The 67,580-nt window shown below is 39.2% G+C and overlaps 3 protein-coding genes and 1 long non-coding RNA gene across 5 annotated transcripts; 3 read left to right on the top strand and 1 right to left on the bottom strand.

The window, feature by feature from the left end:
* Positions 1-11,772: 11,772 nt before the first annotated feature.
* Positions 11,773-21,600, top strand: LOC307156952 (uncharacterized protein). Of its 2 annotated transcripts, none has more exons than XM_079868683.1 (3): positions 11,773-11,840; positions 12,242-12,388; positions 19,675-21,600. In XM_079868683.1, the coding sequence occupies exons 2-3, from the start codon at positions 12,304-12,306 to the stop codon at positions 21,054-21,056; spliced, it is 1,467 nt and encodes a 488-aa protein (XP_079724809.1). In that variant the 5' UTR covers positions 11,773-11,840; positions 12,242-12,303; the 3' UTR covers positions 21,057-21,600. The 2 variants fall into 2 exon arrangements, with proteins under 2 accessions (XP_079724809.1, XP_079724808.1); XM_079868682.1 differs by having other exon boundaries at positions 11,791-11,844; positions 19,675-21,347.
* Positions 21,601-33,717: 12,117 nt separating this feature from the next.
* Positions 33,718-47,766, top strand: LOC307156932 (uncharacterized protein). The gene is made up of 3 exons (XM_079868649.1): positions 33,718-33,749; positions 34,934-35,058; positions 44,853-47,766. Exon 3 carries the CDS (start codon positions 44,858-44,860, stop codon positions 45,890-45,892), a length of 1,035 nt encoding a protein of 344 aa, XP_079724775.1. The 5' UTR covers positions 33,718-33,749; positions 34,934-35,058; positions 44,853-44,857; the 3' UTR covers positions 45,893-47,766.
* Positions 47,767-48,825: 1,059 nt separating this feature from the next.
* On the bottom strand, positions 48,826-53,623 carry LOC307157214. The gene is made up of 3 exons (XR_013820898.1): positions 53,424-53,623; positions 51,471-51,630; positions 48,826-48,999 (listed from the first exon to the last, which is right to left on the bottom strand). It is a non-coding gene; the product is annotated as an uncharacterized lncRNA (long non-coding RNA).
* Positions 53,624-60,730: 7,107 nt separating this feature from the next.
* Positions 60,731-62,602, top strand: LOC307157894 (uncharacterized protein). Its single transcript, XM_079869890.1, has 2 exons — positions 60,731-60,993; positions 61,494-62,602. Exon 2 carries the CDS (start codon positions 61,565-61,567, stop codon positions 62,501-62,503), a length of 939 nt encoding a protein of 312 aa, XP_079726016.1. The 5' UTR covers positions 60,731-60,993; positions 61,494-61,564; the 3' UTR covers positions 62,504-62,602.
* The last annotated feature ends 4,978 nt before the right edge of the window (positions 62,603-67,580 follow it).

The following is a 67,580-nucleotide window of genomic DNA, read 5'->3' as shown; positions in this document are numbered from 1 at the left end:
AGTGAAAGCTAATGCCATGTTTCCTAATGATATCTCCTAAGGGTAGCATGTACAGAGTGAACAGCAGCGGTCCTAGTACTGAGCCTTGTGGTACGCCATACTGAACTTGTGATCGATGAGACATCTCATCATTTACTGCTACAAATTGATAACGGTCAGATAAGTATGATTTAAACCATGCTAGTGCATTTCCCGTAATGCCAACATAATGTTCTAATCTATTTAAAAGAACGTTGTGGTCGATGGTGTCAAATGCAGCACTAAGATCGAGTAACACTAATAGCGAGATACAACCACGATCGGATGATAAGAGCAAATCATTTGTGACTCTAACAAGAGCTGTTTCGGTACTATGGTACGGTCTAAATCCTGACTGGAAATCCTCGCAGATATCATTTCTTTCAAGAAAGGAACACAGTTGTGAGGATACTGCCTTTTCTAATATCTTTGACAGAAAAGGTAGATTCGAGATCGGCCTGTAATTGACTAATTCTGAAGGATCAAGTTGCGTTTTTTTAACAAGCGGTTTAATCATAGCCAGCTTAAAGTTTTTTGGTACGTATCCTAGAGACAAAGACGAATTAATGATATTAAGAAGAGGATCTATGACCTCTGGAAGTATTTCTTTCAGTAGCTTAGTCGGTATAGGGTCTAACATACATGTTGTAGATTTAGATGATTTAATGAGTTTAGTAAATTCTTCCTCTCCTATAGCAACGAATGAATCAAATTTTTCCTCAGGGAGACTACAATGCACTGCCTGATGTGATACTGTAGTAGACGGTTGCATAGTTATAATTTTGTCCCTGATATTATCAATCTTATAAGTGAAGAAGTTCATAAAGTCATTACTGCTGTGTTGCTTGGAAACTTCGGTGCTTGAAGCTTTATTTTTCGTTAGTTTAGCCACCGTTTCAAATAAATACCTAGGATTATGTTTATTTTCTTCTAATAGGGTTGAAAAATAAGCAGATCTAGCAGCTTTTAAAGCCTCTCTGTAAGTAATTGAGCTCTCTTTCCATGAAATGCGAAATACCTCTAGTTTTGTTTTCTTCCAGTTGCGCTCCATTTTTCTGGCTGCTCTCTTAAGGGCCCGAGTGTGCTCGTTGTACCACGGCGTTGGACTATTTTCTTTAATCTTCTTTAAGCGCAACGGAGCAACTGTGTCTAAAGTGCTGGAAAAGAGAGAGTTAAACGTTTCTGTTGTAATATCTAGTTCTTCTAAGCTATCTGAGATGCTGAGATGATGAAACTGATTAGGAAGATTATTAATAAAGCAATCTTTAGTAGCAGAAGTGATAGGTCTCACATATTTGTAACACGGAGTCGGCTTTGCAGCCTTGGCTAAATGGAAATTACACGAGACTAGGTAATGATCTGAGATGTCATCGCTCTGCTGCAGAATTTCAACGGCATCCACATCTATTCCGTGTGATAATATTAGATCTAGAGTATGATTACGACGATGAGTAGGTCCTGACACGTGTTGTCTAACTCCAATTGAATTTACAATGTCTTTAAATGCCAATCCCAATGCATCTTTTTCATTATCGATGTGTATATTAAAATCACCAACAATTAGTACTTTATCTGCAGTCAATATTAATTCTGATAGAAAGTCCGCAAATTCTTTGATAAAGTCTGTATGGTGCCCTGGTGGCCTGTATACAGTAGCCAGCACAAATCTCAAACGTGATTTATCGTTTACACTATATATTTTTACATTAAGCACCAATGCTTCAAAAGACTTATATTTAAAACTTGATTTCTTAGTGGTTTTGAAACTATTACTATAAATTACAGCAACACCACCCCCTTTGCGTTTCAGACGAGGCTCATGTTTATAACAGTAATCTTGCGGGGTTGATTCATTTAAAGTAATGTAATCGTTTGGTTTTAGCCAGGTTTCTGTCAAACACAGCACATCTAGGTTATTATCTGAAATCATATCGTTAACAACGAGTGCTTTTGAAGTAAGCGATCGAATATTCAGCAACCCAAGCTTTAGCATTTGCTCATCTGTATTATAGCTGTTTTTTATTTGTTGAACATCAATTAAATTTTTAACCTTAGTTGGGTTTAAACGTTTTTTGGATTTCCTAATTCGGGGAACAGACACAGTCTCTATATGATGATAGCTAGGTGAAAGAGGCTCTATGTGATAGGATTTATCTGACCTTGGTGACGCGAGGCCGCTAGCAGACAGTCGGTTAAGCCAGTCTGTCTGCTTCCTGACCTGAGCCCCAGATTGTCATGTTTGAGCTCTAAGACTATGAGCCATATTACTATAGAGAAGAGCAGCACCATCCCAGGAGGGATGAATACCATCTCTTTTCAACAGGTCAGGTTTGCCCCAAAAACTTTTCCAATTGTCTATGAATTCTATATTATTAAGCGGACACCACCGAGACAGCCAACCGTTAAGCGAACATAATCTACTAACTATCTCATCACTCCTGCGAACAGGAAGGGGGCCAGAGCAAATTACAGTCCTTGACATCGTACTTGCAAGTTCACACACCTCTTTAATATTAATTTTGGTGATCTCCGACTGGCGGAGTCGAACATCATTAGTGCCGACATGAATAATGATCTTAGAGAATTTACGATTAGCATTAGCCAGCACTTTTAAATTTGCTTTGATGTCAGGCGCTCTGGCTCCCGGCAAACATGTGACTATGGTGGTTGGTGTCTCTATTTTCACGTTCCGTGTAATAGAATCGCCAATAACTAGGGCACAATCATTCTCAGTGGGTGTTTCACTGAGCGGGGCAAATCGATTTGTTATGGTAATCGGAACGGAAGAGTGGTTTTTAGATCCGCGACTAGAGCGATCCCTCACTGTCACCCATTTGCCCGGCTGCACGGGCTCTACTTCAGCCGGAACCACGCCATGTAAAGTGTTCACTATTCTATGTGCATCCAAAACATCTAAAGCACTAGCACTCTTACTATCCTCAATTAAAGTTTGGATGCGTGTTTCTAATTCTGAAATCTTCTCTGTCAACCTAACTGTCTCCTTACATTTATCACATATAAATCCTATATTGTCGACAGAGAAGGCTATACTAAACATGTGACATGAAGTGCAAGTGACAATAACAGGACAAGACATTACTCACCGTGTTTGTTGACTGATTCTTACTCACCTGAGCTTTTTATGAACTCAAAGGCGCGGACGCGCGAGAGAAAAATAAATAAATAAAATAGCTGAGCGCACGGGTGGCGCGTTAACAGGCTAGCGAATTACTAGCGTTTTGTGCTAGTAGTACTAATAACAAAAGCTAGCGATGTCAGGTTAATCTGAGATGTTGGGTAAAATGTAGTAGTATAAACAACTAGAAATAGTAGTAAAATGATGGTTCAAAACAAAGAAATATAAGGCTAAGACGGAGCTTACCGCACCGAAGCACACAAACACACTCACAGCAGGCAGCGAGGCAGACAGGAGCAATCGATCAGCGATTCAGCGATGTCAGCGATGTACAATGCTCATTGTAAGGTTAAGAACATCAGACCAAAACTTTCAAACAAAAGATTTTCATTTAATTCTATTGGGGGGGTGTAGGGACGTCACCACTTTTGAATAAGAAACAATCAAGACCATAAAACTCGTCAAAACTCTGCAAATCACAACAAGCATATCAGTGAGAAGAACACTCCTTCAAATAGCGCACACACTCAAACCTGACTGCACATCACATTTTTGACTTTATTGATTAGCTTTATTCGTAATGCAATGGACCGGTCAACGGGACATAAATTAATCCTTAAAGGATGGGAATTTATGGGACATTTGCACAAAAAGAATACATAACTTACCGTAGCCTATTTTATGTCGCTCCGGAGTCGCATATCAGTCAAAAAATGCGCAACAAAACATATATAGCCTAAGTCGCACTGGACTAAGTCGCATTTTTTTAGAAATTTATTTCACAAAAAAAAAAAAATTTTTTACAGACAGTTCTCCTTTACGGACGTGAGCGCTCTAAAGCGGCACTAAACGTATGTTTTAAAACTTTCACACAGACCTCAAACTGAAAGCACAAAGCCTGTCTTTAAATTTAATTTCGTTTTGTATTAATTGTAGCCTATCTTAATTTTAATCGATGTTTCATCAACCAATTGTCTGGATTTAATAAATAAGTAAATAGGCCTATAGGCTATTAGAAAATAGATAATCAGGACACAGAGGTGCTGGCGAACCTGGAGCTCGTCTCACAAATGAACCGAAACTCAGCGTAGGGCTATAAGGTAGCCTATTGCCTCACAGACCTGAGACATATAGATAGCTTTAAATGTCTACTTTTAAGCAGAACAATTCAAAACGAAAGAAAACAGACTGCGCTGCTTATGTAATTCGTATGAAATGTGCATTTCTCTCTGGCGCTGCGAAGATCGCGAGTCGTCAACTTCATCTGTCTAGCCGACACTGACATAAAAAATAACTGTTTTATTAGTAAATAATTAAAATGTCTCCTGCTATATTTAACATATTTGCCTGTTCCTTACAAAACACTGACAGTGGGGTTTTTGACTGTTTTTTTTTTTTTTTGAGCAGCTGCGGACAAATTCTTTCGACACACACACAATATTACGTAACACTCTGCACTTATGTTTTAAAAACATAATTTAACATATAAATAAAAAATTTTAAATAGCCCACTTAAAGTGGTTATTACAAATAAATGACTAAATGCTGAAAATGAATACCCCTCCTTGAACTGCCACCTTAACGTGGTGGAGGGGTTTGAGTACCCGAATGACCCTAGGACCTATGTTGTCCGGGGCTATATGCCCCTGGTAGGGTCTCCCAAGGCAAACAGGTTCTAGGCGACGGGTCAGACTAAAAGCGGTTCAAAAAACCCTTATGAGAAAAAAAAATCAAGGACCGTGACGTCGCCCGGTATGGCGCAGCCGGGGCCCCACCCTGGAGCCAGGCCCGGGGTTGGGGCTCGTATGCGAGCGCCTGGTGGCCGGGCCTCCCCCACGGGGTCCGGCCGGGCTCAGCCCGAAGGAGCGACCTGGGGCCGCCTTCCCGTGGGCTCACCACCTGCAGGAGGGACCGTAAGGGGCCGGTGCTGAGAGGATCGGGCAGCAGTCGAAGGCGGGGGCCTCGACAACCCGATCCCTGGACACGGAAGCTAGCTCTAGGGACGTGGAATGTCACCTCGCTGGCGGGGAAGGAGCCTGAGATTGTGCGTGAGGTTGAGAGGTTCCGACTAGAGATAGTCGGGATCACCTCTACGCACGGCTTGGGCTCTGGAACCACACTCCTCGAGAGAGGATGGACTCTTCACCACTCTGGAGTTGCCCATGGTGAAAGGCGGCGGGCTGGTGTGGGTTTGCTTATAGCCCCCCAGCTCAGCCGCCATGTGTTGGAGTTTACCCCGGTGAACGAGAGGGTCGTTTCCCTGCGCCTACGGGTCGGGGATAGGTCTCTCACTGTCGTGTGTACCTACGGGCCAAACGGCAGTGCAGAGTACCTGGCCTTCTTGGGGTCTCTGGGAGGGGTGCTGGAAAGTGCTCCGACTGGGGACTCCGTTGTTCTACTGGGAGACTTCAATGCCCACGTGGGCAGCGACAGTGACACCTGGAGGGGCGTGATTGGGAGGAACGGCCCCCCTGATCTGAACCCGAGTGGTGTTCAGTTATTGGACTTCTGTGCTAGTTACAGTTTGTCCATAACGAACACCATGTTCAAGCATAAGGGTGTCCATCAGTGCACGTGGCACCAGGACACCCTAGGCCGTAGGTCGATGATCGACTTTGTGGTCGTTTCATCTGACCTGCGCCCGTATGTCTTGGACACTCGGGTAAAGAGAGGGGCGGAGCTGTCAACTGATCACCACCTGGTGGTGAGTTGGATCCGATGGCGGGGGAGGAAGCTGGACAGACTCGGCAGACCCAAGCGTACTGTGAGGGTTTGCTGGGAACGTTTGGCCGAGTCTCCTGTCAGAGAGATCTTCAACTCCCACCTCCGGCGGAGCTTCGACCGGATCCCGAGGGAGGCTGGAGATATTGAGTCCGAGTAGACCATGTTCTCCACCTCCATTGTCGAAGCAGCCGCTCGGAGCTGTGGCCGTAAGGTCTCCGTGCCTGTCGAGGCGGCAATCCCCGAACCCGGTGGTGGACACCGGAAGTAAGGGATGCCGTCAAGCTGAAGAAGGAGTCTTATCGGGCCTGGTTGGCTTGTGGGACTCCTGAGGCAGCTGACGGGTACCGGCAGGCCAAGCGAACTGCAGCCCGGGTGGTTGTGGAGGCAAAAAGGAGGCCTCCGGGCCTGGGAGGAGTTCGGTGAGGCCATGGAGAAGGACTATCGGCTGGCCTCGAAGAGATTCTGGCAAACCATCCGGCGCCTCAGGAGAGGGAAGCAGTGCCCTACCAATGCTGTTTACAGTAGAGGTGGGAGCTGTTGACCTCAACTGGGGATGTCGTTGGACGGTGGAAGGAAAACTTCGAGGATCTCCTCAATCCTGCCGTCACGTCTTCCATTGAGGAAGCAGAGGCTGAGGGCTCAGAGGTGGACTCGTCCATCACCCAAGCTGAAGTCACCGAGGTAGTCAAGAAAACTCCTCGGTGGCAAGGCACCGGGGGTGGATGAGATCCGCCCTGAGTACCTCAAGTCTCTGGATGTTGTGGGGCTGTCTTTGCTGACACGCCTCTGCAGCATCGCGTGGCGATCGGGGACAGTGCCTCTGGGATGGCAGACGGGGGTGGTGGTCCCTCTTTTTAAGAAGGGGGACCGGAGGGTGTGTTCCAACTATAGGGGGATCACACTTCTCAGCCTCCCTGGGAAAGTCTATGCCAGGGTACTGGAGAGGAGAATACGGCCGATAGTAGAACCTCGGATTCAGGAGGAACAGTGTGGTTTTCGTCTAGGCCGTGGAACACTGGACCAGCTCTATAACCCTCTACAGGGTGCTGGAGGGTTCATGGGAGTTTGCTCAACCAGTCCACATGTGTTTTGTGGATTTGGAGAAGGCATTCGACTGTGTCCCTCGTGGCGGCCTGTGGAGGGTGCTCCGGGAGTATGGGGTCCGGGGTCCTTTACTAAGGGCTGTCAGGTCCCTGTACGACCGAAGCAGGAGCTTGGTTCGCATTGCCGGCAGTAAGTCAGACTTGTTCCCGGTGCATGTTGGACTCCGGCAGGGCTGCCCTTTGTCGCCGGTTCTGTTCATAATTTTTATGGACAGAATTTCTAGGCGCAGCCAGGGGCCGGAGGGTGTCCGGTTTGGTGACAACACGATTTCGTCTCTGCTCTTTGCAGATGATGTTGTCGTGTTGGCTTCATCAAACCAGGACCTTCAGCATGCACTGGGACGGTTTGCAGCCGAGTGTGAAGCGGCTGGGATGAGAATCAGCACCTCCAAATCCGAGGCCATGGTCCTCAGTTGGAAAAGGGTGGCTTGCCCACTTCAGGTTGGTGGAGAGTTCCTGCCTCAAGTGGAGGAGTTTAAGTATCTTGGGGTTTTGTTCACGAGTGATGGAAGGATGGAACGGGAGATTGACAGACGGATCGGTGCAGCTTCTGCAGTAATGCGGTCGATGTACCGGTCTGTCGTGGTGAAGAAAGAGCTGAGCCGCAAGGCGAAGCTCTCGATTTACCGGTCAATCTACGTTCCTACTCTCACCTATGGTCATGAGCTTTGGGTCATGACCGAAAGGACAAGATCCCGGATACAGGCGGCCGAAATGAGCTTTCTCCGCAGGGTGGCTGGGCGATCCCTTAGAGATAGGGTGAGAAGCTCGGTCACTCGGGAGGAGCTCAGAGTAGAGCCGCTGCTCCTCCACATCGAGAGGGGTCAGCTTAGGTGGCTCGGGCATCTGTTCCGGATGCCTCCTGGACGCCTTCCCGGGAAGGTGTTCCGGGCGCGTCCCACTGGGAGGAGACCCCGGGGAAGACCTAGGACACGCTGGAGAGACTATGTCTCCCGGCTGGCCTGGGAACGCCTCGGTGTCCCCCCGGAAGAGCTGGAAGAAGTGTCTAGGGAGAGGGAAGTCTGGGCATCTCTGCTTAGACTGCTGCCCCCGCGACCCGGCCCCGGATAAGCGGGAGAAGATGGATGGATGGATGAAAATGAATAAATTTTAAGTCTAGGCCTACTTGTTTATATCAGAGGATGTTTTAAGAGCGAATGAATTCGCGCTGTTTTGAAATAGTTTGTGTGTGGGCACTGTATTTTTTTTTTTATGAGGCTACAGGCTATCTACTGAAGATTTAGGCCTAAATAACTGATCTCCCGGTAATATAGTGTCCTACTCTCCCCCTCCTCATGATGATGTATTTGCAGCTGTTTCTATAGAAAAATGCTGTGTCACTCGCACGAGTGCGCACAAATATTTTTTCACGTTCGCACACCGAAATATTTACTCGCATGTGCGAGTGAAATGGGCGCACTGTAGAGTCCTGTATACCCTTAAATAGGCCACTATTTGAGGGAGCAGATATTTGTAGTGATGTCCATAACCATAGTAGAGGTTGTCGAGTGCACTCAATCAATCCCACAATGCATCGCAATTACGTGTGTACAACCGATGTATGCTCAATGGCTAGAGAATACCCATAATGCACTGTGAGAGTCAAGCATCGAAAGAATTCCCGCGTCTGACCAGAAGATGGTGCCCGCAGCTCAATTCTATTTTCCACACCACTGGTCTAATGTGGCTACAGTGTAATATCATACAGGTATAAATTCCTTTTTACTTGATAATTAAAAGGTTTAATTAAGGTTAATGCTACCGTATTTTCCGGACTATAAGTCGCACTTTTTTTCATAGTTTGGCTGGTCCTGCGACTTATATTCAGGTGCGACTTATATATCAAAATTAATTCAGACTGAGATGAACCAAAAGAAAACATTACCGTCTACAGCCGCGAGAGGGCGCTCTAGTTGGCGGAGTTGTTCAGAAGCGACACCAAGGATGAAGAAAATGATGTGGAATGAGATTGCGGGAGCTTGTGAACTTGTTTACTGGTAACTTGCTTGTTGGACTCGCTGGCTTATGTTAATTTAGCCTATTCAGCCTCCCAGGTATATGTTCTTTATGCTATTGTGTAGCTGAATAACTGTTAATGTGTTGCGTTAACATACCGGACACCTAACGTTACTCTGTGTAGTTGAATAACTTGCCTTTCCAGATTAAATGTCTGTTCTTGGTCTTGGATTTTCTGAAAAAAAATTCTAAATAAATGCGATTTATAGTCCAGTGCGACTTATATATGTTTTTTTCCTCTTCATGACGCATTTTTTGACTGATGCGACTTATACTCCGGAGCGACTTATAGTCCGGAAAATACGGTAGTTTCCATGACAGAGTTCAAGATCTTACTGGAGCTGCCAGTTTACTAAGTTTCAAATGATTATTAAACAGCAAGCACAAACTATGCAGTGTCCGAATTCACTCACTCATTTTCATTCGTTTCATTTCATTCAAGCTTTTTGTCCTTGCAGACTCTCACAATGCATATACTTGGGATTTTTTCATTTATGAAGGAAAATAAAAATGAGCTGTCCAGTAATGCACCTCGGGGTGCACCAGATGGATTTGGGACTTCTCCTTGTGGAATGGAAAGACGAGAGAAGACTAAATGAGAGAAGTGTTGCTGTGCAATGGAGATGAGACTGTCAAGAAGAGGGTGAAAATGGCAGAGGGTCAATGGACCAAAATGACCGTCGGACTAACAAGTGAGGAAAATTTATTTAGTGGTGTTGGGGAAGAATTGTGCAAAGGTGTTCATAGTTTATGTATTGACTTTTATGTTTGCTCTCCATATAGGAACATGGGAGGAGTGTCTGATGCCCTCACTGGATACTATTCTGTACTCCGCAAACCAGGTTCCAGAAAGTGGTACCGCTCACTTTTTTATGACTTTGTGGATAATGCGGTGGTAAATTCCAAAACAAAAAGGGGGTGAAAAATCAAAGGAATTCTGGGAAGCTCTAGTCCGGGAGCAGTCAGCAGGACATGTAGGACACACACCAAAGTACATCACATCTTCCAGTACTTTTGGAAGAAGAAGCAGAATGTGCCATCAGAAAACACCCATGATCTGCTGTGTGTGTGACGCGCCTTTCTGCTAAAGCGAGACTGTTTCAATTGCTGGCACGATGGTGAACATTTATAGTGCTTGGCACTAAAAAGTGGTAAATAGATGTAAATAGCTGAATACTTTTGTCTGAAGAGTTTGTCATTCCTATTCTTATAACAGTTGGAATCATGTCTTATGTTATACCTAGTATATAATGTTTTAAATTATATTCTGAGTACAATGTTTTGAATAAAAAAAATATAAAAAATCTCAAAGAGTGTTGTGATGTGAGGTCAAGTGGGGAATAAATGTGTGCTTAACCACTTAAGATTTAATATAATAGTTTGATATAATGCAACTTTTATTCTCGGCCCACGGACCTCAATCAAGTTGTAAAAGGTTTGTGCACTTCTGCTCTAAGGGCTTAATTTCGAGAAAAACTAAATGGCAAACACAAAATGCTATTGAGGTACATATTATCACTGTATATATCCAATGTTAGATATTTATAATCCGCATATTAGTTTTAATTTTCTCGAAAGTGTTTTTCTTCATATCACATTATTCATGAAATTTGTTTATTCACATTTATTTTCACTACAGAGATAAGTTTTAATTTGATTTGATGTATGATTTATATTGAGTATGATATATATATATATTGCTCTTAGGGAACAGAAGATGCACATTATGGAAGGTACACACACTGGAACGTGAACAAAAATTAGCATAGACAAATTAACCATCACTAAATCTATCTGTATTAAATAATACAAAGTTTGTGAAGTAGTGTTTGTGGAGTACTGTCAGCAGTGTTTTTCTTGGTCATTTGGCTCTGTTTTCTACAGAAAGTGTTTGTGAAAAGTTCTGTCCTGAGTGTTTACTCTTTATTATACATCAATAAATAAATAATATATACAATTTCAGATATGCTTATTTCTGATATGGTCATTTATTTTTGGATAGTTTTCAGCACCTTGCCTAGAAGATCTACAGAAGACTCTCCCTTAATATTCCTGTGATTCCTGTAAGGAGGTCAATTAAAATGTGATTTTTTTTTTTTTTTTTTTTTTTATTTCTTTGAGAAAACTGAAGTTTTCTGTGGTTCAGCAGGTGAAAATTTTGTCTGTGTGTCATTAGTAAACGATTTGAATCACCCTACATAGGCAGCAACGTACACAACTGACCCTTGATCAAAAATATATGAAATACTCAATATTAATTTGAATAAACCTTTTTATCAATACGTTTTGGTATCGACAGAATTACATTTATACATGGTATTTTGATAGCCTCTTTAATTAATCCTCTGATTTTTTTGAAGATCTTAATTTTTTTACATTTTATACCTATTTTCAGATGTTTTTAGACTCGAATGTCCACATTTTTAATATTAGAAAAAAAAAACGGGTGAAATCTCTGCTTTATAAACTCATACACTCTTTTTTTTAAATCACTATTTGCATTTTAATACTGTTATATCTGGTATAAATGTTTTCTGTAACCAAACATACAGTTTTGCCTTTTAGACAGAATCTCACTTTCATTAGTTCATATTTTCAGCACATCATTGGACACCTTTTGTTTATATATTTTTACTTCACAAAATGTTTTACTAAACTTGCAATTCCATTGAAATCAATTTTTATTATATATATATATATATATCATTTATATGTACATTGCTGTGCTCTTTTGTTATTTTATTCACAGTAGCATGTGAACAGGACTTTTATTTTGGTCTGATGGTGTGACGTCATAAGGCGGCGCTGCGCGCCTGCATCTGTTGTTATTTGGCTGAAGAATGGTTTGTGGTTTTAAGCATTTAAGTAGTTTAAATCAATGCAAACGGGTTAATCAAGTTTATAATTTTTACATGTGATTGTTTGACATGTGAACTTTTACAAACCAACTGCAAACATTTGAATTAAAGTGTAATCTTTAAATCATTAAATACCAAATGTAAAGCATAAATGCATAAATACGAACCTACTATAAAAAAAATTGTGTTCTTTCATTAATTTTCAGAGCTAATTTTGAGGGGTTTTTTTTGTTTTGTTTTTATAATCAGGTCATTTAAGACCATTAGCTATCAATCTGACTCCCTTACTAGTGCGCTTGACTAACTAGAGCTGATTGAGACGCACACAGAGATTTAGTTTATAATTAATATTTCTTTCTGTTTTATTCTCATCTTTATCATGACAGCGCAAACACACAGATAGAAACTCCTGGTGAAGCGACTGAGATCTATGTGACACATTATAAAGATGTCGCTTATTAAAGAGGAGAGTGAAGAAATTAAGATTGAAGAAACATTCAGAGTGAAACAAGAAGAAACTGAGGAACAAAAAGGTTGGTTTCATTCTCAAAGCTGAATCCAGCTCTACAGAAATGATTATTTTTATTATAATTATGCTAACACAAATTGTGACACTATATACATGTGATAAATACAATATAAATAGGAACTAAAAAAAGGAACAAAAAAACAGCCAACATAAATCAATTCTGATAGCCTAACTCCTGTATGTGTATTTGTGAGTGAGTGTGTGAATGTATCTAGGTGTGGGAGTGGAAGAATATAAATCAGAGAGTAGCTATAAGTGCCAATAGTAAAAGCATAACAACATGAAAATGACAATAATACAAAAAATAAGATATCGCTAGACAAGTATCAGTAACAGATATAACAATAGTAAGAATCCATAAATAACAACAATAAACAAATTTCATCAAGATGAAGGGGGAGGGGATGGGTATCGTTAAAAAAAAATCGATTTTTTCGACTCGAAAAATAAATCAACTTTTTGATGATATTCTAATTTTATGACCAGCACCTGTACATGCCTCGTGCTCAAGCGCACGCATAAAGTCTGCCGCAAAGAAGCACTGGTAAAAGTAGCCTTATGATTATGAATGTGTCTGGGAAAAAATAGCAAGGATACATTTTAATTGTTTCTTAACCCTCTGGGGACTAAGCCCTTTTTGGTCCGTTTTCTCTTATTTTTACATTTGGGCTTATAAACCATATGCAATGAAGATGGAACACCATGTGTTTGGTATCTATGGATCCAGAAGACCCTAAGCTAACAAAAGAATGCATGTAATGTGTTTATAAAGAAAGTATGAGTAAAAAATGTACAATAAACTAGAGAATTTCAAAAACTAAAATTTTATTTTAGTAATTTATTACTGAAAATCACACCTCACACAACAATAGTGAACAGTTTTTGAACAAAAATATATTTTTCAAACCCTTTGCTTGACAGACATTTGTAATTGTTCAATCAAAAGTGTAAAGAACAATGAAATAATGAACTTTATATACAAACAGTCTCAGGTGTTTTTTCAAAAAGCTGTCAGCTTCGGATTTCTCCTCGTCACTTTCTAGTAATTGTTCCAGAGCTTGTTCTGAGGTAAATCTTTTACTCCTTGCCATCATAAAAGTCCTAAAACAATCAAATAATAATGCTATAATTGCTAATATACTATATATATATATATATATATATATATATATAAATTATAATCGTTCTGTCTCTCTCTCGTATAAATCTCTGAGTGTAGCTCCGCTCCGTTTGCTCTCTGTCTCCTTCTCCACTCGACGCTGTTTGCGTCATATCACTTACTATAGTACCACCCCTTGCAAGGCTACAGAGTCCTCTGATTAGCTAGAATACGTCATGGTAACCTTCCTCTGATTGGGTAAGAAAAATATTCCTCCCAGCGGCAATTTTTCCATTGGTCTTTGTGCGTGGAATATTCCTAACAACATCGATTTCATTGGCCTTATACGCAGTGGTATTACGCAACAAGGAAGTGTGTATACCATATACCACTGTTTTCAGCGGAGTCTGAGGAAGACGGCAAAAAAGACCGCATCTCATTATCATTAATAGTTTTTAAGATAATTACACATTTGTAAAAGTATGCCATTTTGGGCGGTAACGCCCAATCCGTCCCCAGAGGGTTAATAAACTAGTCAGTGTTGACTAAGATGAAGTTGACGTTGCTGACTTGTCCATCTCCGCAGTATAGCAAATGCACCTTTAATTTGGATTACATAATCAGAGCGTATTTGTTTTAGATTCAAATTGTTTCGTTTAAAAGTAGACATTTCAAGCTTTCTATATGCCTATTTCTCATGTCTGTGAGGCAAGTAGCCTCAGTAGCCTCGCTGAGTTTCGGTTCATTTATGTGATGTGCAGTTCTTCTTGCAGTCGAAGACTTTCTGCTCTTAAGTTTATTCCGTGCGCTGTCAAGTGCTTCATCAGATTTGTTGTGTAGCCGGTCTTGGCAGCAATTATCTTGTCGCAAATATTACATTGCGTGCTGTTGGCATCGAACCTGGTGAAATCACAGTTCACCAGGTTCCAAACCAATTTGACCTCTGACCTATAATGCTGCCTGAATCATAATCATACACTGTTTGTTCGTTGGCCAGAGCAGAACTGGCCCCCGACTGAGCCTGGGTTCTCCCAAGGTTTTTTTTTCCATTCTGCCACCTGATGGAGTTTTGGTTCCTTGCCACTGTCGCCTTTTTTCCTCCTTTGTTGCCATTGGCTTGGCTTGCTTATTATTTAATTTAATATTCAACAATAATATTGATCTGCCTGCATTGACACTATTATGCAAGAACTGAACTGAGCTGGACTATGACATCACGGTTTACTCCAGAGCGGTTATATATAAATGAACTAAATTAATAACTTTTTTAAAACAAAAATGAAACATCACTGAACTTACTTAAGCTGGACTGTGATGCTATTTTCTTCTGAAAACAAACTTTTTTGCATTATTTTCCTGTTATCTCTGTAAAGCTGCTTTGAAACAATCTGTATTGTAAAAAGCGCTATATAAATAAATGTGACTTGACTTGACTAATGAAAGTGCGTATCTCTAGCACAAATTTTATTTCTCGTACCATTTATACACAAAGAATAGTTTACACTTTATGGTGTGTAATACGCACGCACTCCACATCCCTAATCCTACCCAAGGGATTTAGTGCGTATCATTTGCACGCAAAAACTATTTTTGGCGTATAAAGGGCACGAGAAATAAAATTAGTGCTATAGATACGCACTTTCATGAGATCGTGTTGCCCGATAATATTTAGTAGGCTTGAGACCTATAACCTCCCGCAGCCACTCATGTCCATCGGCGTCATCATAACCTTCACTTTTTTTTCTGATTTGAGTGATTCAACTGTATCATGCTAGCTAAATGTGTTTAACGTGTGAATCCTTACTAAAAATGCACTTCTATAATGGGCCGTCGCCATGAATTGTACTCGTGATGGAGTGGTAGTGGAGCGCTCTCGGAGCGAGGGAAAACCACGACGCTCCGACTTTTAAAAAATCCGCTAACGTTACGCACTCCATTCAAAATCACACCACTCCACTCCTCGCTCTGCTCCCACTCCACTCCGCTCACATACTCTGGTGTACACATTTCAGCTTATAAATGGTGTTTTGTGTCGTACGTGTTTGTTGCACATTTTGATGCCTTGATGACAGGGGTAGGGGGCTCCCACTCACAGTCATGATGGATGATAGCATTCCATCCAGAGCCAAACTTTTCCTAGTTTTGGTTTTGTTCAAACCAACCATGGAGAACACTCTGCATCTGCATTCGATTGGGGAAGAACTAAAACCAGTTTGGCAATCTTAGCCTTCCAAATCTGCTCAAACTGGTTACCAAAAATAAAAATAAAAAAAATTACCAAGGAGGGCCAATTACTCTCTTAATTTTTTTATTCGCATTCATCAAGTTAAACTTCTCCACCGTCTCTGTCACCTCCTCTGATCTGGCAACCTTTTTATGGGGCTGACCCTTTGGTGCCCAGAATGAAATAACACTCTTTTGCTGTTTCCCTGACATCTTTGAAACAGACAAATGCAATGATTAATGTATGGATATAAGGATATAAAACAGGATATAAAACATTACTGAAATGATAGCCAGAACGCTCTGCTTTAAGAGATGTAGTCTTAAAATAGCTGAAATGAGTCGTAATACAGTAGAATTTGAAATAAAATAATGAAATACATCTCTAATTCTTTCCTTAGTTTCAGGTAGCTAAAGCTAACCTAAAGCTTCTGGTTGCAAAGCAGTTGGAGAGTTTTTGACTGCATCAAACATAATTTAGCACAAATTTGGCAATATTCCTCAACATCAGCTCTCACTGTCTTTCATCACAGGCGACATTTCGTCCAGGAATCGTAAAATCAAAATGCTAAAAAAATGAAGGGGTTACCTACCGCAAACCGCATTCATCAGATCTTGCTCTTCCAACTGTGTGTTGCTGCCAAGTAACGAACACGTAATTTACGCGGAAACAAATTCTAATTTCTGATTGGCTGGTAGGTGGAATTTAATTTGTTCAGCATAAGAAATACAAGGTATGTGAACTGGTTGAAATGCGTGTGTCTCATGGTGAATGAGTGAGACTAGAGAGCCCTGGTAATTATTAAATTATAATGTTGCCTCTAATCCACCTGTGACCACAGCATAAGTTAGTACCCAGCTTATTTCATGCCATTACAAGGCGCCAGGGACAGATGCCGCAGGGGACACAGGGCCCCAAGGGCCACCACCTTCATAATGAATGATATTTTTGAAGAATGTCCTAACGAGAGACTGTTTTCACATAAAGCACCTCAAGTGCAATTTTCCCTTAAGATTTTGGGACACTTCAATCTTAAAGGTGTTGCAAAAAACCCTAACCTTAACCTTAACCTTAAAAACCAGTTAAAACTGATGGTTTTTCAACAGAAATTTTTATTTTAAAACTTAAGTATTGGTAACTCAGTTTTCAGCCAATTCCAGGCCTGTTTGCCTTACATTTCTCAAGGAATTTGTCCTCAAAATTTTAAGTTGTTAATACTAAGACAGACAACAGATTGTTAGCACAACACTAGGACATTTATTTGTTCCATATTCAAGTCATTACTTACAGCATGCCATCAAATCAGACATCCCAACCTGCAAATGGTCATTTCAGGGAGGTACCCCCTGCCCCCCCCCCCCCCCCCCCCCAACCCCATCCCAAAAGGGTATGACATTTCACCACAGAGTTGTTGTCGTAAAATATCTAAAAGCATAATACACCATTTCTATAGGCTATAGGCCTATGCAATTATTTGTTAATAATGGTACAATATGTAGATTACTTTTACTATTTATATAAACTGCTTATACACTATTTATGTAAACTGCTTTTATATATATTCCATTGCAGCTTTAAACAGGTCTAAGGAGTTTGTTGTTTTCATGTAGCCTGGCAAATAGCCGGCCTGAATAATATGCACATGGATGAAATGAAACTTGTTGAATTCATCTCAACATGTCTTTTACAATCATTTAACCCGCCATGGGCAATGCTGAAGTCACTGTTACAAACTGTACGTGCAAGACTATCATTATGTTTTACTCCTATAAGACAGGGGTCCACTTTCGTGTAGTCTGGCGTAAAATGTGTCTTATACTTTCATTTTTTGGGGGACTCTCCCTCTGCCATGGCGCTCCTGTGTCTAGATCATAGATACACTGAACCAGTTCGGGAGAAGAGATAAAAGCCCGCCCACACTGACAATTCATTGGTTGATTTACCGAAACAGGCCAATAAGATGCTCTCTATCTTACATGCACACTAGCACACACACGCAAGGTCTCTCGCTCCCTCTCCCTCTCCGCTGTACACGCGCTACATGGTTTTTGGAGCACAGTCTCTGTCTCCCATGCGCGCTCTTGCTCGCTCGCTCTAGATTCCGGGAGATTTTAACTTATTTGCGGGCATCAGGGAGCCGCTATCAATATGCGGGAGACTCCCGGAACTTCCGGGAGACTTGGGATGTCTGTCAAATCAACAACCAAGTAAAACTGCACATACTGCACTCAAGAAATAAAAAATACCCTTTTTCACAAAGTGGTGAAATGCAGAATTGAAGATCACAAATCAACCACTTAAAGGAGAACTCCGGTCTGGCTTAATGTTAAAGGAGAACTCCGGTCAATTTTAACATTGAGCTCATTTTTTTGTAAATTTGGAGTGCTGTCAATACAGAGAACAACGACAAAAATCGGTGTTGCCTACACCGTGTTATCCTCTTTTTAAAATTTGCACCCTGTTGACTTCAATGGGGCAATATTTAAACCTGCTTTTAGCCTCTTAACATCCTTGATGTGTCATTACAAGTGCACAGGTCATGTGAGTGATTCCTTCAGAGTGAACACGAGTGAATCTGACTGCAGTAGATGTGAAAGAAATGGATAAAAATTATGTTATTTAAACCAGCGCAAATACCTGTATTTTCATCCTGTTTTCGGTTGAAGTCCAAAGTAGTCGATTGTCGAGTTCACGCGTGTTCACTCTGAAGGAATCACTCACATGACCTGTGCACTTGTAATGACACATCAAGGATGTTAAGAGGCTAAAAGCAGGTTTAAATATTGCCCCATTGAAGTCAACAGGGTGCAAAATTTAAAAAGAGGATAACACGGTGTAGGCAACACCGATTTTTGTCGTTGTTCTCTGTATTGACAGCACTCCAAATTTACAAAAAAATGAGCTCAATGTTAAAATTGACCGGAGTTCTCCTTTAACATTAAGCCAGATTTCCAACAGGAAACAAAACACATCCTTCAGGGTTTTTTGTTGTTGTTGTTGTTGTTGTACTGAACAAGTTTCCTAGTTCTCTTGAAAATTGATGAACCAGTCACTTAACATTAGGCAAACTGCCATCCAACAGGAAGCAAAATATTCTTCAGTAATGATTTACCATTTTCATAACTCAGTAATGGTTACTGCATCAGACGATTTTTCAGGGATTGTATTTTCGTTTGAGAGTCTGAGTGACAAAATTACCCTATGAATGAAATCAAGGGTGTTCTTCAGTAATGGAGGATACTCTAAATTCAGAGCACAAATGAGTCCAAAGAGCAGGCACATGGCTTGGGGAAGATTCTCCAGGTCACCCACTACAATTGTACCTTCAAAAATGATTGCATTTCTCTTTGTTCATCTGGCTGTTGATTTCATAACTCAGTTACAGCAGCCAAACTAAAGCAAACACTGATCAACATAATGGTGACTTAGATTTTTGATTTTCGATCTCCTTTAGTGATTCTACTTGTTAACATCAGGTGTCTTCAATAATGGTAAATTATCCCTCAGTTAATCACATATTTATCTCATTAACTTTAACACTGCTTCAGTGTTCATTTAACACTCATATTTTAACACTTTAACATTCTTGAGAGTGGAGCCAAATAAACTCCCTGGAGAGTCTAACACTGGAGTTTTTGCTGTGCATGGTTTTCTTTTTCTGGTTTACCTCTGATTTCTTCTCTGCTTATCAGTGAGATCTCCCTCTTCTATGTTTAAATGTCATCTCAAGTAGTGATCGCTTCATCAGCTCCCACAGAAGTGCTGTTTCTCCTTTTCTCTACCTTTACCTTTAACTCTCTCCATTGCCACAACAGCATATTTTGTCAGAGCCCACATTCTCCCCTCTGGCCAATGTTTATACACTGTCACACTCACAGCCAAATTTGTTTGCCATAATTTATCAAGACTGGATGGGCAGGTGAACTCGTGACACTGGTGGTAACTTGTATTTGTCTTTTCACCTTAGACTTCATGCCGCTGAAAGAGGAGAGCCAAGAACTCAATGAAGTAGAAGAGAAAAATAAATATGAGAAACATCATGATTTCATGTCTGGAGAAAAATCCACACTGGCTGAAAAGATGACCTCACGAAAAAGAGCTCTGAAGATCAAATCTAATCCATCACAAATACAAAACCTTGAGGTCCTCAAGAGAGTACACACCGAAGAGAAGCCTTTCACCTGCAAACTGTGTGGGAAGAGCTTTACACGAAAAGAAAGTCTTAAGAATCACATGAGAATTCATACTGGAGAAAAGCCGTTTGTTTGTGATCAGTGTGGAAAGAGTTTCAGATGTAAAGAAAAGCTTAATTACCACATGAGGATTCACTCAAAAGAGAACTGTTTTATTTGTCATCAATGTGGAAAGAGTTTCACAAACAGGAAACACCTTAAGAATCATGTAAAGACTCACACCGAAAAGCCTTTCATGTGCCACCAGTGTGGAAACAGTTTTAGATTCAGTAAAAACCTTAAGACTCACATGAGAATTCACACTGGAGAGAGGCCTTTCACGTGCCATCATTGTGGAAAGAGTTTCTGTCATAAAGTTAGCCTCAAAAATCACATTAACATTCACACTGGAGAGAAGCCATTCACATGTGACCAGTGTGGAAAATGTTTTGCGTACAGAGCAACCCTTAATGCCCACTTGAGAGGTCACACTGGAGAGAATCCTTTCACCTGCAAACTGTGTGGGAAAAGCTTCTCACTAAATGGAAATTTGAAGACTCACATGAGAATTCACACTGGAGAGAAGCCATTCATATGTGTTCAGTGTGGAATTAGTTTTAGACGTAAAGAAACCCTTTATACCCACATGAGAATTCACACTGGAGAGAGCTCTTATATCTGTAAACTGTGTGGGAAGAGCTTCTCACGAAAAGGAAATCTGAAGACTCACATGAGAAGTCACTCTGGAGAAAAGCCTTTCAAATGCGATCAGTGTGGAAAGAGTTTCGGACGTAAAGAAACACTTATTTACCACATGAAGATTCACTCAAAAGAGAACAGTTTTATATGTCAACAGTGTGGAAGGAGTTTCACAGACAGCAGTCACCTTAAGAGACATGTAATAACTCACACTGGTGAAAAGCCTTTCATGTGCCAACACTGTGGAAAGACTTGCATAAACAAATCAAACCTTGATGTTCACATTAGAATTCACTCTGGAGAGAAACCTTTCACCTGCCCTCAGTGTGGAAAGAGTTTCACGCTGAAAGGAAACCTTCAGACTCACTTGAGAGTTCACTCTGGAGAGAGGCCTTACAAGTGTCTTCAGTGTGAAAAGAGTTTCAGATTTAAAGGAAACCTTAACAATCACATGAGGCTCCACATGTCTTCAGTGTGAGAAGAGTTCCACATATCCACAGAGACCTGAAACATCATTTAAAAAGCCACCATGGAAAGAAACTGCAGAGTTCAGTATGTGGCAAGTGGTTTAAGAAATAAAGCAATTTTAAAAGAATTCACCTGCACATTCAATCTGGGGAAAAAAAAAATATTATATTGTCTTCACACTTAGAGATGAAGTCATGCAGATGTTAAGAGAGACCCTATTTGTGTTCTGAAAAGTGTTTTAAATGGCATGGCCATTTAAAATGGCACCAGAAAATATGTATCTGTGCAAAATTTATTTCATTTGTATAAAGAAAAAAGTGAAAAGGTTTTTCTTTTCCAATGAAGCTTAGTTTTCCATGGGAATTGGAATTGCTAGCAGATATGCACCTTAAGGCACTCTTGCATAGTGTTGGCAGTGTAATGAAGGTCATAGGATCTCATTCAATAAGAATGCGTATGCACAAATTTGTATGTGAAATCTACGCACAAACATTTTCACGAACAAACCATGATTAATCAATAACTTTCGTTCCAAAAATGTATTCTAAATTTACAAAAAAAATTATGAACAACTGAAACCACTTGTACGCAAAAATCTCATACTCTAATAAACATGTTAAGTTAAAATTTTAAACATAGATGTAGATTTTATATATTCAAGTAAAAGAGTAAGAAAAGGTGTGCTCAAGCTGCGATATAGCTCTGCATAAAGACGCAGATAAACGTATGTACAGCTGGCCAGTCAGAGTTCTGTAATAGTGATGGGTCGGTCATGAACGATTTGTTAATTTTGAATATGACTCGGGAGAGAGTGATTAGTTAATTTTGTGTTGACTGTGCATGCACAACATCCTATAGGTTCTGTACTGGAAACATAAATGATTAGTTCTCTCTCGAGCCTTTGGGTTCGGGTCCAAGTCTTTCGTTCTTCCCGTCAGTCCCATAGAGGCTATGCTGTCTGTGCCGTAATGAGAAAGGATTAGTTCACCTCTCGAGTCTTTGAGTCTGATTCTTCTGAGTCTTTCGTTCTTTTTTTATGTGACATGATGTGACAGCGCTGGACACAGAAATTAGTTAAAGGAACCGTATGTAGGATTGTGGCCAAAACTGGTACTGCAATCACTTTAAAAATACTGTAGTGCGGTGTATCCCCTCCCCCTACCCCCTGACTCGAGGTTGCCAGATAAGCTGCAGGATTCAGCAGAAACGTAGGCTGCTTCAATGGTCATACAGGTCAACTTGCAGCATGTGTAACTAGTCCACGATATACTGTACGTGAAGAACGAATGACGAATCATTTTTTCTGAGGTAAAGTTAGGCTTCTGTCTCAATTACGTTTCAAATTGCCATAATGGGCGTGCTAATGTTGTTTTCCTCAGCGTCTCAGCATAATGACAGAGAAACGGGCTCCTAATGCATTGCTAATGTCAGCATACGTCCATGTGAGCTAATGTTACGTTACTTTGCACGAACATGCATAACTTTGTTCGACTGTCATGAATATATGAAATGTCCATTGACAACAAGTACAAGTTAGCCAAGCATAGATGAATCTTACCTGTCCAGGAGAAAATTAGCAACGTTGGTGTCTGTGTTCAAATTCTTCTCCGTTTTCAGCCGTCTCCATCTTTCAAAAGCATCTCCAATACAAATTCTGGTTTTATTTCGGACTTTGTCACGACGAATTTCTGAATTATAACGAGGTCTTTTTGATTTAGTAACGTTAGACATTTTTATCCGACTAGAGTTAGGGTAGGTTAGAGCAAAGCTGGCAACCCGGATCCCGAAACACTACTGACTTTGTGATTGGTAGATAGGTGGAGGGAGGCGCGTCAGGCCAAAACACAAAATGACAACATCAACATCAGTTGAGGGCTGCAAGTCCACTTTTTAAATGACAATATCCTAGCCATACTACTGTTGTCAGTGATATAAGTATTTGAAATGAACATGATTTCTTAATGTCTATTGACACATCAGGGCCATTTTATGATTAATTGAAATAGATTTCTTACATACAGCTCCTTTAATAATTCCCAAACCTTCTTACAAAGAAGTGCATAGTTTTTTTTTTTTAACAGTTACATGCTGTGTTTTTGGTCTCAAATTATAGCTTTTTTATTTCTTAAAATGTATAATTTTTTTTTTTTAATTTCTGTGGTTCTTTTCCATATGAATGTGGCACTAAAGAGTTGGTAATGCTTTAAAATGTATATATTATGAGGAAAATCACTTTGATAAAGATACGTATATATAGCCTAATAACAACATACAGTTACGTGACATAAACCCGAATGACTCGAGATGAACTAATCAATTCTGTATCCGGTACAGACTGCATAGCTTCAGCCAATGGGGCTGTCACGTGATGAACAAACGGCTTAGACCGGGAGGTGAGGTAAACTAACAGACTGCATAGCCTGAAGACCCAGATAAAATAATTAATCGTTTCTGTTTCTCATAATTTGGCCTTTTCCTTGCATTGCAATTTTCTTCTTATTCTAAATGTGATCAACATTTGATGTGTTTGCGGAATTTGGCTATTAAAGCTGCCGTCGGCAACATTTTTTTGAACAAATTCAGTGAAATTGACACTATAATCCGACAGAACAACATAAATAAGGTGGTTTTAGAAAAAAACCCGAGCTTCTAACTCCACCTGGAGAGTGTTATTTGTTTTGCAAAAATCCACCGCTCCCGTCTCATCGGGTCCAATCAGCGCAGGGAGGTGTGAGATCTGTCAATCACAGTTCGTGCACACGCCACAGATCCCCCCCTCCCTCGCGCAGACGCACACATTACAATATCACATGCACACGACACGCCTGAAGTTCGCCTGAAGATTGTACGAAGCGTGATGGTGGAGAGAAAATCTACTAACAAGCTTCCAATTCCTCGGTTATTGCTATCTATGGATAGATTAGCCAGGGCAGCCTACCTCCGAGTCCATGGTGTTGATCGGTGCTGAAGAGACGGACGCGTTCACAGAAAATCAGGTACACACGCACTGACGATGGACGTGTGCTCGTTGGTAGTGGGGGAGGGGCATGAGAGTTGTAAACATTAAAAATTTTTGGCTAAGTCCACTCAATCTGCCAGACTTGCCGACTGCAGCTTTAAGATGTAACATTTTAAATATTCTGCTGAAATGAAAGAAATTACTTGAAAAAAGATTTGTTCATTTTGATGAACCAGATTCAAAGATCCGAGTCAGTAAAATGATCCGAAATTCCCACTACTATTCAGAAATGATTAGTAAGGTCTGTATAAAAGTTGTTTATTGCATTTGAACTTGTTTTTAGGATGCTCTCAGGTGAGAACGCGTCTTTAGAAAGATGTTTGCTGAGAGTGACAAAAGAAAAGGGTGTGTGGAATGCCCTTCTATGGACATGGCTTGTGCATGTTTGTGTAAGTTACTGACCTCGGGCACTAATTTAAAATACTCAGAATTCATCAACATGGAAAGAGTTTAATAACAAATTCATGTGTATATACCTGTTGTGAATTAGGCGTAAAGTTTTCGTGAAAAGTTAAAATGTGCGTATAAATATGAATAGTGTATGCGATTATTAGTGAATGAGACCCGTTGTCCTGTCTGGAAAAGCTCAGGGCTCAGATGTTCAAAGGTTCTTCAATTTAAGAATTATGGAAGCCATTCTGCTCTTGAGAACCTTCAATGCAGCATTTTTGTAGACTGTTACAGATCTGTGCTTTAACACAATCCTGTTTCTTTTGACCTCATGGCTTGGTACTTGCTCCGATATGCATTTGAACCATTTGGACATTATGTACACAGAGGTATGTGCCTTTCCAAATGCACATATTTATTCTAGTCAAGGCTTAGAAACATCTCAAAGGTGATCTAGAGAAATGAGATCTCAGCGGGTCTGAATACGTACGTGATATTGCGGTTTGTTCTTTTTAATAAATATGCAAAGTTTTAACAAATCTAGTATTTGTTTAGTCATTATAGGGTATGAAAGGAAGCATGAAGACATGGTCATGAAAAGAAGCATTTTAGCATAAGTCTCTAACATAAAATGGAGAAAATGAGGGGTTCTGAATATTTTCAGAATCAACTGTATGTTACATTGATCGTTTTTACAATGGTGTCGTCTGTACGCAGAAAACTCAAGGAAAACCTGGAGAAGTGAAGGAGCCTGGACATTAAAGACCTGCCCTGGGGAATTATACACATCGTGAAATCAAGATGGCCTAGCAAAGAGAGCAAATCTCTTTTGGAAAAACATACTGAAACGAAACCTAATCGTTTTTAATGATTTCTCTAATGCGATTTAATGCCGAGATGCATCGGTCTGGCTTTGCATTTGGATAATCCACTAGCAGAAAATTGTCTAGAAGTTGGAGCATGTGAGGCAGTTTGCAGTTACTGAGAAGAATCCAACACAGCGCCTATGACAGCTAGAAAAACCTCAGGCTGCTGATTTCCACACTCTGCTTGCCTCATTCGACCTCGAACGAGTATCTACTGTGGCTACTGACAAATCAGGTAACCAATTAGACCTTATTAACACGCGCTACTGCTACACTGACCATACACTGGTCACTCCACTGCACACCTCAGATCACTTCCTCCTCACTCTCAACCTCAACACAAACTCCTCCACAGGTCACCTTTCGGCGAAACCTACACTCACTCCTATTCTCTCGCCTATCCTCTATCCACACTTCCTCCACCTGATCAGCTCTCAACACTAGATACTAACAGTGCAACTGATACCCTTTTCTCCACTTTAACATCCTGCTTGGACAACTTCTGCCCCCTTTCCTCCAGGCTTGCCCGCGCAACACCCTCTGCCCCCTGTCTATCTGATGTTCTCCGCGAACATCGTTCTAAACTCAGGGGTGCAGAGAGGAAGTGGTGCAAATCGAAAGATCCTACTGACCTTGGTCTTTATCAATCCCTCCTCTCTTCCTTTTCTCCTAATATCTCTACTGCTAAAACGACTTACTATCACAACAAAATTAACAATTCTTCTGACTCTCGCATGCTTTTCAAAACCTTCTCCTCTCTTCTCAACCCTCCTCCTCCATCAACCCGAACAGCTGACGATTTTGCCACATTTTTCATAAATAAAACGACCACCATCAGTGGCCAATTTACCAAACCACAAACTGACACACACATCTTACCAGCTAACATACACATTCTACCCTTCTTCTCTCTGCTTTCAGAGGCAGAAGTCTCCAAACTCCCCTATTCCCACTAATCTACTTCAAGCCATTTCTTCCTCAGTTGTACCCGCACTCGTGCACATCATCGACACCTCTCTTCACACTGGTACTTCTTCCACAGCATTTAAGCAGGCTCCTTAAGTTACCCCCCACTGCGTAAGAAACCCACTCTAAATCCAGCACATCTGGAAAATTACAGACCGGTATCCCTTCTTTCATTCATTGCAAAAACACTTGAACGAGTTGTTTTCAACCAGATCTCTTCCTTTCTTACACAGATCAGCCTCCTGGACAACAACCAGTCTGGTTTCAAAAGCGTACATTCAACTGAGACTGCCCTGCTCTCTGTAATTGACTGGCAAGAAGAGCAGCTTCCAAATCCTCAGTTCTCATCCTGCTGGATCAGTCTGCTGCCTTTGACACAGTTAACCACCAGATCCTTCTGTCAATCCTAAAGATGAAGGATAAGATCACTCCAATGGTTCAAGTCTTACCTCTCAGGTAGGTCCTTTAGGGTGTCGTGGAGGGGTGTGGTGTCTGAGACCCAACATCTAGCTACTGGGGTTCGTCAGGGCTCAGTGCTTGGACCATTTCTCTTCTCCATCTACATGACATCACTAGGATCTGTGATTCAGAAACATGGCTTTTCCTATCACTGCTATGCTGATGACACACAACTCTACCTCTCATTCCAGCCTGATGATCCAACGGTAGCTGCTTGCATCCCATCCCATGACAGTTAATTCTGGCTGGATAAAGGACCACCACCTTCAACTAAACCTTGTGAAGACAGAGCTGCTTGTGGTCCCGGCCAACCCAACGCTACAACACAACTTCTCCATTTAGCTAGGTTCGTCATCCATAACTCCATCAAGGTCAGCCAGGAACCTTGGATTTGTGATTGATGATCAATTGAACTTTACAGACCACATTGCTAGAACTGCCCGGTCCTGCAGATTTAACTTGCACAACATTAGGAGGATCAGGCCCTTCCTATCAGAGCATGCTATACAACTCCTTGTCCAAGCGCATGTTCTATCCAGACTGGACTATTGTAATGCTCTCCTGGCTGGTCTTCCAGCTTGCTCTGTCAAACCTCTGCAACTGATCCAGAATGCTGCAGCAAGAGTGTTTTTTAACGAGCTGAAGAGAGCACACGTCACTCCTATCCTCACAAAATTGCACTGGTTGCCAGTTGCCGCTCACATCAAATTCAAGTCACTGACGTTTGCCTACAGAACAATCACTGGCTCTGCTCCCTATTACCTAAACTCATTACTTCAGACTTACGTGCCATCCAGAAACTTCCGCTCTGCAAGTGAACGTCGTCTTGTGGTGCCATCTCAAATAGGCACAAAATCTCTTTCTCGGACCTTTACCTTGTCTGTTCCCTGCTGGTGGAATGATCTGGCCAACTCGACTCGAGCTACTGAGTCCATAGCCATTTTCAAGAAACGGCTGAAGACGCATCTTTTTCGGCAACATTTTATCCATTAATACTAACACTTTATCTTCTATTCTATGGGCCCTATCTTGCACCCAGCGCAATTGACTTTGTACACCGACTTATGTATAATTCCTATTTTGCACCCGCACACAGCGGACTTTTCCCTCCACAGACGCACGTCGGTAAATTAGGGATTGAATTTGCGCTCCCAGGGGTGGTTCAGCGAAAAGAGGAAGCGTGTTCCGGCGCAAACGTTCCCTGGTGCTATTTTGCAGTTCCAGAAAACAATTCCGCCACTGACCAGGAAAAACCTAGTCTAAAGTCAGTGGCGCATTGCGCATGTTATTCAAATGCAATTTTGAGGGCGCATGCTTGGCCATAATGTAGCGTGTGCACAACGTGCATACACTTTGATTCTCTCATCTACACAGAAGCAGCAGTTTTTATTTTTGCAAATCATAGGCTACATTATTACAAGGAAAAATATTAACACTCGAGGGAAATCATTGTTGTGTCCATGAAGATGTGAAAAAATAGGCATAAATCTAGCTTACACATTTACCCAAATTATCATATGCCTGTTTAACCGAAGCTAATTTGGGTGGGTTTCTCCCATCCCCAATGTCACTTCTCTGTCTTTTACGGCCCTGATGAGAATGTTGGTCTCCTCAGCTGTTAACCGCTCCTGGCGTGTGCGCCTGGAAAATCCGCCGTTATAATAGCAATCCGCCATGGAACAAGCGCGCCTGATTTTAAAGGGAATGTGAGATGTCGCTCTGATTGGTTTATTTCACGTTATGCCCAAACCACACCTATGAATAATGAAGCTACTTCAGACTAACCCATTTTAGATTTGCGTAGGGCACAAGAGTCATTTATCCCGCCGGTATAATAGCAACAGTGCCCAAGATCCGCCCACAAAGTTACTTGCGTTTCACGTTTGATACTTGCGTTTCAGATCGTTAAAATAGGGCGCTATATCCATATATATATAACAGTACATGTACTGCGTTAGATTAAACTGGGATGGGTCATAGCACTTGCATATTGTTGTCCTATTGTTAGTTTAACTGCTTCTATTGTTCTCATTTGTAAGTCGCTTTGGATAAAAGCGTCTGCTAAATGTATAAATGTAAATGCCACATCCGCATAAAACCTCCAGCGAACAATGCAGCCTGTTGTTTTAACAGGAAATTGTTCCATTCAGTGCAGCTCCAGGAATATTAATACCTAAGTAAAATAAATAAATAGCCAAAGCTATAACATTCATGTAACATGTGGGTGGCACTGCCAATAAAGCACCTAAAAGCTGTCACAAAGAACCGGCAAAAGTAATGATTATGAATATGTAAAATATAGCAAGGAGACATTTTAATTGTTTATTAATAAACAAGTGTTTTCTGTGTCGGTTGCAAAGATGAAGTTGACGATGCTGACTCGCCGATCTTCGCAGTAGTGAACGCGCCGGAGAGAAATGCACATTTCATACGGACTACATAGTTTTGTTTTTGAATTGTTCTGTTTAAAAGTAGAGATTAAAGATATTTCAAGCTTTCTGTAGACAATAGATATATTTCTCAGGTCTGTGAGGCAAGTATGCTGAGTTTCGGTTCATTTGTGACATGAGCTCCAGTTCACACGCCGGCGCCTGCCGTGATTAGGCCTATCTATTGTCTGCTATATTTACTTATTTATTAAATCCAGGTAATTGGTTGATGAAACATTGATTAAAATTAACATGCAATTAATACAAAACGAAATTCACTTTAAAGAAAGGCTTTGTGCTTTCTGTTTGAGGTCTCTGTGAAAGTTTTAAAGCAGTCTTTTAATGCCGCTTTCAGAGCACTCACGTCCGTAACCGGGAACTGACACGTCTGTAACATTGTTTTTTCCTCATAAATGTGAACACGAAAAATAAAATAAATATATTATGTTCTGTGGAGAGCCAACCCTTCTTCATCCAGTGGGTAGTATTACTTTTGGTTTGCACAGCGTAATTCAAAGAATTACTAAATAATATTTTGCCACCTAAAAGTTAAACATTTTTTGTGTCATGTGTATTTCCCTCATATTAAATATAAAATGCATGTGTATACTTTTTTTCATATTTTTCTAATGTCTGGACTCCTTTATTAAGAGAGTATGGATATATAAACAGAAGTTTTAATATATTGGTATTAAATGCATTTTCTGAGAATTAATATTTTAAGTTTTGACTGCAAATGTCACGTCCATAACATTGGAATTGCCCAATTTTAAATAATTTATCCTCAACTAGTTTTGTGGTGTAGGTCTACGTATATTATAATGTTAACTTCAAATAATACTAATAGTAATTTGAAGATGTGGTAGCATTAGATCTGGACGGGAAGGATAATGCTGGGAGTTGGAAGGGGTGTGGCGATTCTGCGACACAGGTTCGTGGATCTGGTTGCGATTTCGGTTTTATATTGCGTATCGTTACAGCCCTAGTATCCACCTGAGGGCCAGTGCATCTTGGGAGATGATGGGTACCCCTGCCTGACATCACCCATCAACATCATGACACCCTACCGTGAGCCTGTTGCCTCTCCAGTTGCGGCCCGCTACAACAGGCATCATTCCATAGCCAGGTGCATGATCGAGCGGGCCTTCGGGATGCTGAAGACCCTCCGGAGGTCCATATTTTTAAAAGCCCTTGAGGTGAGCCTAGACTTCACCCCCGTCTTTGTTACATGCTGCATAATTTTACACAACATGTGCTTTGCCACCGGTGACATCATGGAAGCAGATGTTGGTGATGATGATGATGATGATGATGATGTCAACAATGAGGACAACGCTGATGCCAGAGAAGTGGTGTGTGGTGATGTCACAAGGAACCGTCTGGCAGCAGCAGTTTCCGCACCCGACATCCACGTTCCTGCACTAATGGAACATGACTATGTTTAGAATCATTCATCTTTACTCAACCTTGTTATACAGTTTATATTGTATTAAAGTTCTATAAAAGTTACATTCTGTTAAACCACATCCTCAGTTACAATTAATTAATTCATGATAATAGTAGTAATAAGCACTTTTGTATTGGTAGTATTACAAATATTTCAATTAACATACAATGTGTCATGGGTTTTCATTCTATTATAGCAACACAGGTTAACATCTGGTTATAGCTCTAAAATCGTCTGCAAAATTGTAGTCGAAAAGAAACATAAAATCATATAGAAATGTGAGAATTTAGAAAATTACTAAACAAACATGAAAAACACAACACAAATAAGCATTACCTCCTCCTATCCTGGCTGCTTCTACTACTACTATTCAACCTGTTGCTTTTAGCAAAAAACAACAACAAAAAAACAGAGGGTATAACTAAATACTCTGTCAGAGTGACAGAGGGTATAACTAAATACATTTTATTTATATAATAAATAAATATATATATATATATATATATATATATATATATATATATATATATATATATATATATAAATAAAATGTATTTAGTTATACCCTCTGTCAGTTTAGTTATACTAAATACTCTGTCTAAATACTCTGACAGGGATTTAGTTAATCCCTTCTGGATTGGAGTGTGGATCGACTGTGATTGAATGTATTCGTAGTGCGACTGCATCCACCGAACGTGACCTCCGTAACGTACAGGACGAATACCTGTACTGTTACACCCCTAATATATATATATACTTTTATACTTTACCCTTGCAGACGGAGGGTACCCGTGTAACCGTCCAACACCCACTTCCCCTTAGTAGCGGGTGGGTTAGTAATACTACTAAAAGGCCAGTACAAGGTGTGGGACCCAAACACTTCCACCATCATTCATTTTAGAGTGCGCTTTTGGGATGATGAAGACCAGGGGCCCATATCATGATGGTAGTTGAACAAACTCAGCGTTATAGGATTAGTATTAAGTTGACAAAACCAATCTAATCCAATCAGGCTTTGCTGGTACCATGACATTGATCATCAGCTTTCTCTGTCAACTCAGGCTTTGATCCTGAGATTATGGAGCGTGTGCACATGAAAGTGTGACATCAGCAGCGAACAGCCAATCACATGCCTTGAAACGTAGAGTAGCTGTGATTCACTTCTCGCAGAGAATCAGTGCAATTCTCTATTCTCTTTGAGATTAAGAGATTTAAGAATATGAAGTGTATACGTAAATGGATTTACACAGCAAGAAGAAAATATTTTTCTATATTCGCTTGACGTGCAAGTGAAAGTTGAGAAGTTAGTTTATATAGTTGATAAAATATATAGGTATACAGAGACTCAAATGTTGAATTGTATACATATTATCTGTATATATTTATGTTCATTTAAACTAAATGTTTAATAATAATTGTAAAAATACAATTGCTCATGTGTAATGAGCTTAGGGGTATAATAATTAAATAAATAATAATTCTAATAAATAATCACTAAAAAATAAAATTCTGGAGGATACCAGGGTCTTTATTGTGGCAGCCCATCCACATCTGTTTTTTTTTCTTTTTTTTTCTGTTACTGTCGATATTAATTTTTTGGTAATGTTTTTTCATGTTCTTAAACTCATGTTGTTTTATGTTGTAAATAGTTTTAAATATATAACAATTTATTCATTAGTTTATTCATTTTTAAAAAATTTTGTTTCATTTAATATATTCAAAAAATATATTGAATTTTTCTCAAGTAGAGAGAGAGTCTGTCCATCCTCTCCCTGCTCTCTTCCTCTTTGTCTCTCTCTGAAACCTCATGTCTTCTTCTCTGCTCCTCATCTGGTTATCAACTGCTTTTATACGACTAATTTACAAAGCCAAGGAAAGTTAATCAAAGAGGAAAAACAGTCATAATGAATTTTTCACAACTGATAAAACATATTGCAACACGTTACCTATAAATTGGCTCATATTTGTCTCTGGCCCTTATAAATATTTGATTTTGTTGACCAAACCTTGCTTATTGTATAATAATAGTAATTATTGCTATGGTACTTTAGAAAAATGCATCCAAACATCAGTTTAAAAAATGTCTTGTTACTGAAAACTTAGTTACCAACCCCTGGTCTTACACAGAATCTCACATATAAAACGTGCTACAAACTCTTTCAGCACATCATTAGACAACATGTATTAAAATATGCAGTTCCCCAAGGATTCAAATATGAATACCTTATTTATTTCATATTATTTTTACTATGTGTGTGGTTTTGCATGTAAATTGCAATGCACTTTATTTTTTTAGACAGCAGCGTGTAATGGGACTTTTATTTTGGTCTCACGGTGTGGCGTCACAAGTCTGCGCCCGGACCCTCTGTCTGTTGTGATTCGGCTTTAGAAAGGTTTGTGTTTTTAAGTATTTAGCGTGTTTGAATAGATGAAAATCATTCAGTCGATTTTAATTACTAGGCGATCTAAATTGAACTGTATTGCTTTACAATTGTATTGCTTTATGAAACATGAACGTTATTTTTGTAAGTAAAGCGCATCCACACATGAGTAACGTTAACAGAAAAGGTGCGTCTCATATTTGCGTCGTATCGTGAATCAGTTTATCGTGAACACGAATTCGGTCAATGGAGAAAGTTCTGATGGCTTAAACGGAGCTTGAGTCAATTAAAACAATGCTTTAGTATTAATTGAGTGATTCGAATCGCTCGATTCACCACACGCTGACCAGACATGCTGGTCAAAACAGTAGCCTAAATGCAACGAGAAAACAAACACACAAATTTAATTTAATTTTTTTTTTTTTTTACAAATGTTTTCTTGAAAATTGTATCTATTAAATACCAACTTTAAACTAATAGAATATGTATAATTTGTGTTATTTTATTAATTTGTACTGCTGGGGGTAATCACTCTGAGACGCACCCCCAGAGATTTAGTTTGGATTTATCTTTCTTTCTGTTAATTATTCTCATCTTAAACATGATGATATGTTTAAACACACAGAAAAACTCCTGGTTAAGCAGATGAGATCTATGTGACACTATTATAAAGATGTCATTTATTAAAAAGGAGTGTGAAGAAATGAAGTTTGAAGAAGCATTCAGTGTGAAACAAGAACAAACAGGTTGGTTTCATTCTCAAAGCTGAAATCAGTCATTTAATCCTTGTCCATCTCTACAGAAATGAATGATACTTTTGAAGAACGTCATATGATTGTGCTAATTACAGTGGTTTATTTGACAGTGAGCTGGTCACCTCGAGTGGACACATGTTGAGATCACATGACAAGACAAATACTAATGCTGCCTTCAAGCGAACATGAGAAGATCCTACTTCACATTGAACATACACATTATGACATGAAGTCACACGTTAAATTAGGAAAAATACAGTAGTAGTCTAAACAAAACAATTATTTGAGTAACATTAAACCCAAAATTAACCTATAATTTATATCATTATAATTATGCAACCGTATCTGCTACGTAACACGAGAATGAACCTCATTGGTTTTTGCTGAAGCACAAACGTGCTGCGTAACACAAGAATGACCCTCATTGGTTCTGACTGAAGCTCAAACGTGCTGCGTAACAAGAATGAACCTCATTGGTCCTTGCTGAACCTCAAACGCTTTCTGTAAGACTAGAATTAACCTCATTGGTTCTTGTAACACTAGAATTGTGGATTCATTTTACGATACTTTATGAACTTTTTGCAGCATCAAAGTGGTAGTTCTGTCAATTGAGGGACAGAAAGTTCTCCGAATTAATCAAAAAGATCTTCATTTGTGTTCTAAAGTCTTAGGCCGGCTACACACTGGCTGCGTGGCGTAAGCGTGTCAGCTGCTTGGTGTGTGTCCGTTTTTATTTCGGCTCCCATGTTAACAGGTTAGAGCTTGCACACTGCCTGCGGAAAACACGTGCATGCTAAAAATAGAACCGACGTCTATTTTTCACACGACACGCAAGCGTGTTGAAAGCGTTTCCAGGCAAAATAGAATAAGAAAAGATGTCATTTTGACACGAATACATATTATTAAATGACATTTTGATGTTTGAAAGTCTCTAGGTTTTGACATAAATGCAGATATAAATGTAATTTAAAAAAAAAAAAAAGTAATAATTATCGATTTTCAAATACTGCACCTGTCAATACAGAACGAAATATTCTGTAGTCTATTTTGCAGTCAACACTGCTGACGTTGTCTTTGCTGCTATATTATGTTTAACATGAAGTATAGGCCTTTCACAACTCTCTCCCCATATGTGAATATATCACCAATGAGGCTTATCATATGTCACCTAGCAGCAGCAGCGCCGCGTCAGACACGTTTCTGGTGTGCAAAGAAATAGAAAATGCCACGCAGCTGACACGCCACACTCACGCCACGCAGCAGTGTGTCGCCGGCCTTAGGGGTGTGGAACAACATGTGGGTGAGTAATTAAGTCAAGTCACCTTTATTTACATAGTGCTTTTAACAATACAGATGGTTTCAAAGCAGCTTTACAGAGATAACAGGAAAATAATGCAACAAAGTTTTTTTCCAGAAGAAAATAGCGTCATAAATCCAGCTTAAGTAAGTTCGGTGATGTTTCAGTTTTGTTGTAAAAAAGTTATTAATTTAGTTAATTTATATATAAAGCTACCCTGGAAATCCAGAGTTCTCGCGAGAGCACAAGTTGAATTTGCTCAGCGAGTTTACTCTGGCGTCGAGTAATGATGCTCATTTAATATGCCCTTGTATCCGAGCTGCACCAATCACATCGGGTTATCTGATATAGGCGGGCCAGAGGCGAGCTAAACAGATGGCGACAGCGCTGTGACGTCGAAGTCATTAGTAAACATTGATACTTTGCACGTGACGTCAGTTGTACTGGCTGGCGGGCAAGAACGTCATTCTCTAGCAACAAAAACCAGTAAACTAATCAAGGATCTTGCCAGGACGTTGCCTGTTTTAAATATACAAAAGTTGGTGTTTTGAGGTACACGACATGCCAGATAGTTGTTGTGCGATTGGATGCACTAACCGCGTTTGTTGCCCGCCAGATATCACGTGACTGCAAAGTATCAATGGATGAACAGTTGTTTGAGGAACGGTTCCTCTATAAGAGGAACGGAAGATGGAGAGGAACTTTTGCAAGAAGGGCGTATTTGCTGTTTTGCCGACCGGATACTGCAAGAGTCTAATCTTTTTTCTTTCTTTTTTTCTACCAGTTAGCTCCGCTGGTAGCTAAGCGTATGGGGTTTGTTGTGATTGGTCGTAGTGTTATCCAATTGCGTGCAGTGAGATTTTTAAATGCATGCTTGGTGCCGCCCCTCGAGCTGGCCGATTTTCATTAGTCGATGCCAAACCATTAATCTTTCAGATTTAGGTCTGGATTTACAGGCTAATATAAAGCCGCTCTGGAGAAAACCGTGATGTCATCATCCAGCTCAGTTCAGTTCTCATATAATGGTGTTAATGCAGGCAGATCAATAGTCAGGGCTCTACAGTGCGGCCATTTCACTCGCACATGCGAGTAAATATTTGGGCGTGCGAACGTGAAAAAATATTTGGGCGCACTCGTGCGAGTGACACAGCATTTTTCTATAGAAACAGCTGCAAATACTGTACATCATCATGAGGAGGGGGAGAGTAGGACACTATATTACCGGGAGATCAGTTATTTAGGCCTAAATCTTCAGTAGATAGTCTGTAGCCTAGCCTCATAAAAAAAAACTACAGTGCCCACACAAACTATTTCAAAACAGCGCGAATTCATTCGCTCTTAAAACATCCTCTGATATAAACAAGTAGGCCTAGACTTAAAATTTATTAATTTTCAGCATTTAGTCATTTATTTGTAATAACCACTTTGAGTGGGCTATTTAAAATTTGTTATTTACATGTTAAATTATGTTTTTAAAACATAAGCGCAGAGTGTTACGTAATATTGTGTGTCGAAAGAATTTGTCCGCAGCTGGTCCAAAAAAAAAAAAAAAAAAGTCAAAAACCCCACTGTCAGTGTTTTGTAAGGAACAGTCAAATATGTAAAATATAGCAGGAGACATTTTAATTGTTTACTAATAAAACAGTTATTTTTTATGTCAGTGTCGGCTAGACAGATGAAGTTGACGACTCGCGATCTTCGCAGCGCCAGAGAGAAATGCACATTTCATACGAATTACATAAGCAGCGCAGTCTGTTTTCTTTCGTTTTGAATTGTTCTGCTTAAAAGTAGACATTTAAAGCTATCTATATGTCTCAGGTCTGTGAGGCAATAGGCTACCTTATAGCCCTACGCTGAGTTTCGGTTCATTTATGAGACGAGTTCCAGGTTCGCCAGCGCCTCCGTGTCCTGATTATCTATTTTCTAATAGCCTATAGGCCTATTTACTTATTTATTAAATCCAGACACTTGGTTGATGAAACATCGATTAAAATTAAGATACAATTAATACAAAACGAAATTAAATTTAAAGACAGGCTTTGTGCTTTCAGTTTGAGGTCTCTGTGAAAGTTTTAAAACATTCGTTTAGTGCCGCTTTAGAGCGCTCACGTCCGTAACGGAGAACTGTCTGTAACAATTTTTTTTTTTTTTGTGAAATAAATTTCTAAAAAACTGCGACTTAGTCCAGTGCGACTTAGGCTATATATGTTTTGTTGCGCATTTTTTGACTGATATGCGACTCCGGAGCGACATAAAATAGGCTACGGTAAGTTATGTATTATTTTTGTGCAAATGTCCCATAAATTCCCATCCTTTAAGGATTAATTTATGTCCCGTTGACCGGTCCATTGCATTACGAATAAAGCTAATCAATAAAGTCAAAAATGTGATGTGCAGTCAGGTTTGAGTGTGTGCGCTATTTGAAGGAGTGTTCTTCTCACTGATAAGCTTGTTGTGATTTGCGGAGTTTTGACGAGTTTTATAGTCTTGATTGTTTCTTATTCAAAAGTGGTGACGTCCCTACACCCCCCCCCCCCCCCCCCCCCCAATAGAATTAAATGAAAATCTTTTGTTTGAAAGTTTTGCTATGAACATTGTAAATTTAACTGTTGAGTAATTCTAATAATAAAACTATAATGATAAACTTATACAACAAAAATGACTGTGCCCCCAAATATTTGTCTGTGCTCCTAAATTTTTTTATTTAGGCGCACCAGTGCTCCTTGTTCAAAAAGTAAGTGTAGAGCCCTGATAGTATTGTTGAATATTAAATTAAATGTCCCCAACAAAGCAAGTCAAAAGCCAATGGCAACAAAGGCGAAAAAGGCGACAGTGGCAAGGAACCAAAACTCCATCAGGCGACGGAATGGAGAAAAAACCTGAAACCAGGCTCAGTCGGGGGGCCAGTTCTCCTCTGGCCTATGAACGAACAGTGTATGATTATGATTCAGGCAGCATTACAGGTCAGAAATCAGATTGGATCAGATCATTCAGAATATTTATCCAGTTCCATCTGGTTGAATGAGTCATGCGGTTATGGAGACGAGTTTGTTGAGGATTAGTGCTGACGGCTGTCGTGTCGATGAGGCCTTCACAGGGGAGAATCTAGTTGACACTTCAGGGATGCGTTGTGGTCGTGTCTAGGCGCAGGTCCTCCATCTGATCCAGATCCGGCTGACTACATCATGCGTTGTGGGCGTGTCTAGGCGCGGGTCCACCATCTGATCTGAATACGGCCCGGATCCGGCTGATTGTAAACCTCAGAATAAACAAAGATAACATTAGCGTAGATGCCATTCTTATGATATAACGAGTACATCGAGTGTTATAGGAAGTGTTCCTGGTTCTGGCTGACCTAATGTATGCAGCCTAATAGATTTGAATCTGTATGCCAGCTTAAAGAGATGTTTTTAGTCTAGATTTAAACTGAGAGTGGTCATACCTCCTGGTTCTAGTAAGAACTCTAGCTGCTGCATTTTTGACCAGCTGTAGTTTATTTATTAAACATGCAGGGCAATCACCCATAAGAGCATTACAATAGTCTAGACTTGAGGTCATGAACACATTTTTCATTGAAAGCATATGTCGTAATTTAGATATTTTTTTAAAGCAGGGCTCAGTAGTTTCGGGATTTCTTCGCTGTATTCTCGCTTTTTGCTCGCAGGTTTCTCTCTAGAGCTCCCCCCACAGCTTCGGAATAGATATTTGACAACACTGTTGTAAAAACTCTTTGGCGATTCTCAGACACCAGAGGCTATAGATCAACGACATCAAAGCAGATGGGACATTCTTTAAAACGTCTTCTTCATTCGGGTTCGAACAGCGTGAGTGAGCGCAATAATGACAGCATTTTAGCAGATTTCTTTTGGCCGTAAAGCAATTGTTTACATCGCGAGACCTGATATCACGCGATACTTCCTGACGCAGCAGCCGGCGGCCCACCGGCTCAAAGTTGCAAGTGCGTATTTTCCGCTCACGGGCACCAGGGGGGTGCGAAACGACCACCATTCAACCCGAAATAAGTAATATAACCATTCCAATGACTCCGAAGCTGTTCAGTTAAGGTAAAAAAGTTACTTAGTTCACCTTTAAGATGGAAGAATGCAGTTTTACAGATGCTAGTAATGTGGCTTTCAAATGAAAGATTGGTATCAAAAAGCACAGTAACGCTAAAGCCAGTCGGTTTCTCGGCCGCCATTGCTTTACTGTTTACTAGATGTGCACACGCAGAGATGCTATATAGCGACAGCCAATGGGGGGGGAGTCCCTGAGTTCAATATGCGCAACCCCCTTTTTCCCGAGCATGTTATTGGTCAAGGTTTTCCGTCCCTGGAAAGAGCTTCTCATCTATTACAATCCTCTATAATAAAAAGTAGATGGCATCATAAAGCCTGTTTTTTTCACAGATGATTGCTTTTAAATTATATTATTGGGGGTTTAAACCATTTTGCCCAAATAGAAGAAAATATTAGGTACAGTATCTTTAAGCCAGTGCCAATGTTTTGTCTTTAGATGCACGTTTATAAAAGCTAATTGGGTGGTTGTGTACACACACTGCCAACACACATTTATGTCCAAACAGCATGCAAAATTAAATTTTGCATAATAGGTCCCCTTTAATTTAATTAATCTTGGAAATTCCTGACATCTTTTTTTTCCTCCACTGGAGGACATCGTTGGACCCCGTGTGCTTCTGATCCGTCCAAATTGACCTTTAAATATCTCGCTATTTCGGAATCGAATGACACGTCGATGTCCATGGTATCATCAGCATCCTCCCATTCTGCAAAGTCTTGAAAAGCAGGCTTTTTTTGCTGATGGTGGTTGTAAGTTTTCCTCTGTGTTTCCCTCATCAAACCCCAACTCATCAAATAGCACTTTGACGGCATGGATCACAGCTTTTCTTTCATTGTCATCAATCATCTTTAACTGACACAGTTTGGGAGTGAGGAATGTAGCTATTTTGTGAATTCCATTTGGTAATTTCCATTCCATGCTCACCCAGGTGTGCTCTTTGATACCAATCTTTCATTTGAAAGTCAAGTGTCTAGTGTCTGTAAAACCGCATTTTTCCATTTTAAAAATATATCTAAATTACGTCATATGCTCTCATTGACAAATGCGGAACAATTAGTCCATGTGTTCATGACATCAAGGCTAGATTATTGTAATGCTATTATGGGTGGTTGCCCTGCACGCTTAATAAACAAACTACAGCTAGTTCAAAACAGCAGCTCGAGTTCTTACCAGAACCAGGAAGTATGACCATATTAGCCCGGTTCTGTCAACACTGCAGTGGCTCCCTATTAAACATCGTATAAATTTTAAAATATTGCTGATTACTTACAAAGCACTAAATGGTTTAGCTCCGCAGTACTTGAGCGAGCTCTTAACGCATTATAGTCCTTCACGTCTATTGCGATCTCAAAATTCCGGCCAGTTGATTATACCTAGAATATCAAAATCGACTGCTGGCAGTAGATCCTTTTCCTATTTAGCACCAAAACTTTGGAACAGTCTTCCTAACATTGTCCGGGAAGCAGACACACTCTGTCAGTTCAAAGCTAGACTAAAAACACATCTCTTTGACCTAGCATACACATAACACATTATAAACTTCTATATTCAATTCAGTGTTAGGCTGCATAGATTAGGTCAGCCGGAACCGGGAACACTTCTCATAAATCCTGATGTACTTGTTACATCATAAGAATAATGGCGTCTACACTAGTATTAGTCTCTCTGTTTATCCCGAGGTTTACCGCAGTCCGCCGGATCCAGATCTGATGAAGGGCCTGGACGCGACAACACCGCAGTCCTGAAGTGTCAACTAGGCTCTCACCTGTGAAGGCCTCCCCTCCCCTCCCTCCCTTTACCTGTCTACAGATAAAGCGTTGTCGGGATAATTCCGGTTCGCTTGGCTACGTGGAAGCGATAAAACTACACACCAGCGGGGGAAATAAGTATTGAACACGTCATCATTTTTCTCAGTAAATATATTTCCAAAGGTGCTATTGACATGAAATTTTCACCAGATGTTGGTAACAACACAAGTAAGCCATACATACAAAGAAACAAACAAAAATAAGTTCAGAAATTAAGGTATGTGTAATAATGTGAAATGACACAGGGAAAAATTATTGAACACATGAAAAAAGGGAGGCGCAAAAAGGCATGGAAAGCCAAGACAACTGCTGAAAACTTACAGTAATTAAAAAGCAATCCAGCCCCGTCAGTGGAAATTAATAACAGCTGGTTCAGTCCCAAATGATGGCCTACAAAAAGGTCTCATTGCCAAGGTGTCACACAAGACACATCTCATGATGGGTAAAAGCAAAGAGCTGTCTCAAGACCTTCGCAACCTAATTGTTGCAAAACATAATGATGCCATTGGTTATAGGCGCCATTCTAAGCTTCTGAATGGTCCAGTGAGCACTTTTGGGGCCATAATACGGAAGTGGTTATAATTTCACCATAAATTTGCCTCGACCAGTGCTCCTCGCAAGATTTCTGACAGAGGAGTGAAAAGAATAATCAGAAGAGTTGTCCAAGAGCCAACACCAAGTTGTATGGTGTTTTTAGGGTAATGTGCACTGCCATTTCTCCTCCAAATATGGTGTGTATTATGGTATCCAAACAGTTCAATTTTGCTCTCATGTGATCACACTATATTCTCCCAGTATTTCACTGGCTTTTCCAAACGTTGTGCAGCAAACTTTAAATGAGCTTCAACATGCTTTTTTTCAGTAATGGAGTCTTGCGTGGTGAGCGTGCATACAGGCCATGGCGGTGGAGTGCATTACTTAATGTTTTCTTTGAGACAACAGCAGCTGCTATCTGCAGGTCTTTTTGAAGCTCTCCACAAGTGATCCTTGGCTCTTGGACAACTCTTCTGATTATTCTTTTCACTCCTCTATCAGAAATCTTGCGAGGAGCACTTCACGTATTATGGCCCCAAAAGTTGCAAAACGTAATGATGGCATTGGTTATAGGCGCCATTCTAAGCTTCTGAATGGTCCAGTGAGCACTTTTGGGGCCATAATACGGAAGTGGAAAGACAATAATTTCACCATAAATTTGCCTCGACCAGTGCTCCTCGCAAGATTTCTGACAGAGGAGTGAAAAGAATAATCAGAAGAGTTGTCCAAGAGCCAAGGATCACTTGTGGAGAGCTTCAAAAAGACCTGCAGATAGCAGCTGCTGTTGTCTCAAAGAAAACAGTAAGTAATGCACTCCACCGCCATGGCCTGTATGCACGCTCACCACGCAAGACTCCATTACTGAAAAAAAAGCATGTTAAAGCTCATTTAAAGTTTGCTGCACAACATTTGGAAAAGCCAGTGAAATACTGGGAGAATATAGTGTGGTCACATGAGAGCAAAATTGAACTGTTTGGATACCATAATACACACCATATTTGGAGGAGAAATGGCAGTGCACATTACCCTAAAAACACCATACAACTTGGTGTTGGCTCTTGGACAACTCTTCTGATTATTCTTTTCACTCCTCTGTCAGAAATCTTGCGAGGAGCACTGGTCAAGGCAAATTTATGGTGAAATTATTGTCTTTCCACTTCCGTATTATTGCCCCAAAAGTGCTCACTGGACCATTCAGAAGCTTAGAATGGCGCCTATAACCAATGCCATCATTATGTTTTGCAACAATTAGGTTGCGAAGTTCTTGAGACAGCTCTTTGCTTTTACCCATCATGAGATGTGTCTTGTGTGACACCTTGGCAATGAGACCTTTTTGTAGGCCATCATTTGGGACTGAACCAGCTGTTATTAATTTCCACTGACGGGGCTGGATTGCTTTTTAATTACTGTAAGTTTTCAGCAGTTGTCTTGGCTTTCCATGCCTTTTTGCGCCTCCCTTTTTTCATGTGTTCAATAATTTTTCCCTGTGTCATTTCACATTATTACACATAACTTAATTTCTGAACTTATTTTTGTTTGTTTCTTTGTATGTATGGCTTACTTGGGTTGTTACCAACATCTGGTGAAAATTTCATGTCAATAGCACCTTTGGAAATATATTTACTGAGAAAAATGATGACGTGTTCAATACTTATTTCCCCCGCTGTATATTCAAATGTGCATACCTATAGACTGAACTCGTAATACGCATGTGCACGCCATCAGCGTTCTCACAGGTTCGCGTTTTTGAAGTTTGCACAGAAAGAACTTGAGAGTTTTCTGTTAAAACGGTGTCGTGTTGGCGGTCCCTAAGTAAATAACTAATGATCATTGCAACGGAAGTGAATCAATCAAAACTTTAGCTGGACAATAACTTTATTCTAGAGCTGCTATAAAGCCAAAACAATCTCTGTTACTTTAATTTCTTATCACTGTAAAGCCGATTTGGAACAATCTACATTGTTAAAAGCGCTATATAAATGAAGATGACTTGACTTGACTTATTTTTCATGAACCATTATTTTGTTGCGCTTCTGCTATGGTAAACAGACATCTATTCTTGGATTGCGTGCGTAACTGAGGCCAGTTAGTGAGAGTCGCGCTGACGACTGCTAGTGAATGTTTAGCGTCATTGTTAGTGCACTCGCCTCGCATGCAGGGGGATCAGTGTTTTGAGACCAACTCGGAGCAGGGCGGTTAGGATTGGAGGCTGAGTTTTGGAGGCAGAGCTTTGAAGAGAGGGGTGTGTTTGTTTGGGTTCATTTCAAATATCAACAATGTCCAACAGCATTTTTGAAATATAACTTACCCCACCTTTAAATTAACAGGCAAAATGAAAAAAAAAAAAAAAAAAAACTGAAAAAGACAAAAATGTTCATAAGGTCACACAAGGATTATTATGTAAAATAAAACAGTGCTGAACCATGTAAATTGCACTCATTAAATTAAATAAATATTAAAATTAAATAATATTAAAGGCCCACTGAAGTGCCTTGAAACGCGCAGCATTATTCAATGTGTTGACGTAATTTCCAGTGAAACAGGAAGACAGGGCAGGACATATCGAACAGCTCCCCTTTTTTAAAATGACTGATTTCAGCCACAGCTTCAGTGTCTATTTATAATGTAGGGGGTGGGTCACTTCAGATTCTAGAGAGCATTTGATTGGACATAAAATCTGATGAGAAGCTGAAGTGCCGAGTGACGTCATCAAAATCAATGATCCATATTGGTGGAAGTGAGAGATGTCAATGCACTTCAGTGGGTCTTTAAATTTCATCTTTGACCAAATTCAGGAGTGTTTGATAATAAAGACATAGAGAATGGGCAGTGCTCGGGGCTCCAGAAACAGGCTTGGGAACCACTGATCTAAATGATCATAACATAACTTCAGCAGTTATCTAGACATGGTTATTTGTCATTAACATGATAATGACAGAATTAACCTTTAACACATAAAATATAACTAGTTGCTTGATGCCAAGTAAAGTTATATATTTGTGCAGCAATTTTCCCAATACACATTGTTTTAATCCAGCTTTATAGGAAGTTATATTGTAGATAGTCAATGTCTTTAAAGTGAACCATGTTGCATCAATAACTAACCAGCTGCATCAATAACTTGGTGAAAAGTCAGTGTATTTTTCACATAGCTCAGTTGTTCTCAACCATTTTTGGGAAGTGTCCTACAGAAAGTGAAAAGTTAACAATATTGAGAAGAAATTCTGGTATTACAGGAAATATAGGATGATATGGATACAGGGGGTATAGGATCTAGCATATATGTTGTTTGTTGCTTTAAATGTCTTAATGTTTTGATGTCTGTTGCTTTGTGCTATTACATTGGGGTTAACTTGTATTTGTCTCTGTTCATCTTAGACCTGATGCTGCTGAAAGTAGAGAGTCAAGAACTGAATGAAATGGAAGAAAAAAATCACTATTTCATAACTGGAGAAAAATCTTTTAATTGTTCACAGACTGAAAAGAGTTCAGCAAAAAAAAGAGCTCAAAAGACAGAAAACCTTAATCACCATATAATGATTCACTCAAAAGAGGACTGTTTTTTATGTCATCAGTGTGGAATGAATTTTCCAGACATAAAGCACCTTAAAAGTCATGTAATAATTCACTCCGGAGAGAAGACTTTCAAATGCCAGCAGTGTGAAAGGAGTTTCCGATTCAATAAATACCTTAAGACGCACATGAGAATTCACTCTGCAGAGAAGCCTTTCAAATGCCAGCAGTGTGAAAGGAGTTTCCGATTCAATAAATACCTCAAGACTCACATGCTGCTTCACACTGGAGAGAAGCCTTTCACCTGCAAACTGTGTGGGAAGAGCTTCTCACAAAAAGGAAATCTTACATATCACATGATAAGTCACACTGGAGAGAAGCGTTTCATGTGCTCTCACTGTAGAAAGAGTTTCAGTCAAAATGTAAGCCTCAAGATTCACATGAGAATTCACACTGGAGAGAAGCCTTACACCTGCACCCAGTGCGGAATGAATTTTACATATAAAGAATCCCTTGATATCCACTTGAGAATTCACACTGGAGAGAGCCCTTACACCTGCAAACTGTGTGGGAAGAGCTTCACACAAAAAGGAAAACTTACATATCACATGAGAAGTCACACTGGAGAGAAGCCGTTCGCCTGCCCTCACTGTGGAAAGAGTTTCACACTTAAAGGAAACCTTGAGGTTCATATGAGAACTCACACTGGAGAGAAGCCTTTCACATGCTCTCATTGTGGAAAGAGTTTCAATCAGAAAGCAACCCTTGAGGTTCACATGAGACTTCACACTGGAGAGAAGCCTTACAAGTGTCTTCAGTGTGAAGAGAGTTTCACATATCGTAGAGACCTGAAACGTCATTTCCAAACTCATTCTGGAAAGACACAGCAGTGTTCATCGGTGTGACAAGATTTAGAAAAAGGAGCAATTTCAAAAATCATCTGTACATTCACTGGATGAAAAGTCTGTCACATTTACAGACACACCTGAATAGTCACACCTATGTGAGACCTTATTTGTGTGTGTATGTACTTTTAAATGGTTCTGCAATTCAAAATGGCACCTGAAAATCTCTGTAAAATTATGGCTACGTTCAAAATCATGTTAACATCACCTTTTAAATGTGACCCATATCAGATTATAACACTCAGCCCTATCGGAAGAGGCTACACAATTTAAAAACCAGTAATTGTTTAAAATATTTGAATGTTGGGGTGCAGAATAAAGACAATAAAACAGCGGAAATTAAATAACAGAATTGTATTTACACAAACCAATGACAGACCTAAATCAACACAGTATATATCAAGAATCGTCAGACTGTTTAAAACAGTCATACAGTGATATAGTTCATACTATAAAACAGTCCAACGGCAATCCGTGTGTAATAGTCCAAAGTGTCCATCTGTGTATATACAATCCAGAAAGTGTGATAATCAAGAGCAAGTCCGTGGGCCCGTTCTTCGTACGTTGCTTAAAACATCCAAGATCAAATTACACATTCAATATGAAATCATCGTGCTAATCATGATCTGGCTAATTAGGTTCTTCGAACACACCTGCCGGATATGATTAGAATAGCTGGATTGAGTTATCTGAGATAATTTCGCGTTCATGCGCTGGTTTAAAAGGGGATATGTATCGATAGTAGAAACATTGATCAGCAACGCTGCTATTGGCTGCTCAGCGTGGCCAAAGAGCGCGCTCAGTTTTTCTCCTCAGCAGAGCAAGAACTAATAGTCGAAGTTTATTCGGAATTTTAATGTTTAATTAAAACGCCAGAGAACACCTCAAAGTCTGCAAAAGCCAGGAGAGAGGGCTGGCAAAAAGTAGCAGACAATTTAAATCCGTTAGAAGTGGCCATGTTAGATGTTTTTATCACTTATTAGCCTATATATTTGTACTTTAATAATTGCATAATTACTTTGTTCATTGTAATGTCAGAGTCACCACACTAGAACATGGGAACAAATAAAAGTGAAATACAAAAATATTCTACATAATGGTAATTTTTTGTTATATTATAGTCTCTTTTATAAAAGGCACTGTTAAATAAATGGTTGTCTGTTTATAAAAGCAACCAAGAAAAAGGCTGAGAAAAAAAAGAAAAGATCTTAGTAGCCTACACTGTAAAATATTTTTTGCTGCATTAAATTAAGGCTGTAGTGTATAGTCATTTCAACTGTTAAATCTTGAGTAATGATGAATTGCTTTGACTTGTGAAAGTGAAAACTGATAAACTTCTGTTAATGTAAAAATATTTTGCCATGAGTTATTGATCACATTTTTCCCGAGTGTAGTTCATTGTAATGACATTGTGTTTTCCTCTTTTGTGCACTTTTACACAATACACCAACACTTGTTTCTGTTCCCTAGAAAGTGGTGGCTGAAATATGTGCAGTAAGTGGACATTTTCTAACTTTCCAAAGGAAAGAAAGTATAAGACTTTGTAATGTCCATTTGTTTCCATTGCACTGGACAGTGAATAAACCCTCTCAGATAACTGTCATATGGAGGAACTAGCCTACCTGCAAGTGCATAAATAACTTTACTTAATTTATACATGTATGCTTTATGCAATATAAGTTGCAGGATTCCACATCTACAGAAAGGACTACAGAAGAGTCTGCACAGGCAGAGGAGACATAGGCCTACAGGTGGGCAGTGTATAGCCAACTTTTCCTTTTTACTTGTTGCATGAGGCATGTGTGTAATATCTCTTGTTGCAGGCACTTGACCACTGGCTTTTCTTTACAAAGAACAATTGAAATAAAACTCAAGGAACTAAGCATATTTGTCTTTTATTAAACATTTAATGAAAAGTGTTTTTTTCTTTTGTGGCAATGTTGTGTAATATGGCACATGCAACACTAGCTGCGTTTACATGGACACTTAATCATAATCGGATTGACAGCTCAATCGGACTAAAAAACCTTTATGTAAACACCTTTATCGATCCAATTGAGCTCGATCCGAATGAAATTTCGATCAGATTGAAAGGGGTGGTTTATTCCTTTTGTAATCCGACCGAGAGAACATGTAAACACTTGATCGGATTGAAAACCGAAACTGAAAGGACTGCGCATGTGCAATGACGTTAAATAGCGCAATGACGTATGATGCGCGGAACGAGATGTTATTCCTGTTGAATAAAGTGTCATATAAATAACCCAGTCAGCAAATTTCCTTTGGCACAGATGTGGGCCAGATAAACAGCTGAGCTGTGGCCCAGATTAGTTTGTGTTTGCCGGCCCAGATATGGCCCACATCTTCTTTGCCAGAATTGAACCAAAGGACTGCCATAACTCCACCAAGCATGAGCCAAATACTACAATTTCATGTGGCCCATATGTGAGCCTTGTATGCAATTTAAGTATGGTTGAGTTCTGTTAAAATCTAACGGCCCCTATGTGGCCCACATGCAGCTGACAGTATGTAAAAGTCTTAAGACTTAATTAACTCAAATGTAAATGAAACACTGGACAACAAATGTACTCAAAACAATTTACTTTTAAATTGTTTAAATAATTACAGCAAAACGGTTGTACTTACAGTATTCAGTTGAAAAAAATTACACAGAAATAAATACAATTACAGCAACACACTAGTACTTAAGTAGAATTCAGTTGAAAACATTTAAGAAGAAATAATAATATAAATAACATTCAAAGAGTCAAACACCAATATTCATGTTTTAAAGTGTGTATTAATGTTATGTTCAACTAGTCTAATGAGAGTAATAAAAATAAAGTCACAGTAACTTGGTAAAGAGAACTTTAAAGAGAAATTGAGAAAGTTAAAGAAAACTTGAAAGATATAAAGACTTGAGAACTGTGTTGACGTGCAGGGAAGTCTCTAATGAGGGTCCGCAATGTGTTGTTGGGCCTCACGTTTCTTCAATCGCTCCCTCCTCCCCCCCTCTCTGTCTCCAGCCAGGTGCAACCATTTAATGATGTTAAATTCAATATCTTTATTTGAGGCTATTCCAGTAAGGGGATTCTGCCTGACTGCACCTGCAATAAAGATGAATTTAAATAATTTTAGCAGCAATACAACCTGGAAGCTAAAGCTGCAGGATAATGAAAAAAAAAAAAGTATACATGTAAATTATTTCTTTTAATATGCAATTATTAACAGATTAAACACCTCTGACTGACCACTGTATTAAAAGTTATTTTCCCAGTATATTTTCAAAAGGAATTGAAAATTTTATTTTTCAATATGTGGGCCATAATACCATAATTCCTTATGACAAATTATATAGATTTTATATATATATATTTAGAATACTTTTCCACCAACCGGTTAAAAATGTACAACACTGCATGTATTCTGCTTTAAAAAAGACATGCACTCTAATGTAAAAACACACCAACACAGATAGCATAAATGTCATGTTTTAGTCCAAAGACGATGAAGAAGATTCAAATAGCAGTGTTTTTACTAACACAAAATAAACTCAGATAATCCACAATGATGCGAGACAGCGTGCAAGCACAACAAACACACAAACAATAATGGGCCAAGTACTGAATGCAAGGAGGAACTTAAATACACAGTAATAATGAACTAAATACAGATGCGCTGGTATGAGAATTTGACAGAATGATAATCTTAAGCAAAAATATTGTGATTACAGTTTTAAAACGTATGATTGAAACAATATGATTCGCAATATATAAAAAATAACTTCCTGTAAAAACACAATTAAAAAAATGCAGTCACTTAAAGGCAGGTTAGGCAGGTTTTTTCTAAACTTTTTCCCAAATTTGTTTAAAATGTCTTTATATATCAATACATAATTAAAATCTAAGTACTCGGAACGAATGAAATGATTGGCTGGGCGACTGTCACTCTCCCTCGCTACCATGGCTACCACCCCTGCCGCTACAGGAGCTGCCCACATGCGCGCACCCGTCGAGGAAAGGAATAGGCATGGAAGCTAGGAAGAATCACAATTATGGCCGAGAAAGAGCAGTCAAAATTCCCAGTACCTGCATATACAGTCAGCGAAGGCAAACAAGGCAAAAAAAGGAAGACAGTATTCGAAAAGGCTATGACCAAAAAGTCTTTGGATAAAGCAAGAAGTCAGACGAAAGTCAATATCGGCGTGGCTTTCCAGCGGTGGCGACAACTGAGGGACCTCAAGGGTCATAATGATAAAGTTAGGTATTTTATTACATGTGATTCTGACATAATGTCACTACATGCACTGTGCTCTTCCCCGCTCAGCACTGGCAAACACGTCCTCCAGCTGAGCGGTCGGCATCGCGCGTTCATGTGTTTTGGGGGCGTGGCTTTGGAGGGAGGGAGGGAGGGAGGGGGAGTGAATGGAAATAAGTAGCTGTGTTTATTGCGCTCTGAGAGGACTACAGACACTCGATTTTTAGACTCTCTTTTCCAGAGTACTTACATTTTAATTATGTATTGGTATATAAAGACAGTTTAAACAAATTTGGGGAAAAGTTTTTTAGAAAAAACCTGCCTACCCTGCCTTTAAGTGAGCCACATCACATGATCAGCTAATGACAAAAAAAGAGGGAAAACCAGAATAGCTAACTGTAATTATTATTATTAATATTTGAATTAAATTAATAAAGACATTTCTTACTATTGTAATAATATACACTATTGTACTGTAAATTTAAAAAAAAAAGTATTTATAATGCTTTCATAATATAATAATAAAAATAATGTTACAATAATATTTGGATTGCTTCTGATAAACAATAATTATCATTTTTATTTTATTTTTTTACTTTACAGAACAGTAAAATTACAATACTAACATTTATGGATGTCAAAAGTTAAACCACTGAGCTTTTATTTTGACATAAAACCGCAGACATTTCTATTTGTTGACAACAGATTTATATACGATTCTTATTAGGGATGATTGGTGTAAGTTGCCTTCCCAAATGCAAATTATAAGTGGCTCAAACACAGAGCGCTTGCAGAGAAGCATTTACTGTGATGCAGTAAAAATCTTTAGTAGAGGGCAGCTCTACATGGATATAATAAAATTATGCTTGGAAAAGAAAATTTCGGCTGTCTTAGTGAGTTTGACTCATACATTGATCATTTGTGTTGTTAATTAGATGATGGAGTGAACAGTTTATTACTGTTGGAGTTCATTTTACAGTTTCTCCTGCATTATGTTGATTATTAGGGACAAGAAAATAGATTTTTGTCAAATTTGAATGACGTTTGAACATTTTTCGTTGAAGATTTCATTAACAAAATTAACACTACCATGCACAGGGTTGCCAGATTGCACAGATAAAGTAAAACACATGGTAGAAAATTAATCCATTTAAGAGAAAAGCTGTTTAGGGGATTTAAGCTCCAAACCATGAATTTGGGACTATTACTATTACTGAGATAACAGAAATGACAATACGATGTCCTGTAAAGCGGTTTTGAAAAGTTGTGTATTGTGCAAAGTGCTATACAAATAAAAATGACTTCTAAAAAAGGTTCTCACCAATGACTACTTCCTTTACAATCAGGCGTTGGACACCAATCTTCCCATTGACCCCTCTCCAATTCATAACACGTGCCACAGCAGTTGTTAAAGTGGCTTTCAGCACTCTCCACACGGTGTCTTTCAGGTCAAAGCCACCAACCAGACCCAGATAGGTAATCTGATGGGGAAAAAAAACATTGTGTAAGTGGTTGATGTATGCATTAAAATAGACCACCCTTAAAATGAAAATGCTGTTCTATTCAAAAATGAACTATAAACTATCAATTACTCCATCTGAAACCATTTTCTAGGTTTTTAATATGGAAATTCTTGTCACTGCCCCACCCATACTGCACATTAGGGCTGGGCGGTATGACAATATATACCATAGCAATAGTATATAATCTCTATCGTTAGAAATGTGCTATATCGTCATCAGAGTTATATTAAAAAATGTCCTGGCTCTTCCAAGCTTTATAATGGCAGTGAACGGCCGTTTCTGTTTTATCGAAGCGCATTCATCCATGATAAAAGTGCTCCACACAGCTCTGGGGGGTTAATAAAGGCCTTCTGAAGCGATGCGTTTGTGTAAGAAAAATATCCATCTTTAAAACTTTATCAATTTAAAATAACTAGCTTCTGGCAGACGGACATGCGCATCGATTCACGGCGAAAGAGGAACACTTGATGATGTATGACGTATTGACGAATGCAGAAGCGCAGAGGATAGAGCAAAACAAAACACCAGTCACGAATTATAAGTCAAAAACAAGAATTTTTAAAGAGAAATGTCGGAGGAGCTTGAGTTTGTTGCACAGCCCTGTTTGTTTGAACCTCGAGAGGCATCAAAGCTTACGCTATTCCTACATCCTACGTCATACATGCGTCAAGTGTTATTCTTGTGGCGTAAGTCGACTTGTGTAGGCCGTCTGCTGGAAGCTAGTTATTAGTTAACTAGTTAAGTTTTAAACATGGATATTTTTCTTACACAAACTCATGGTTTCGCTTCAGAAAGCTTTTATTAACCCCCCAGAGCCATGAGGATTACTTTAATCATGGATGGATGCACTGGACAGAATATATGGACAGAAACGGCCATTCACTGCCATTATAAGGCTTGGGACGGACATTTTTCAATATAACTCTGATTGTATTCGTCTGAAAGAAGAATGTCAAATACACCTAGGATGACTTGAGGGTGAGTAAATCATGGGGTAATTTTAATTTTTGGGTGAACTATCCCTTTAAGCACAATAAGTCAAGAAAAACAACTTAATGTGGTGCACATGCTGACTTACACAGCTATAGTGCACACAATTCAGTTATCTTTCTTTTGTCAAAAAAGACAAACCAATGTAAACAGTTGGTTATGTCTCAAGTGAACATAAGCAGTTAGGTGTAAACTAGATGTTTATTAGTATAATCAGTCTAATTAGCAGCCTAATATACTTATTGCTCTCTGTGCCATTAATGCTACTCAAACAAAAGAGAAAATAACTTACTGCTCTTGACTGAATAACTATTACACTACATTCACGCGAAGCATCAGCGTCGATAATGGAGGGCGTGTCTGAAGCTTGGTGTTGACACAATTGTCATAGAGACAGCCAATCACATTACTTCCAGCTTGGACTGCAACGCGCTAGGATATTTGCATAAAGGCGATCTGATTGACTCGAGCCTTTGTTGGCGCTTGAAAAGTTGAAAATGTTTCAACTTCTGCCGCAAACAACGCCAGTGATGCAACACAATGGCCCCAAAATTCAGTTCGGCAACGCATGACATCAGCCATTCAAAGTAAATGAAAAAAATTGTTAGCGCTTCGCTCTGTGTGAATGCACCGTTATAGCTTTAATAAGAACAGATTATATACATTTAATACAGGGAAGACTATGAAGTATTTTATTTTTACATATGATTTTTTTTATTTCTTTACTGTTTATAACTACTAGGCAACATTTTATTTCTTACCAATTCTGATTTAGCATCAGGGTTCATCTTCAGCTCAGCCTCCAGGCACTGGAGAGACTCTACATCTTTTACAGGAAGACAATCTCTGAACTTGGCCCCATCATGGACATCAGGCCTTGGGCGATGTGTTGACTGTAGAATTCTCATAATTGTATTTTGCTGGTCAAGAAGCATTTCTTGTTTTGTCAATATCTCCCTCAGCAAAACTGCAATAAATGAACATGCATATTAGACCCCTTAACGCCCACTGTCGCAAATTTGCAACAAACCCCTTCCATTCAGACTGCAGGCGAGATAGCGTGTGTTTTCCCCCAATGCCTGTTTGTGCACATTCGATACATACCTAGGAACATTTTGCACGCACTGGTTTCTCGTAGGAGCGGTCGGAGTGGGAACTACATCCGGTTCACAGAAGCTAATATTTTGGTTTGCAAAATCCGCATATCAAGGGCGCAAATGTGGAGAAATTGCCCAAAATGAGTTAAGTTGTGCTAAGATAAAAATATGTACCAGCTTATTGATTGCTTCTATAGCTATGTTATTCATATAGACTTCATGTGACGAATATTTTTTACGTACTTTGTAGATTTCTGTTTGTAGCAAATTTGCGACATTGGTCCATAACGGCTGGATTGGGCTAATGGCTACATATTATAATAATGCTGTATTTAGATGGTTTCAGCCAAAAAAATTATTATTTTTTTATTTTTTATTTTTTTTCACAAAAAATAGCATGTTAGGATATAACACTATAAGAATATATAATGTATGCACTGGAGAAACAAGGAAAGAGTTAAACGGAGTGTAACATGGAATGTATAAAAACTACTGTCAATGTTAGGGAGTAGGAGAGTGTTTTGTTTCTTGCTGTTGTCAAGATTCATTAATTTGTCAATTAAAGTTTATAAGTTCTAACAACTTTGTGCCATGAATAAAATCTACATACCTGAGATGGGAAAATGTGTTTTATTAATTTTACCATTTTGTAAAAAAAATTACCCTAAATGCCTGCTGTCGCAAATTTGCAACGTGCAAAAGTGAAATTGATAATCTCAACATTATTTACCATCTACTTAAAGGCAAAAACACACATTTTTTTTTTTTTTTATATACAGCTATATAAATTCAGGCGTTAAGGGGTTAGCTGACTGACACATCAATCAAGCCAATGTGTTGCATTAGGACTTGATATATTGTCCAGAACAGTTTAGATAAATTTAATAGATTATTTTCTAAATGCCATATGTCCAAAGAACATTATTCTCTACAACCATTCATTGTAGCTATTAATCAAGAGTATTAAACCTGTGTTAACTTTAAAGGATTAGTTCACCTCAAAATGAAAATTTCCTTATAATTTACTCACCCCAATGCCATCCAAGATGTTCATGTCTTTCTTTCTTCAGTGGAAAAGAAATTAAGTTTGAGTAAAACATTTCAGGATTTTTCTCCACACAATTGACTTCAACGGTCACCAAATTGTTGAAGTCCAAATCAATCAACATTTTGGTTACCGTTGAAGTCCATTGTGTGGAGAAAAATCCTGAAATGTTTTACTCAAAAAACTTAATTTCTTAAAAGGGTCAAAAATAAATATTTGTGTGTGCTGTAAAGTGGTTAGAAAAAAATTAAATCAGAATCGGCAGGTCAAACTCAATGAAAAATCGGAATCGGCCTAGAAAATTGTAATCGGTGCATCTCTAGTTAAAATAATGTTGTCAACTTGGACAGATGAAACTAAAACAGAAAACGGTTCAGAGTTTAAAGGGATAGTTCACCCCAAATTTTAAATTATGTCATTAATTAACTCACTCCTCGTTCCAAACCCGTAAGACCTTCGTTCATCTTTCATCACGAGATATTTTTGATTAAATCCGAGAAGTTTCTGACCACCTGTAGACTATGTCTATAACCCCAAAATTGCGCACAAAGTATTCTCGTCACTTCATAACATGAAAGTTGAACCACTCGTCACATGGACTATTTTAACAAATTCTTTACTACCTTTCTGGGCCTTGAAAGTTGAAGTGATGTTGCTGCATGTGGATGGTTCAGAACCCTCTCGGATTTCATCAAAAATATACTCATTTGTGTTCCAAAAATGAACAAAGGTCTTAAGGGTTCAGAAGGACATGAGGGTTAGGAATCAGTGACAGAATTTAAATTTTTGGGTGAACTATCCCTTTAAAGGCCATTTTGAACGATTGACATCAGAGGTTACTAGTATTCTGGTACTGATGCGTGAAAGTTATTTTACTGGTAAAAAGACAGAACGCTATTGCGTGTTTGAACAGCCCCTTTCTTTGTTTAGTGGAAAAGTTGTACTTGTAATTTTACAGTACTTTACCAGGCTTAATTTATAAAACATTTATACATTATATAACATTGTATAAAAATAGAAAAGTTGAATCCAGAGATATTCTAAACACTATCAAATATTTTTCTTTTGCAACAAAAATCAGTTTTTCTTAAAGCTACACTGTGTAATTTTTTTAATTGATTCTTAGCAAAAAACACTTAGTTCTTTCAAAAATATATGTGCTCATTAATGTATATTTACTTCTTTCAAGTAATAAAGTATTCTCGTAAGTTTATAATCTGCCATTGAAAGTACATCCGGGTGAGGGGTTCGAATGCCGGTCGCCATGTTGCCCCTCCATCTTGAAACTACATTAGCCAAAGAGGGACATACCTGTAAATTCAAGCTTCGCCTTTCGCACTTTACACTCAGTGACACAGAGACGAATACGAGGGGGAGATTACTTGCGACTGCCGGCAGATTTGAAAGATTGCTGATGGAGGATCACGCTTATTTTCGAGGACATGCAGCAGAGTCGCCAAGGAAGCGAAAGAGAGAATTAAAATGTCAACGCGACAGACAAATCAGCAAAACCAAAGTCAATACTGGAGTAACTTTTCCCAGATGGAAAGAGCTCACGAGGAGCAAAGATTTTAAAACGGACACCGAAGTTGCCTGCTTTCTTCTCGACAGGTAATTCAGCCTATTTGTGTAAATTCGAAGTTTTATAGTTGCTTGTCTAACCATGGCATGGTTGTGCATAACGCCAGAACGACCCCTATAACTTGCGTTACTTTTCCTCGCGTCAATGGTGAAAAAGTATTGTTTACCTTGTAACATAAATCTGTGCTGCGACGGATCACAGGTGATGAATAGTTTTAAAGGCGCAATTGGACGAAGTCGAACTGGAAGCCATGTTAATCTTGGAATAATACGGCCACCGTAGGAGTTAAAACGCCCTCGAAATTGAAAGAACCAGAAACTAATATTCACTGGGTAGTCATATACAATTTCACCGCTAGATGGGGGAAAATATCACACAGTGTAGCTTTAAAATAGGTTGATAAAGCACAAAACTTATAGTGAGACATTAAATATTATGTATCACATATACTTATTGAGGTTATACATTAAAGAACTACCTGTTGTGTAGAGAAGCTTTACTTTAAACATTTTCCACTCTTTCTTGGGTTTCACTGCAAGTTTCACTGCCTTTGTGAGGCTCTCCCCTCTTAGATGTGGCCAGACACATTGGTCACCATCTACCCAACCGCTGGGCACCACTTCCACCTCATTTGTTTCCAAAAAATAAACGATATGGAACATGCTTATTGAACAAAAACAAAAAAAGTACATGAGTCTCAAAACTGAAAATACTGTTCACATACTCAAAAATACGTTAATTTGAGTTCCACAGAAGTACATCATACAGGTTTGGAATGACACCTATCAGAGGTGCTGCTCAGAAAGTCAGAATCATTATAAAGTGTAAATTATGTAAATAAGAGATTTATTGTATAATTAAAATATCTTATAATTTAGGTACTTACTTTACTTTTTTTTTTTTTGGTAAAAGTCGAGGCTTAGTGATCACAGGAAAAGGGGGGTCCCGTGGCCAAACCAATTGAGAACCACTGTACTTTATATTTTTATCAACAATACAAATGAAACATGTCAAACAATTGTCATCATTTACTAATCCTAATTTCATTTCAAACCTGTATTTGAATTTTCACACAATGAAAGTCAATGGGAACTGAAATAGACAATATTGACAATTTACTTAAAGCTCCAATATGTAGGAATTTTGTAATAAAATTTCCGAAAATAACTTGTACAGTGTGATATATTTCCTCCAGTTGTGTACTTACAATATTTCAAAAGTCTCCAAAGATTTTTTATTTCAGAGAAATTCCGATTTTAAATAACTGGCCGTCCTGGAAAAGAAACGTCACCTCTCAGTGACGCAATGTCCTTGTTTTCCGGTGTGGACCATGTGATCGGATATTCCACCACACCGGATTTTTTTTTTTTTTTTTACAACAACTTTATTGAGTTTTTTTCTTATCACAATAAACAATAACGACGTCTGACAAAGAAGAAAAATAAATCAAATAAAAAATATGACCCACCACACCGGAATATCACATGGTCAAATGCGGAAGTGGTGGTTATAGCGTTATAGCCATAGACTGTATGGTTATAGCTGTTATGGATCACGATTACTCTTTGGCGAGTATTGAAGTGCCAACAAAACGAAAGCGTCCATATTCTGATACACGCAGACTGTGTGACAAACGAAGGAATAAAACCTGGATAAATATCGGCCAGGCGTTTTCGAGATGGAGAGAGCTGCGCGACAATCTTGGACTTGACAGACAGAAGCCACGTTTCCATTACCCTTCAAATTGCGCAAATTTAAATTGCGAATTGAAAATACGCACAATGGAAACACGTCAATTTCGCAAAAACTCCCATTTATCGCAAAAAAGTTTTTACGCTCGCATGAGGTGGTTTTCAGGCAATTCGAAAAAGGAATATTTCGCAAAACTGCAATGGAAACAGTTTTTGCGCATTTACAGGCACCTGACTTAGAAGACGTGGTGTGTTTGAGGTCCATGTATAGCTACGCAAATAATAATAATTTTATATTATTTTATTATAACATTTAATAGGTTATATTTAGAAGATGCTTTTATGCAAAAAAGGAACAAAGCAGAGTGTGGAGCGCGCACTGCATGACACGGAGGCGCGGGCGTGAACACTTGCATTTTCCTATCAACAGTGGAAACAACTTAAAGTACATGGTCATACAGAAAATAATAATAATACATTATTCTCAACTACTTTTATTTGTGTAAACTCACAATAACAAGAAAACTTTGTGCTTTTGTAAAATAAAATAAAACAATCAGACGATGATCTCTGTAAACTGGAGCGCGAGAACTGAAACAAAATATAGCCTAAGGAGTTTCTGGGTGTTTCGCCCTCATTTCTGCTCCGAGGTTTTGATTGTGGCATTTCTTTGAGATTTAGAATCCAGTATTCCTATAGGCTAATTATTGTTTCTTTTATGAATTTAATAAAGAACTCTGTCTCGTATTCTGTCCAAACGATCCATGTAGGCTACTTTTGTGTCCATTCGTTTTTCCTTTTTCGTTTTTAATTTGAACTGGCTACACCAACTGATGCGCAAAAAAGTAAATATCGACGAATTTTCAGATTTTTGTTTATGACTTTTTGCCCCTTTACTAAACATTTAAAATATTCACAAATTAATATGGAAAACATCGATTTTACTGGTTTTCTAAGGCCAAATTAGAACCTGGAATTTATGTTTTTCTCGCAGTGCTGAATGAGAAGAGCCATTATTATTATTAATAAACTATTGTTTTGGCTAAAATCACATCTCCATCTCCGCTGGTAGCTGATGCGCTTTCAGAGAGAAATGCACATTTCATACGGATTAATCAGAAGGTATTAGCTTTCGATTTGAATTTGTTCGTTTTAAAGTGGACATTTCAAGCTTTAGCCTAGGCTATATGTGTCGTTCGCAGTATAAGGGTCTTTCCCTGCCATTAATGCTTGGATAACACGCCACGTCTCCTTCCATTAATAATAATAATGTCTAATGCGGTGGCTGTGATATTATAACCAACGTCCGTTGCCGTGATTTTTGGAATGACTTATCGCGAGAGAAAAAAGGATGTTTTAGTCGCATAACATCGGTTAATGGAAACACCGTCATTTCGCAATAGTTTTTTATCGATATTTAGATAATAGCGCAAAACATTTGCGCAAATCTGTAATGGAAACGCGGCTAGAGACTCTGCTCTCGCGAGTGTATTGATAGACAGGTAAGACATGCAACTGTCAATAATAGCACTTATAAACAAAGTTATATTGCTCTTTGTACTTCGGTAAGGCTTTTTATCACGTGTGGTGATCGAGATTATGGCAGTACAATTAAATACAATCGGATATGTGTTGTTAAAAAAATATATTTATTTAGTCATTACTTGCAAATGTTCGTTCAAATTTACTTTTAGATATTGGTTTGAACACGTTAAACAACACGGCATTAACCATAAAAACGTAAAACTGCACAACATTAACCCAACAAATCATTTGACAAATAGCTGTAAGTTGTAACGGGATAATATAGCATAACATTTCACATTCCTTGCAGTTCATTAATTATGATAACATAAAATAAAGGATCAGACATACAGGTAATACAAAAACGAATAAATTACCTCATCCGTGATCATGATTCATTAATTCCATTTAGATACATCGCTAGATGGTGAAAACGCATTAAAAACGACATCTCCCATCGTCACCTCCTTCATAGCGTCATCAAGCTTCGCCTGTTATTGTTGGAAACTGCGCCCTCTTGTGGTCAAAAAAAATCACATACTGGAGCTTTAATTTCGGCTCTTTAAAATGTCCTCCCAACTTCATAGCACCTTATCTTGAAATAAAAACAGGTTTTATCAACTAGGGAGTGAGACACTTGAATTAAAACAAAAACAACAATTAGATAAATACTTAACAACTGTGGCTTCTGTACTGGTTTAAAGGAGAACTCCGGTCAATTTTAACATTGAGCTCATTTTTTTGTAAATTTGGAGTGCTGTCAGTACAGAGAACAACGACAAAAATCGGTGTTGCCTACATCGTGTTATCCTCTTTTTTAAAATTTGCACCCTGTTGACTTCAATGGGGCAAGTTTTAAACCTGCTTTTAGCCTCTTAACATCCTTGATGTGTCATTACAAGTGCCCAGCCATAAGGGTGATTCCTTCAGAGATAACACGGGTGAATCTGACTGCAGTAGATGTGAAAGATATTAATAAAAGTGATGTTAATTCAGCCAGCGCTCATACCTGTATTTACATCCTGTTTTCGATCGAAGTCCAAAGTAGTCGATTGTCGAGTTCACGCGCATAGGTTTAGTTACCTATTATCACGTGTGTGAACTCGACAATCGACTACTTTAGGAAGTTTACGATCCTTAGAGGCAGCACATTTGTGTGTAGCCGGCACTTTATCAGTGATGATTACACTGCCGCTACTGGTCATAAGCGCCTCAGAAAAGGGGCTGTCCCGTCCCACTTTATTTGGAACAACTGGGGAGAAACTTCACGTGAGTCTGTTTATGAACGAGTTAGAGTTCAAACCATACCATCCGACGACACCCAAGACGATGAAGTAGTTACTGAGGTGACAGCTGAAACAGATCATGACTATGCAGTCACTCCTCTTCCAGGTAACGTTATGTTTATGCATTTCTAAAAACAAATTATGATGCAACTTTCCCGTTATGTTATATTATATTAAATATATTATTGAAGCCTTTATTACATTTATGTCCTTTCACTTTCAAGTCATATTATCATTTTAATCAATTTTGACACAAATTACTGTTCCAGGAAGATATCAACATACTTTATTTCTCAAATTAATGCTGCCACAACTGAGCAGTAATAAAATTAAGATAAATAAAGTCTTAAAATGATCTAAAATGACCATTATAATAAACATTTGTTTTGAATCATAATAAAAAGCCAGATAATTATATATACAGTATATATGAATTTGTAAATCAGGCAGGTTGTATTACTGCACAACACCTTTGAGATATGGACACAGGGTCTGAGTGGGCAAAGATCTAATTTTAGGTATAATATGTAGCTATAATAATATTTGTTAACATAAGTAATTAATAATGGTTTGCCACTGTAATAAACTTTTTTTGTGTGAATCTAGGTGCACAGGATGCAGCAGCTGCACGAATACAGGATTTGGAAGCTGAAGTCAGAAAACTGGAAAGTGAGGTCATGCAGCTGAGAATAGGCCACTCTCTGTCCCAGTTTCAGAGATTCTGTGCTTCAGATGAAGACATACGTTTTTACACCAGGTTTCCATCTGAAGAGGTCTTCCAAGCATTCTGGAAGTCTATTGAGCCCTCAGCATCCATGCTGGTCTACTGGTCTAGGGCCCAGAAGAAAGGACAGGCAACTGCTGTGGAAGCTTCTCACAGTCATCACCGCAGCTTGCCACTGATTGATGATTTTTTTTTGTACTCATGTCGTGTTGCTGCAGGACTGAAGGAGAAAGTGTTGGCTGACATTTTCAAAGTAAGTGTCTCCACTGTTAGCTGCTTCATCATAACTTGGGCTAATTATCTTTATCTTGTCATGGGATCACTGCCCATATGGATGAGCAGAGAGCAAGTGAATGCCACCATGCCAGACAAATTTAGGCAGTTTTGTCCAGAGGTGAGGGTCATCATTGACTGCACAGAGATAAGATGCCAGAATCCATCTTCACTCACGCTCCAGTCTGAGGTGTTCTCCTCGTATAAAAACACCACTACCTTCAAGGGGTTGATTGGTATTGCTCCTTGCGGAGCAGTTACTTTTGTTTCCAGCCTGTACACAGGTTCCATCTCTGATCAAGAGTTGACAAAAAAGTCAGGGATTCTTGACTTGCTGGAGCCTGGTGATGCTTGTATGGCTGACAAAGAATTCACCATTGAGAAGATGCTGGCAGAACGGGGGACCAAACTCATCATACCACCTTTTAAAACAGCAGCTCAGTTCAGCAAAGAAAATGCAGAGAGAGCACAAGCTATAGCTCGTCTTCAAATTCTTGTTGAGAGAGCCATCAGAAGAGTGAAGGAGTTTCACATCTGGGACACCACTGTACCTTTAACCTTGTCTGGAACAGTTAACCAGCTGTGGACTAACTGCTGCTTAATGAGCAATTTTCAGTAGCCACTTGATGTCAAAGGTCACAAAGGGGTATGTCCATCATAGCCTTTTTTATTTTAAAGGGATAGTTCACTTTAAAATGCAAATTCTTTCATCATATACTCACCCTCAAGTTGTTTCAAACCTGTATGAATTTCTTTCTTCTGCTGAACACAGGGGAGATATTTTGAAGAATGTCAGTAACCAAACAGTTAACTGGAACGAAGTGGTTCCAGTTAACTGTTTGGTTACTGACATTCTTCAAAAATATCTCCCCTTGTGTTCAACAGAAGAAAGAAATTCATACAGGTTTGAAACCACTTTTAAAGCTATGAATACAATATCAGTGAAGTAATTAATATTTTTTTTAATGACTGGCAACTAGAATTGCATCTGGCCATTTAATTTGATTGCACTGAAATGGCACAACACATTACACAATCAATCACAACAACATTGTCAATTTCAGAACAATATTCTACTGCATTCTGTAAAACATCACGTCCATTAAAGCTGGGGTAGGTAAGAATGGTCTAAAAAACGTATTTTTCAAATTTGTTTAAACTTTATGTATATATCAATACATAATTAAAATGTAAGTATTCTGAAAAAGAAAGTATAAAAATCGAGTGTATGTAGACCTCTAACGACTGTTTTAAAGACAGCTCATTATTTCCATTCAGTCCACCCTCTCCCTTCTGGGGTCCTTCCAAAGCCACGCCCCCAAAACACATGAACGCGCGACTCCGACAGCTGAGCTGGAAGACGCATTATTTACCTGAGACGAGCGGAGAGGAAGGATCATGTCAGAATCACATGTAATAAAAAAATCTAACTTTATCATTATGAATATAAACAAATAAGATGTATTTTAGTAGCCTACTCACTATCAAGCTATCATATCGATATTGGTAAAGTTTAAAATATATATTTTTTGATTCGCTAACGAGCTAGTTATAACTATAAGGCAAAGCTAAAAACAGGTTGCATTGATACACGTTTTTCCATTTCCATTAGTTGCACTGTGATGAAGATGAATTTCGTGTAAGATTCATAACATATAACGTTAGGCCTACTAGCTGTTAAACATGTATTTTGTTATGTAAAGTTCCCCCCACAGCGGAGCCTGCCGTGAACGCGCAGGCAAGTAAACATGCAGGGTCACCGATGACGACGGATAAACAGTTATGGCACATTCACTGGTAGGGACGAAATGCTTTACATTGACTGGCCTGCCCATACTTTGACTACAAACTTGGTCCTCAAATCATTACGTATTATGCAATACATGTAATGTAACTTTATAACGTTGCACTCTTTCTATGAGTTATAAATAGCTAGTAAGATAATATAACGGTAACTAACGTTGCAGTAGGCTATGTAAATAATTATTCTAGCGATATGTAATGCTAAATAAGGTTTGCTAGTACATTATTTTAGCAACATGACAAGCCAGTGAATTAGCAGGTTTCAATTGTTGTTTTGCACAGTGCATGACATTTTATCTGTATGTTATGCGGCTAGAGTTTTAACACTGAGTCAATGGGCTCCGACGGGCTTGTTTATCGTCATCGGTCTTTTTCCGTTTACCTGTCTTTGTTGTATGAGCAGGTTCCACTCGAGAAATTGGCAGTTTTGGTTGTTTGTCCGCCATTAGCACAGCTGCTTGGCACACCGGCAATCTTGATTTTGAATGACAGTACGCGCTGTGCAAGAGAGGGGCGATCAGCGCGTACACGAACTTGATTGACACTGCTAAGACACTCCTCCTGGCTCTGAAGGCATCTGATTGGTTCTTTACACTCGGACCGAGTGGCAGTGATTGGTCAGAGTTTTTACTGTCCTGCAGCTGCTACAGAGGTCTGATTGTTTTCATTCCTTTTTCTGAACACATAATGTATTGACTACTCTCAGGATGGAAGGACCATTTCACCCAGTATAAAAAAAAGTGTTTCTGAACAGGATTACCTACCCTAGCTTTAATGTCCAATTTGAGATTAATATTTTAACAACATCCATTTGAATGTTACTTTCTTTTGTAAAATTTACACTTTTTTAATACTAAAATTTCATTCTACTGCATTAAAATTACACAACACATGCTTCATACACAACCAATTCTTTGGAACAACATTCTCTTTCAACACATGGAACAGTTTCAACACTGCCATCTATCTAATTTGGCTTTAACTTTTTAACATGTCCATCTGAATGTTATTTTACTTGAATATTTTGTTTGTGAAATTTGCACCTGTTTATCACAAATAAGCTTTTGCATCCTGGGGTGAAGTGTAGAAACAGCAGCAATAAAGGCCTATTTATACTTCTGTGTCGAACTCACGCCGTAGCTACGTCGTAGGCTGTGTGTACCCTTCGGCGTACCCTGACGTGCACCTCTCCAAAAATGTAACAACGCGTCAACTCCACGCGGACGCAATCGCTGTGATTGGTCTGCTAGGACCACTCCCTCGGGTTTCACACACTCCCTCTGCATGCGCGTCAACGCGGACAATGCGTTGTTCTTCAGCAGTGATGCAAGTGAATGCAAGTGCTCAGAGAGAAAGTCCCTGACTTGATCCTGTAACTCAAACAGTCTCTGGAGTGTTTTTCCCCTTGAGAGCCAGCGTATAACAGTGTGAAGCAACAATTGCTGGTGTTCACAATTTGCTCCATCACATAGTTTTTGAAACAGTCTGGCATTTACAGGTCGGGATTTAATGAAGTTGATGATTTTAACAGCATCATTAAGGACTTTGTGTAATTTGGGGCACATACGTTTTGAAGCTAAAGCTTCCCTGTGAATTATGCAGTGAACTGTCTTAATGCCAGGGTTTACCTGTTTTACGCGTGCGAGGAATCCACGGGTGCACCCCGTCATTGATGCTGCACCGTCCGTGCAGATATGTGAGCAGCGCTGCCAGTTCAACGAGTGCTCCCTGAAAAAAGAATCCACAACATTAAAAACATCCTCGCCGGTGGTTCTGGCCAGCATTGGCTTGCAGAAAAGAATATGTTCGGTGATATTATCTGTGTCCTTGAAGCGAACAAACGCTACCAGTTGTGATTTGCCTCTAACGTCAGTTGACTCATCTAATTGTAAAGCAAAATAGTCAGACCGCTTTAATTTTTCCACCACTTGCGCAAGGATATCCGCAGACATATCATCAATCCGACGGCATACAGTGTCGTTGGATAAAGGCACCGTTTTAATTGCATCTGCTGCCTTCTTGTCTTCTTGTTCTTGTTTCTGCTAGGATGGCAGCTGCTGGCACAATTAATTCCTCAGCAACTGAGTATGGTTTTTTCGATTTGGCTACAAGCAAAGATACCTCATATGAAGCAAGCAGGGAAGAACTGTTCATCTGTGTTGCCTTTTAGTGTGTCTTGACTTTTCTGAAATTCAGGAAGTTTTCTGTAGAAAAAGCAGATTTACCTACATATGAAGCATGTCTCGTTCTCAGATGTCGCTGTAAATGGGATGGTTTCATTGTGTGGTTAGGCAGGACCTCACCCCACAGAAAACATAATGGCTGTGGAGGCTCAGTCATTGTTGTGGTAAACCCAAACATTTTGTAACTGTCTTGATATTGACGTGCTTTTGTTCTGTCCTTTTTAATTCGCTTTTCTGGTGGGCTGGAATTTACTTGTCTTGTGTCAGACCCGCTGGTAGATGGCCCATCATTTTTTTAAGCCACCTGTCCATGATTGCTGCTCTCCCCTATGCGACAGTCCTCTGACTGAAATCAACGCGCTGTATACGTACTGGATTGAGTAAAATGGCGGCAAATCGTGGCAAAAATAAAAATGCACATGAGGTCATTTAAAATAATTTGTAATTTCAAGCTTAATTCTGGTTTTAGTAATACTAAACAATAAAGCTAAAAAATAAATTTAGGATATTTTAAAAAATGTATTTTTAAATGGTTTTACGGACCCCCTGCAATTATGCCACGGACCACTAGGGGTTCGCGTACCCCCGGTTTAGAAACACTGCTCTAAATGACGTTTTATTTGAAATATGGAAGAAATGTCAGTAGTTTAGAATGAAACAAAAATATAAATTTTACCCAAAAACATACATATAAATAGTAAATCCAGAGAAACTTCTAATTTGGTGATAATCTTATTTTTTTCCAGTGCTGTATATATTAGGGGTGTAACAGTACATGTATTCATCCCAAACTGTCACGTATTGGACGTTACCCTTCGGTACATGCAGTCAGATGACAAATACAGTCAGTCACAGGCGATCCACACTTCAATCCAGAAGGTGGCTCAAGTGGCAATGCTGTTTGCTAACAAGAGGAAAAAGAGCAGAAGAAGAACGTACTCTGTTACTAACGTAACCTCGGGTCCATGAGATGGGAACAAGTATAGCGTCATTATTTGAAATACTGAAACAGCACAAACCTATGGTGCTACAGCCCACCGAAATGGTCAGAGCTACCCGTATATATAAACGGGCTGATCTCGCCATAGTCGAGCACCGATTTGTGCAGGGTAGTAGCACAGCCAGCTACGCAATACCCGTTCCCTATCGAAAATATTCACTTTTATTGCGTTATTATTTGACGCTTTGGGAGCACATCCAATAGCGCCCTGCCATAGTCACAGAACGACGATTGTTCTATGGCACTGGTCTGAGGCACTTGAGGATAAGGGCCTTGAAGGCAGCAAGGGTAAGATAGGGCGAGGGTATTCGCCCAAGACTAATGGGCTCAGACCAGGGGCATTGCTAGACCCCTTTTACTGGGGCACGTGCCCCAGTATAAATCTGCTGTGCCCCAATAAATCCGAATTTTTAGTTTAACAATTTATTTTATTTGTCAGTGTATTTAATAGAAATTATATTATAGGGTAATAGAAATTATCAATTTGCAACACAGTAATAAAACAATCAACGCTTGTAAAAGCAACGCAGTTAACCCTCTGGGGTCGGCAAACGTGCCCGCGCGTTTTGCTGGATTTTCTTCACATTGTAGCACAATAAACTTAAATTACTCCGTCATTTATGGTCATACAGAAAAAAGAAATATAAAAAAAGAATCTGTGATATTTCTAATTTTGTATGTGTCCACTTACAATCAAATCAAAACATTGT

The sequence above is a fragment of the Squalius cephalus genome, assembly GCF_949319135.1.
Source record: "Squalius cephalus genome assembly, chromosome: 4".
NCBI classification, from domain to species: domain Eukaryota; kingdom Metazoa; phylum Chordata; class Actinopteri; order Cypriniformes; family Leuciscidae; genus Squalius; species Squalius cephalus.
This window is presented reverse-complemented; position numbering and strand designations above follow the sequence as displayed.

Excerpts from the sequence above, each read along its gene's own strand:
- LOC307157894 (XM_079869890.1), top strand. The coding sequence starts at position 61,565 with ATGCAGCTGAGAATAGGCCACTCTCTGTCCCAGTTTCAGAGATTCTGT.
- LOC307156932 (XM_079868649.1), top strand. The coding sequence starts at position 44,858 with ATGCTGCTGAAAGTAGAGAGTCAAGAACTGAATGAAATGGAAGAAAAA.
- LOC307156952 (XM_079868683.1), top strand. The coding sequence starts at position 12,304 with ATGTCGCTTATTAAAGAGGAGAGTGAAGAAATTAAGATTGAAGAAACA. Across the intron at positions 12,389-19,674 it reads AGAAACTGAGGAACAAAAAG|ACTTCATGCCGCTGAAAGAG; the intron begins GTTGGTTTCATT and ends TTTTCACCTTAG.